Genomic DNA, 72,089 nt, shown 5'->3' with positions numbered 1-72,089 from the left:
ATTGCCAAGGAATTTTGGCATTATTGTCTGCAACACAGGATCACGGTTATTGCAGAATATCTTCCGGGGTGCAACAATCTAGTTGCGAATTGGAACTCAAGGTACCTGAGGGATTTCAGCGATTGGAGGCTTCATCCTCGTGTGTTCCGTCACCTCCTCCAGTCTTGGGGCCCATGTCAGATCAATCTATTTGCGTCCCGTCTCAACACCCAACTCCCACGTTTCTTCAGTTGGAGGCCGGATCCGGCTGCCCTAGCCAGGGATGCTTTTCTCCAACCGTGGCCGACTGCTCTGTGTTATGCCTTTCCCCCATTCATGATGATTCCCAGGGTTCTGGCTTACACGAAACGTTATCAGTCGGAATTGATTTTGATCGCTCCTCTATGGAGAGCTCAGGCGTGGTTCCCAGTTCTCCTGGAAATGGCTTGTGCAGTGCCGTTCCTTCTTCCCCAGAAGTGGAATCTCCTGCTAGATCCGCTTCAGAATCCTCATCCCCTGATTCAGTTAGGCTCTCTCCTTCTTCTAGCGTGGCGAATTTCGGGGAACGCTGGTCGGTCCCAGGCCTTTCTGCGGACGCTTCCAAATTAATCAGTGACGCCTGGTCTTCTGGTACCCACAAACGCTACAGAGGCTCCTGGAAGCGTTGGAGTGACTGGTGTGTTCAACGGCAAGTTGATCCAACATCGGCTGATGTTTCTGTGATGGTCAATTTTTTGGCCTCGCTGGCTTCCTCTGGTTTGTCGTATCGCACGGTGAACAACTTCCGTTCGACTATTTCTATGGGTCACCTCCATTTGGATGGTAAACCGGCAGGTGAACATCCTTTGGTTGTCAAGTTACTCAAGGGTATCCGCCTTGCGAATCCCCTTCGTCCTAAATATGTTTCTTTATGGGACGTTTCTATTGTTTTACGTTTTCTGGAGGCTTGGCCGATTAATTCTTTACTGTCTCGTAAACAGTTGTCGGCTAAACTTACTATGCTGCTGTGTCTAGTCTCCTGCAAGCGAGTATCTGATGTCCGAGCTTTGGATCTAGCCGGACGCAGTTTTACTCCTGAAGGTGTCTCGTTTCGTCTCTCCAGGCGTACCAAGACCAATACTGCGGTTATTTCTTATCCCTTCTTTCCCTGCACGTCCTAAGCTGTGTGTTGTTCAATGTCTCAAGGATTATGAAGTAAGTACTTCTTCTTTTCGTTCTGATATGCTAGGTCCATTGTTAATTGCGTTACAGAAGCCCTTTCGCCCCGTTACACCGGCTACGTTGGCCAGGTGGGTACGATGGCTCATGGCAGAGGCTGGCATTGATGTATCTGTGTTTGGGGCTCATTCTGCACATGGTGCTATGGCTTCTAAAGCCTTCTCCTTGGGAGTTACTCTGTTTGATATAATGAAGGCCGCTGACTGGTCCTCTGATTCTGTTTTCAAAACTTTTTACTTTAAGCCTATTGATCATATTGCTTCTGTTGTGGTGGATCAGCTTTAAACAAGCATAATCGGAGCCTCCTGTCCTGAAATAGAATTCAAAATTTACAAACATTTATGACAAGAATTTTCAATTCTATTAAGGACAAGGGGGACATGTTGTCTGCATTTTGTTCATATACATATATTGCATTTATGCTTATGATGGTTTGTTTACATGCATCCTGTCTATTTTTCCCCCCTTGCTTTGTGCTCACTTTTGCATAGCTTTTATATTACGGCTTTGTGTTCCTTTTCAGGATCTGATCCCAAATAAGGACTTTTCCAGTCTGCCTGGTTTCTGCCTTCCTGCTTCTTACGAGGATTCTGGCTTCAGTCTTCGTCCATCTGTTGCGTTTTGGATGTTCCTTGGACTTCCTAGTTTGGTGATGCTACTTTCCTTGTTGGACTTTCCAGATTGGATATGTTCTGCTTTACTGGATTTGTTTTCACAGAAGAAAGAGGAAGTGTGACTCTCTATATTCCATTTTATACCCCAGACTCTATGGTTATTGCCCATGTGTTTATGGGTATTGTACTTTATTTGTTTCTATGGCTGCTGGACATTTCATTAAAGAAATTAGATAGCATAATCCTCGCCTCCTTGTCCTTAATAGAATTGAAAATTCTTGTCACGAATGTTTGCAAACTTTGAATTGTGATCCCAATCCGACACTGACTTCAGGCGAGATCAAACGGGTGAAGTCAGGCTGGCTGGAGTGTGAACGTCAACTCCCCTGGTGGCTTGCCACATTACATTCCTCCTTTATTATAAACGAACAATATAACCTTTCGGCAACTGCCAACAAGAGACACTTGAGCAAAACAGTAGTTCCCCAAAAGGGACCATGCATTACACATAAATGACAAAACAGAAACAGATAATGGATCAAAAGGATACTGGGGGTTCAGATCTTGGATCACAGCTGCTAGATTCCCTCTCTCGGTCAGTTTATCACATAGTCCTGGAACTGCTGAGAAGGTTTTGGATTCCCCTGGATGTGATAACTCTGGAGCCGGCTCCATTATCAACGGAGATCCGAAGAAGCAACAGAGGTGTTCCTACAGGTCCTGGGCATTCATGTAGTAAGTAGACCATGAGGCACAGCTCTCCCGCTTCGAATAGGGTAAGATCTTTTGCTTTTCAGTCTTTACAAAGGGCGACCACGCCCCCTTCTTTTTCCTCCCCACCAGAGTGCCAGTACCTCTGCCTGAATCTCATGGGGCACTCGTAGCTAATCGCTATTGTGAGAATAACTCCCCTTAAATAGGTCGGGCCTCAGACTTTAACAATGCTTGTTGGCGAGATATTTAGTAAGGGGCACCAGAAAATGCTGCCAAAGACCTTTGGAATGCGGTTTATGGCCAGTGCAGTCCTGAGGTATTCAAGCGCGAAGCTGGCATCTGGCATCGGACTTGAAAGCAGCAGACTGCTTTCGCAGTGCGCGCTCGGCCTCACTTCCTGCTCCCCCTCTTACTTTCGTTATCGCTCACACCCCATATGCTCGTTCCTTCCTACCCTTCCTTTGATGTCCGCTTTTCACTCCATGAGACGGCATGTGATTTCCTGTGGTCTCCCTCGTGTGCTTTTATTCCTCCTCACTCTCAGTCCATGTTGTCTCTTCAACCTGTCCACTTCTGCAACCAGCTCAACCATTATTTTTTAAAGTGCTTCAAGCTCCATTTTACAACAGTGCCTTCATGCTACTTTTTAGGTCTCGCCTGAGCCAATGCGCTTGCGCATTGCTCCGGCGAGATTATAGTAAGCGGAAAAGAAAAGTCTACCAAAACAGCTGCGGAGCGCATACAGTTCATATGATCTATGCGCGTGCACACCATCGCCAGCCACATAACACACCACCATTTGTCTGTTCCTCGGCATCAGACTTCAAAGGCTGCCGCTCCATTGCCCCCGCGTGCACATCCCGCACCACCATTTTTTCTGTACCTCGGCATCAGACTTCAAAGGAAGCCGCTCCCCGCTCCCCCGCCCCCCCATCAGACTTCAAAGGAATGCGCTCCCGAACTTGCTGGCCTCGCTCCCGTGAGCCTTTATGTACTTGTTTTCATGGCTGTTCTTCATCCAGCTCTCTCTCTCTCCTTACCTCAGTCTCCTTCCCTCTCTCTCGCTTTCAACCTTGTTGTTTCATATTGTTTGCCCTGCCTCTTCTCTTCCATACAGGCTCACTTCAGTAGTTCCCTGCTTTTGCTCGCATGAATTTTGGCCTATCTCCAACCTCCTCCCTAGCTGATCTTGGATCTCGGCCCCCTCCTCTTTCCTCTCTCCCTCGCCTCTCCTGCGCTTACTGTTCCTGTCTCCTATTCATTCATCTTCCTCATCCAATTTACCACCCTCTTTTCATCTCGCAGACATACTTCCATTCTTGGCTAAGAAAATCATTGCAGTATTGATCTGTGCCTACTCGTCTCTCTTCATAACACATCCAATGCTTTGTTAATCAATGTTATATACATAACAAGGGCTTTGTTTACAGGTCTATTAAGAGGATACTTCACTCGGGGGCACCACCACATCACTCAGGGACACCACCACATCACTCAGGGGCACCACTCAGGGGCACCACCACATCACTCAGGGGTACCACCACATCACTCAGAGACACCAACACATCACTCAGGGGCACCACCACATCACTCAGGGGCACCACTCAGGGGCACCACCACATCACTCAGGGGCACCACTCAGGGGCACCACCACATCACTCAGGGGTACCACCACATCACTCAGAGACACCAACACATCACTCAGGGGCACCACCACATCACTCAGGGGCACCACTCAGGGGCACCACCACATCACTCAGGGACACCACCACATCACTCAGGAACACCACCACATCACTCAGGGACACCACCACATCACTCAGGGACACCAACACATCACTCAGGGGCAGCACCACATCACTCAGGGGCACCACTCAGGGGTACCACCACATCACTCAGAGACACCAACACATCACTCAGGGGCACCACCACATCACTCAGGGGCACCACTCAGGGGCACCACCACATCACTCAGGGACACCACCACATCACTCAGGAACACCACCACATCACTCAGGGACACCACCACATCACTCAGGGACACTACCACATCACTCAGGGGCGCCATCACATCACTCAGTGGCGCTACCACATCACTCAGGAACACCACCACATCACTCAGGGACACCACCACATCACTCAGGGACACCAACACATCACTCAGGGGCACCACCACATCACTCAGGGGCACCGCTCAGGGGCACCACCACATCACTCAGGAACACCACCACATCACTCGGGAACACCACCACATCACTCAGGGACACCATCACATCACTCTGAGACACCACCACATCACTCAGGGACACCACCACATCACTCAGGGACACCACCACATCACTCAGGGACACCACCATATCACTCAGGAACACCACCACATCACTCAGGGACACCACCACATCACTCAGGGACACCACCACATCACTCAGGGACACCACCACATCACGCAGGAACACCACCACATCACTCAGGGACACCACCACATCACTCAGGGGACCACCACATCACTCAGGGACACTACCACATCACTCAGGAACACCACCACATCACTCGGGAACACCACCACATCACTCAGGGACACCACCACATCACTCAGGGGCACCACCACATCACCCAGGGACACTACCATATTACTCAGGAACACCACCACATCACTCAGGAACACCACCATATCACTCAGGGACACCACCACATCACTCAGGGGCACTGCCACATCACTCAGGGGCACCACCACATCACTCAGGGACACCACCACATCTCTCAGGGACACCACCACATCACTCAGGAACACCACCACATCACTCAGGGACACCACCACATCACCCACGAACACCACCACATCACTCATGGACACCACCACATCACTCGGGGGTCACCACCACATCACTCGGGGGTCACCACCACATCACTCAGGGACAACACCACATCACGCAGTGGCACCACCACATCACTCAGGGACACTACCACATCACTCAGGGACACCACCACATCACTCAGGGACACCACCACATCACTCAGGGACACCACCACATCACTCAGGGGCACCACCACATCACTCAGGGGCACCACCAAATCACTCAGGGACACTACCACATCACTCAGGAACACCAACACATCACTCAGGGGCAGCACCACATCACTCAGGGGCACCACTCAGGGGTACCACCACATCACTCAGAGACACCACCACATCACTTAGGGACACCACCACATCACTCAGAGGCACCACTTAGGGGCACCACCACATCACTCAGGGACACCACCACATCACTCAGGAACACCACCACTTCACTCAGGGACACCACCACATCACTCAGGGGCACCACCACATCACTCAGTGACACTACCACATCACTCAGGAACACCACCACATCACTCATGGACACCACCACATCACTCAGGGACACCAATACATCACTCAGGGGCACCACCACATCATTCAGGGGCACCACTCAGGGGCACCACCACATCACTCAGGGACACCACCACATCACTCAGGGACACCAACACATCACTCATGGACACCACCACATCACTCAGGGGCACCACTCAGGGGCACCACCACATCACTCAGGGACACCACCACATCACTCAGGAGCACCACTCAGGGGCACCACCACATCACTCAGGGACACCACCACATCACCCAGGGACACCACCACATCACTCGGGGACACCACCACATCACTCAGGGACACGACCACATCCCTCAGGGGCACCACCACATCACTCAGGGGCACCAACACATCACCCAGGGACACTACCACATTACTCAGGAACACCACCACATCACTCAGGAACACCACCACATCACTCAGGGACACCGCCACATCACTCAAGGGCACCACCACATCACTCAGGGGCACCACCACATCACTCAGGGACACCACTACATCACTCAGGGACACCACCACATCACTCAGAAACACCACCACATCACTCAGGGACACCACCACATAACTCAGGGACACCACCACATCACCCAGTAACACCCCCACATCACTCAGGGACACCACCACATCACTCGGGGACACCACCACATCACTCAGGGACACCACCACATCATGCAGGGGCACCACCACATCACTCAGGGACACGACCACATCACTCAGGGACACCACCACATCACTCAGGGACACCACCACATCACTCAGGGGCACCACCACATCACGCAGGGGCACCACCAAATCACTCAGGGACAGTACCACATAACTCAGGGACACCAACACATCACTCAGGGGCAGCACCACATCACTCAGGGGCACCACTCAGGGGTACCACCACATCACTCAGAGACACCACCACATCACTCAGGGACACCAACACATCACTCAGGGGCACCACCACATCACTCAGTGACACTACCACATCACTCAGGGACACCACCACATCACTCAGGAACACCACCACATCACTCAGGGACACCACCACATCACTCAGGGGCACCACCACATCAGTCAGTGACACTACCACATCACTCAGGAACACCACCACATCACTCAGGGACATCACCACATCACTCAGGGACACCAACACATCACTCAGGGGCACCACCACATCACTCAGGGGCACCACTCAGGGGCACCACCACATCACTCAGGGACACCACCACATCACTCAGGGACACCAACACATCACTCAGGGGCACCACTCAGGGGCACCAACACATCACTCAGGGACACTACCACATCACTCAGGGACACCACCACTTCACTCAGGAACACCACCGCATCACTCAGGGACATCACCACATCACTCAGGGACACCACCACATCACTTGGGGACACCACCACATCACTCAGGGACACCACCACATCTTGCAGGGGCACCACCACATCACTCAGGGACACTACCACATCTCTCAGGGACACCACCACATCACTCAGGGACACCACCACATCACTCAGGGACACCACCACATCACTCAGGGGCACCACCACATCACTCAGGGGCACCACCAAATCACTCAGGGACACTACCACATCACTCAGGAACACCAACACATCACTCAGGTGCAGCACCACATCACTCAGGGGCACCACTCAGGGGTACCACCACATCACTCACAGACACCACCACATCACTCAGGGACACCACCACATCACTCAGGGGCACCACTTAGGGGCACCACCACATCACTCAAGGACACCACCACATCACTCAGGAACACCACCACATCACTCAGGGACATCACCACATCACTCAGGGGCACCACCACATCACTCAGTGACACCACCACATCACTCATGGACACCACCACATCACTCAGGGACACCAATACATCACTCAGGGGCACCACCACATCACTCAGGGGCACCACTCAGGGGCACCATCACATCACTCAGGGACACCACCACATCACTCAGGGACACCAACACATCACTCAGGGACACCACCACATCACTCAGGGGCACCACTCAGGGGCACCACCACATCACTCAGGGACACCACCACATCACTCAGGGGCACCACTCAGGGGCACCACCACATCACTCAGGGACACCACCACATCACTCAGGGACACCACCACATCACTCGGGGACACCACCACATCACTCAGGGACACCACTACATCACTCAGGTGCACCACCACATCACTCAAGGGCACCACTCAGGGGCACCACCACATCACTCAGGGACACCACCACATTACTCAGGGACACCACCACATCACTCGGGGACACCACCACATCACTCAGGGACACCACCACATCACGCAGGGGCACCACCACATCACTCCGGGACACGACCACATCACTCAGGGACACCACCACATCACTCAGGGACACCACCACATCACTCAGGGACACCACCACATCACTCAGGGGCACCACCACATCACTCAGGGGCACCACCAAATTACTCAGGGACAGTACCACATCACTCAGGGAGACCAACACATCACTCAGGGGCAGCACCACATCACCCAGGGGCACCACTCAGGGGTACCACCACATCACTCAGAGACACCACCACATCACTCAGGGACACCAACACATCACTCAGGGGCACCACCACATCACTCAGCAGCTCCACTCAGGGGCACCACCACATCACTCAGGGACACCACCACATCTCTCAGGAACACCACCACATCACTCAGGGACACCACCACATCACTCAGGGGCACCACCACATCAATCAGTGACACTACCACATCACTCAGGAACACCACCACATCACTCAGGGACACCACCACATCACTCAGGGACACCAACACATCACTCAGGGGCACCACCACATCACTCAGGGGCACCACTCAGGGGCACCACCACATCATTCAGGGACACCACCACATCACTCAGGGACACCAACACATCACTCAGGGACACCACCACATCACTCAGGGGCACCACTCAGGGGCACCACCACATCACTCAGGGACACCACCACATCACTCAGGGACACCACCACATCACTCAGGAACACCACAGCATCACTCAGGGACATCACCACATCACTCAGGGACACCACCACATCACCCACGAACACCACCACATCACTCAGGGACACCACCACATCAGTTGGGGACACCACCGCATCACTCAGGGACACCACCACATCTTGCAGGGGCACCACCACATCACTCAGGGACACTACCACATCTCTCAGGGACATCACCACATCTTGCAGGGGCACCACCACATAACTCAGGGACACTACACTATCTCTCAGGGACACCACCACATCACTCAGGGACACCACCACATCACTCAGGGACACCACCACATCACTCAGGGGCACCACCATATCACTTAGGGGCACCACCAAATCACTCAGGGACACTACCACATCACTCAGGAACACCAACACATCACTCAGGGGCAGCACCACATCACTCAGGGGCACCACTCAGGGGTACCACCACATCACTCACAGACACCACCACATCACTCAGGGACACCACCACATCACTCAGGGGCACCACTTAGGGGCACCACCACATCACTCAGGGACACCACCACATCACTCAGGGACACCACCACATCACTCAGGGACACCACCACATCACTCAGGGGCACCACCACATCACTCGGTGACACTACCACATCACTCAGGAACACCACCACATCACTCATGGACACCACCACATCACTCAGGGACACCAATACATCACTCAGGGGCACCACCACATCACTCAGGGGCACCACTCAGGGGCACCACCACATCACTCAGGGACACCACCACATCACTCAGGGACACCAACACAGCACTCAGGGACACCACCACATCACTCAGGGGCACCACTCAGGGGCACCACCACATCACTCAGGGACACCACCACATCACTCAGGGACACCACCACATCACTCTGGGACACCACCACATCACTCAAAAACACCACCACATCACTCCGGGACACCACCACATCACTCAGGGACACCACCACATCACTCAAAAACACCACCACATCACTCAAAAACACCACCACATCACTCCGGGACACCACCACATCACTCAGGGACACCACCACATCACCTAGGAACACCACCACATCACTCAGGGACACCACCACATCACTCGGGGACACCACCACATCACTCAGGGACACCACTACATCACGCAGGGGCACCACCACATCACTCCGGGACACGACCACATCACTCAGGGGCACCACCACATCACTCAGGGACACCACCACATCACTCAGGGGCACCACCATATCACTCAGGGGCACCACCAAATTACTCAGGGACAGTACCACATCACTCAGGGACACCAACACATCACTCAGGGGCAGCACCACATCACCCAGGGGCACCACTCAGGGGTACCACCACATCACTCAGAGACACCACCACATCACTCAGGGACACAAACACATCACTCAGGGGCACCACCACATCACTCAGCAGCACCACTCAGGGGCACCACCACATCACTCAGGGACACCACCACATCACTCAGGAACACCACCACATCACTCAGGGACACCACCACATCACTCAGGGGCACCACCACATCAATCAGTGACACTACCACATCACTCAGGAACACCACCACATCACTCAGGGACACAACCACATCACTCAGGGACACCAACACATCACTCAGGGGCACCACCACATCACTCAGGGGCACCACTCAGGGGCACCACCACATCATTCAGGGACACCGCCACATCACTCAGGGACACCAACACATCACTCAGGGACACCACCACATCACTCAGGGGCACCACTCAGGGGCACCACCACATCACTCAGGGACACCACCACATCGCTCAGGGACACCACCACATCACTCAGGAACACCACAGCATCACTCAGGGACATAACCACATCACTCAGGGACACCACCACATCACCCACGAACACCACCACATTACTCAGGGACACCACCACATCAGTTGGGGACACCACCGCATCACTCAGGGACACCACCACATCTTGCAAGGGCACCACCACATCACTCAGGGACACTACCACATCTCTCAGGGACACCACCACATCTTGCAGGGGCACCACCACATCACTCAGGGACACTACCACATCTCTCAGGGACACCACCACATCACTCAGGGACACCACCGCATCACTCAGGGACACCACCACATCACTCAGGGGCACCACCATATCACTCAGGGGCACCACCAAATCACTCAGGGACACTACCACATCACTCAGGAACACCAACACATCACTCAGGGGCAGCACCACATCACTCAGGGGCACCACTCAGGGGTACCACCACATCACTCACAGACACCACCACATCACTCAGGGACACCACCACATCACTCAGGGACACCACCACATCACTCAGGGGCACCACCACATCACTCAGTGACACTACCACATCACTCAGGAACACCACCACATCACTCATGGACACCACCACATCACTCAGGGACACCAATACATCACTCAGGGGCACCACCACATCACTCAGGGGCACCACTCAGGGGCACCACCACATCACTCAGGGACACCACCACATCACTCAGGGACACCAACACAGCACTCAGGGACACCACCACATCACTGAGGGGCACCACTCAGGGGCACCACCACATCACTCAGGGACACCACCACATCACTCAGGGGCACCACCACATCACTCAGGGACACCACCACATCACTCAGGGACACCACCACATTACTCAGGAACACCACCACATCACTCAGGAACACCACCACATCACTCAGGGACACCACCACATCTTGCAGGGGCACCACCACATCACTCAGGGACACTACCACATCTCTCAGGGACACCACCACATCACTCAGGGACACCACCACATCACTCAGGGACACCACCACATCACTCAGGGACACCCGCACATCACTCAGAAACACCACCACATCACTCAGGGACACCACCACATCACTCAGGGACACCACCACATCACCCAGAAACACCACCACATCACTCAGGGACACCACCACATCACTCGGGGACACCACCACATCACTCAGGGACACCACCACATCACTCAGGGGCACCACCACATCACTCAGGGACACGACCACATCACTCAGGGACACCACCACATCACTCAGGGACACCACCACATCACTCAGGGACACCACCACATCACTCAGGGGCACCACCACATCACGCAGGGGCACCACCAAATCACTTAGGGACAGTACCACATCACTCAGGGACACCAACACATCACTCAGGGGCAGCACCACATCACTCAGGGGCACCACTCAGGGGTATCACCACATCACTCAGAGACACCACCACATCACTCAGGGACACCAACACATCACTCAGGGGCACCACCACATTACTCAGCAGCACCACTCAATGGCACCATCACATCACTCAGGGACACCACCACATCACTCAGGAACACCACCACATCACTCAGGGACACCACCACATCACTCAGGGGCACCCCCACATCACTCAGTGACACTACCACATCACTCAGGAACACCACCACATCACTCAGGGGCACCACCACATCACTCAGGGACACCAACACAACACTCAGGGGCACCACCACATCACTCAGGGGCACCACTCAGGGGCACCACCACATCACTCAGGGAACCCACCACATCACTCAGGGACACCAACACATCACTCAGGGGCACCACTCAGGGGCACCAACACATCACTCAGGGACACTACCACATCACTCAGGGACACCACCACATCACCCAGGAACACCACCGCATCACTCAGGGACATCACCACATCACTCAGGGACACCACCACATCACTTGGGGACACCACCACATCACTCAGGGACACCACCACATCTTGCAGGGGCACCACCACATCACTCAGGGACACTACCACATCTCTCAGGGACACCACCAAATCACTCAGGGACACCACCACATCACTCAGGGACACCACCACATCACTCAGGGGCACCACCACATCACTCAGGGGCACCACCAAATCACCCAGGGACACTACCACATCACTCAGGAACACCAACACATCACTCAGGGGCAGCACCACATCACTCAGGGGCACCACTCAGGGGTACCACCACATCACTCACAGACACCACCACATCACTCAGGGACACCACCACATCACTCAGGGGCACCACCACATAACTCAGGGACACCACCACATCACTCAGGGACACCACCACATCACTCAAAAACACCACCACATCACTCAGGGACACCACCACATCACTCAGGGACACCACCACATCACCCAGGAACACCACCACATCACTCAGGGACACCACCACATCCCTCGGGGACACCATCACATCACTCAGGGACACCACCACATCACGCAGGGGCACCACCACATCCCTCTGGGACACGACCACATCACTCAGAGACACCACCATATCACTCAGGGACACCACTACATCACTCAGGGGCACCACCACATCACTCAGGGACACCACCACATCCCCCAGGAACACCACCACATCACTCAGGGACACCACCACATCACTCGGGGACACCACCACATCACTCAGGGACACCACCACATCATGCAGGGGCACCACCACATCACTCAGGGACATGACCACATCACTCAGGGACACCACCACATCACTCAGGGACACCACCACATCACTCAGGGACACCACCACATCACCCAGGGGCACCACCACATCACTCAGGGGCACCACCAAATCACTCAGGGACAGTACCACATCACTCAGGGACACCAACACATCACTCAGGGGCAGCACCACATCACCCAGGGGCACCACTCAGGGGTCTCACCACATCACTCAGAGACACCACCACATCACTCAGAAACACCACCACATCACTCAGGGACACCACCACATCACTCAGGGACACCACCACATCCCCCAGGAACACCACCACATCACTCAGGGACACCACCACATCACTCGGGGACACCACCACATCACTCAGGGACACCACCACATCATGCAGGGGCACCACCACATCACTCAGGGACATGACCACATCACTCAGGGACACCACCACATCACTCAGGGACACCACCACATCACTCAGGGACACCACCACATCACCCAGGGGCACCACCACATCACTCAGGGGCACCACCAAATCACTCAGGGACAGTACCACATCACTCAGGGACACCAACACATCACTCAGGGGCAGCACCACATCACCCAGGGGCACCACTCAGGGGTCTCACCACATCACTCAGAGACACCACCACATCACTCAGGGACACCAACACATCACTCAGGGGCACCACCACATCACTCAGCAGCACCACTCAGGGGCACCACCACATCACTCAGGGACACCACCACATCACCCAGGAACACCACCACATCACTCAGGGACACCACCATATCACTCAGGGGCACCACCACATCACTCAGTGACACTACCACATCACTCAGGAACACCACCACATCACTCAGGGACACCACCACATCACTCAGGAACACCAACACATCACTCAGGGACACCACCACATCACTCAGGGGCCCCACTCAGGGGCACCACCACATCACTCAGGGACACCACCACATCACTCAGGGACACCACCACATCACTCGGGAGCACCACCACATCACTCAGGGACACCACCACATCACTCAGGGACACCGCCACATCACTCAGGGACCCCACCACATCACTCAGGAACACCACCACATCACTCAGGGGCACCACCACTTCACTCAGGGACACTACCACATCACTCAGAAACACCACCACATCACTCAGGGACACCACCACATCACTCAGGGACACTACCACATCACTTTGGGACACCACCACATCAGTCGGGAACACCACCACATCACTCATGGACACCACCACATCACTCAGGGACACCACCACATCACTCAGGGACACCAACACATCACTCAGGGACACCACCACATCACTCAGGGACACCACCACATCACTCAGGGACACCAACACATCACTCAGGGACACCACCACATCACTCAGGGGCACCACCACATCACTCAGGGGCACCACCACATCACTCAGGGACACCACCACATCACTCGGGAACACCACCACATCACTCAGGGACACCACCACATCACTCAGGGACACCACCACATCACTCAGGGACACCACCACATCACTCAGGAACACCACCACATCACTCAGGGGCACCACCACATTACTCAGGGACACTACCACATCACTCAGGAACACCACCACATCACTCAGGGACACCACCACATCACTCAGAAACACCACCACATCACTTTGGGACACCACCACATCACTCAGGAACACCACCACATCACTCATGAACACCACCACATCACTCAGGGACACCACCACATCACTCGGGGACACCACCACATCACTCAGGGACACCACCACATCACTCAGGGGCACCACTTAGGGGCACCACCACATCACTCAGGGACACCACCACATCACTCAGGAACACCACCACATCACTCAGGGACACCACCACATCACTCAGGGGCACCACCACATCACTCAGTGACACTACCACATCACTCAGGAACACCACCACATCACTCATGGACACCACCACATCACTCAGGGACACCAATACATCACTCAGGGGCACCACCACATCACTCAGGGGCACCACCACATCACTCAGGGACACCACCACATCACACAGGGACACCAATACATCACTCAGGAACACCACAGCATCACTCAGGGGCACCAACCAGAGCACCACCACATCACTCAGGGACACCACCACATCACTCAGGGACACCACCACATCACTCAGAGGCACCACTCAGGGGCACCACCACATCACTCAGGGACACCACCACATCACTCAGGGACACCACCACATCACTCGGGGACACCACCACATCACTCAGGGACACCACCACATCACTCAGGGGCACCACCACATCACCCAGGGACACCACCACATCACTCAGGGACACCACCACATCACTCAAGGGCACCACCACATCACTCAGGGACACCACCACATCACTCAGGGACACCACCACATCACTCAGAAACACCACCACATCACTCAGGGACACCACCACATCACTCAGGGACACCACCACATCACCAGGAACACCACCACATCACTCAGGGACACCACCACATCACTCGGGGACACCACCACATCACTCAGGGACACCACCACATCACGCAGGGGCACCACCACATCACTCAGGGACACGACCACATCACTCAGGGACACCACCACATCACTCAGGGACACCACCACATCACTCAGGGGCACCACCACATCACTCAGGGGCACCACCAAATCACTCAGGGACAGTACCACATCACCCAGGGACACCAACACATCACTCAGGGGCAGCACCACATCACTCAGGGGTACCACCACATCACTCAGAGACACCACCACATCACTCAGGGCCACCAACACATCACTCAGGGGCACCACCACATCACTCAGCAGCACCACTCAGGGGCACCACCACATCACTCAGGGACACCACCACATCACTCATGAACACCACCACATCACTCAGGGACACCACCACATCACTCAGGGGCACCACCACATCACTCAGTGACACTACCACACCACTCAGGAACACCACCACATCACTCAGGGACACCACCACATCACTCAGGGGCACCAATCAGGGGCACCACCACATCACTCAGGGACACCACCACATCACTCAGGGACACCAACTTATCACTCAGGGACACCACCACATCACTCAGGGGCACCACTCAGGGGCACCACCACATCACTCAGGGACACCACCACATCACTTAGGGGCACCACCACATCACTCAGGGACACCACCACATCACTCAGGAACACCACCACATCACTCAGGGACACCACCACATCACTCAGGGGCACCACCACATCACTCAGTGACACTACCACATCACTCAGGAACACCACCACTTCACTCATGGGCACCACCACATCACTCAGGGACACCAATACATCACTCAGGGGTACCACCACATCACTCAGGGGCACCACTCAGGGGCACCACCACATCACTCAGGGACACCACCACATCACTCAGGGACACCAACACATCACTCAGGAACACCACCACATCACTCAGGGGCACCAACCAGGGGCACCACCACATCACTCAGGGGCACCACCACATCACTCAGGGACACCACCACATCACTCAGGGACACCACCACATCACTCGGGGACACCACCACATCACTCAGGGACACCACCACATCACTCAGGGGCACCACCACATCACCCAGGGACACTACCACATTACTCAGGAACACCACCACATCACTCAGGAACACCACCACATCACTCAGGGACACCACCACATCACTCAAGGGCACCACCACATCACTCAGGGACACCACCACATCACTCAGGGACACCACCACATCACTCAGAAACACCACCACATCACTCAGGGACACCACCACATCACTCAGGGACACCACCACATCACCCAGGAACACCACCACATCACTCAGGGACACCACCACATCACTCAGGGGCACCACTCAGGGGCACCACCACATCACTCAGGGACACCACCACATCACTCAGGGACACCACCACATCACTCGGGGACACCACCACATCACTCAGGGACACCACCACATCACTCAGGGGCACCACCACATCACCCAGGGACACTACCACATTACTCAGGAACACCACCACATCACTCAGGAACACCACCACATCACTCAGGGACACCACCACATCACTCAAGGGCACCACCACATCACTCAGGGACACCACCACATCACTCAGGGACACCACCACATCACTCAGAAACACCACCACATCACCCAGGGACACCACCACATCACTCAGGGACACCACCACATCACCCAGGAACACCACCACATCACTCAGGGACACCACCACATCACTCGGGGACACCACCACATCACTCAGGGACACCACCACATCACGCAGGGGCACCACCACATCACTCAGGGACACGACCACATCACTCAGGGACACCACCACATCACTCAGGGACACCACCACATCACTCAGGGACACCATAACATCACTCAGGGGCACCACCACATCACTCAGGGGCACCACCAAATCACTCAGGGACAGTACCACATCACCGAGGGACACCAACACATCACTCAGGGGCAGCACCACATCACTCAGGGGCACCACTCAGGGGTACCACCACATCACTCAGAGACACCACCACATCACTCAGGGCCACCAACACATCACTCAGGGGCACCACCACATCACTCAGCAGCACCACTCAGGGGCACCACCACATCACTCAGGGACACCACCACATCACTCATGAACACCACCACATCACTCAGGGACACCACCACATCACTCAGGGGCACCACCACATCACTCAGTGACACTACCACATCACTCAGGAACACCACCACATCACTCAGGGACACCACCACATCACTCAGGGACACCAACACGTCACTCAGGGGCACCACCACATCACTCAGGGGCACCACCACATCACTCAGGGACACCACCACATCACTCAGGGACACCAACTTATCACTCAGGGACACCACCACATCACTCAGGGGCACCACTCAGGGGCACCACCACATCACTTAGGGACACCACCACATCACTCAGGGACACCACCACATCACTCAGGAACACCACCACATCACTCAGGAACACCACCACATCACTCAGGAACACCACCACATCACTCAGGGACACCACCACATCACTCAGGGACACCGCCACATCACTCAGGGACACCACCACATCACTCAGGAACACCACCACATCACTCAGGGTCACCACCACATCACTCAGGGACACTACCACATCACTCAGGAACACCACCACATCACTCAGGGACACCACCACATCACTCGGGGACACCACCACATCACTCAGGGAAACCACCACATCACTTTGGGACACCACCACATCACTCAGGAACACCACCACATCACTCATGGACACCACCACATCACTCTGGGGCACCACGAAATCACTCTTATACACCACCACATCACTCTAATACACCTCCACATCACTCAGCCCAAACACACCATCACTCAGCACCACAACAGCACTGTCCTTGCTTGCTACCAACAAGCATTGCCATAGCCAATAGAACTGGCATTAGGAAAGTGTAAGATATTGGCTTTGTGAATAACAATGCCATTAATTTAGATATTTTCAAAGCCAACACATATTTAAAAAAATGGTCATTTACAATACCAATAGCTCACACTTTCCTAATGCGAGACCTATTGCATTGTAAATGCTTGTTACTATTTTTACTATTCTCACTCGTTATGTGCTTTACCACACACAATAGTGCATATCCCCGTAGTTATCACCCAATATTACCATGACGTTTCCACCGTGCCGTTATTTAATCGCTTTTACCACTAACACTACTGCTATTAATTATTGATGTGATTTAGCCACCGTGCCAAAAACTACCTATCTGTGTGTTTGTTTGTCCTTTATGTTTGTATGTACAGGAATGCTTTGAGAAGGAACTGCCTACTCACGGAAGCTTGTTTCCTTTCCATTATAAGAATTGGCTTGGTAGTTTGGCCTGCCCTGTTCCCATGATGCACTGGGCCAGGGACAGACTAATTTGCATGTAGCCAGGTTCTGAGCTGGGATGGTGCAGTGAGCTAAAAAACGGTGATGGATCAAGCCCTGATCTGTTGACTGGGTAGGAGTGTTCTGTTTAATTCAGATACTCTGTCCATCACCACCCCCTTTTCTGAATCGTTTTGTCCACCATAAGCGTGGAAGGGTATGCTCAGATGTGTGTCCCTTGCTCACTGCACCATCAGGATTCAAGCAAGCCGGGCCGAAGACGGCTGTAATGCCAGAAACCGATCCCCGGAAGCTTGTTTCCTTTCCAGTATAAGAATTGACTTGGTAGTTTGGTCTGCCCTATTCCCATGATGCACTGGGCCAGGGACAGACTAATTTGCATGTAGCCAGGTTATGAGCCTGGATGGTGCAGTGAGCTAAAAAACGGTGATGGATCAAGCCCTGATCTGTTGACTGGGTAGGAGTGTTCTGTTTAATTCAGATACTCTGTCCATCACCACCCCTTTTTCTGAATCGTTTTGTCCACCATAAGCGTGGAAGGGTATGCTCAGATGTGAGTCCCTTGCTCACTGCACCATCAGGATTCAAGCAAGCCGGGCCGAAGACGGCTGTAATGCCAGAAACCGGTCCCCGGAAGCTTGTTTCCTTTCCAGTTTAAGAATTGGCTTGGTAGTTTGGTCTGCCCTGTTCCCATGATGCACTGGGCCAGGGACAGACTAATTTGCATGTAGCCAGGTTCTGAGCTGGGATGGTGCAGTGAGCTAAAAAACGGTGATGGATCAAGCCCTGATCTGTTGACTGGGTAGGAGTGTTCTGTTTAATTCAGATACTCTGTCCATCACCACCCCCTTTTCTGAATTTTTTTGTCCACCATAAGCGTGGAAGGGTATGCTCAGATGTGAGTCCCTTGCTCACTGCACCATCAGGATTCAAGCAAGCCGGGCCGAAGACGGCTGTAATGCCAGAAACCGGTCCCCGGAAGCTTGTTTCCTTTCCAGTATAAGAATTGGCTTGGTAGTTTGGTCTGCCCTGTTCCCATGATGCACTGAGCCAGGGACAGACTAATTTGCATGTAGCCAGGTTCTGAGCTGGGATGGTGCAGTGAGCTAAAAAACGGTGATGGATCAAGCCCTGATCTGTTGACTGGGTAGGAGTGTTCTGTTTAATTCAGATACTCTGTCCATCACCACCCCCTTTTCTGAATCCTCACATATAGGGCACCTTAGCGTGTGCCACACATACTTTGATCTATACACAAGAGTGAGTATAGATCGAACTTTTCACGTTTCTAGGTCCTGAGGAAAGCCAGTTTATATTAAAGGCCTGGCTGAAACATGTAGACCACTCACAGGTTGCAAGAGTCCCCTAAATACAACTCTACCTACATCCGCTGCCTTGTTTTTACTGCTGCCAGAGGCCCAAACATTAAAATGAATCCCTTCGGATAATTGGACCACTGGACAGTTTTTAAATCTCACTTTCACATCACCCACACTGCACACTCAGTAAGTATACCAGATTTGCTGTAACACAGGCGTTGTAGCACACCAGGGACACACTCGGTGTCACCATGTGGGCCCGATGATGAAGCATGCCACCTACCTAGTTGGTGAGGGCTTCGTGAAGAAACTAGATTTCTTCTTTCTGGTAACAACTCATGGCTTTGAGTTTCTCATCACCTCTTGACAGACTAATTCTCATTGATTTAAGAAATAACCTAGGGGATAAGGATTCACTCTCTAATCCTCACTCTCCTTTTGATACTAATATAGGTATTTCCACTAAACATGCCACAGATCTGAGAATGCTTCTTCAGAACAAGACATGAGCATTGACACTGCTAGACAGAGCAGCAGAGGTCACAATAGTTTGCCAGAATCTTCAAGAAGTTCTGGTTTCAAAAGCAACTAATTAATTTATTTCAAATTGAAACACCAGATCAATGGATTAGCCCTCCTGGCAGACTGTATGATTTGGATATCCAAATTGAGGTTGGCATGATCTTCTCTTTGCTGAAATAGATTGGTCGCCTCGGTTTGTTAGAAAAGTCCCACAAGGGGAAGATGCATTATACCTTTCTTCTCTGTTCTTGTTCCTTACGTTGGCATCAAGGGTACGCCTCAGAATGGGCCATTTCACAAGCTCTGGCATTATATCGCAATTATATAGGCTGGGATAAAGACTTGCCTTATCAGGTTATACCCATAAGATGCAACCTGCAAGTGCAACCACAATATCCATTAAAACATGAACCAAAACGTCCAGTGAGGGGAATTCTCTTACAATTAGAGTATCAAAGAGTAGTAGAGACTTGCTTATGGGCAACCCTGGCACACTGGTTGCAGACACATCTTTTGACATCAATAAATATTTCCCTGTCCTACAGGAACTACAAGACTTCTGAGATGAGCACTCAAATGAAATTGCCAACCCTTCTGCTACTGATGAAGGGAAAAGGCAACCAGTAACTTCTGGCTCGATTCCTAAAGTTGGGGACGTAGTTCGAGAGAAGCACACTGACCGAAAATAATTTGGCCCATTATACTGTGCACCAGTGCCAGTTCTTGGCACTTACCATACCAGAGCTGTGATTTTGCCACCTCTTGCTGGTTGTAGAAGCAGTTTGTTTCCATATATTTTATCGAACCACACTATGTGGAAAGCCCTATACAGTAGGCCACGAGGGCTCCAAGATAGTAACCTGTCTCCTCTTACCATATGGGAAATCCATCTCCAAGCATTAAATAATAGAAATACTGTTTCTCCCCAGCTGGGATCTTCTGATGCTGAACTTTTACCACTTCCTGTTACTACTTCTGATACAGTATGCAACTACAGAGGTCCCACTGGAGAGACCAACAGTAAGGACAAGACTAAACTAATTAACTTGTCCTAATTTCATTTGTCTGCACCAACCCTCTCAGTTCTGAGGTAGGAGTTAAGCAGTTACATATATCAATAAGGAAGAGGGTATACAGTAATACCAATATTTATTACACACAGAAGGGAATACATGATTTCTTTTATATATGCAACTTTACAGTGTAATTACATTACTTACATATGGTTGCTTCTTATAGAAAGATAAGAGAGAGAAGGTGCTCAAAAAGAGTGCCCGTGTAGGAAATTTTGGTTACAGAATAAAAAAAAGAAGTGGACCTCATACATATAACATAACCATTATATAGAAGCCTGTCTGCTACAGTTATTTGTACATCATAAATGCGATCTCATTGTATAGATGCAATAGTTTCAATCATAGTTGCTCCTTTTATGGAAGAATAATCCAAACTAGGCTTTGTAAAATGTTGATATTTCAACCCAACAACCAGGAGAGGGGCCAGTTAGAGCCTCAACCGCGGGTCTTTATCAGGACTGAGTAATAGAACAGAAGGGAGCAACCTGTAGTATTAAGTCCTCCTGTGAGGTAAATGAAAAATTATTCAGAAGACATGGGCCAGCTGGTTCCTCGTGTAGGCTTTAGATCTATTTTATTCATTTTAGAAGAGTTAAGTGATAAAGAGCTATCCACTGACATCAAATGGCCGGTGGTGACTTGAAAACTAGGCAGTGTGAGCATGCATCATGGAAAGTCAGAGAAAGGAACTAGAGTAGCGAAGAATGAAATAGAAGGGGTTCAGAACATGGAGGAGGCGGCGTTCAGGATTGCCCTAAAGTCAAGGCCTACGGAGGTGAGCACTGATAATTTAGTGTTTGTCAGGTAGAACCGTTGAGGTTAAGGGGCAAGACAGTTGATAGAATTCATCAGATAGATATTTAATGCAGGGTTGCCACCACTTTTCAAAGAGAGAGAGGTGGTGTTTAGCCACTGCCGTCAGCTTTCCCATCCCAAATATGTCCCATAGCTTATTTGCCAGTCCAAGTGTGTAGCTATGGCTTCTGTACTCCATTAGTAAGTATAAGCTGTTTAGCCATTCCCAATGCTAGGGTGATTGCTTTGCCTCTATTGGACTGCAATTGTTAGGTGGGGGGGGGGGAGGGGTTTAGGGAGACCCAAGAGAATATAGCCAGGAAACCTGGAAATATCTATCATGAACATAGCTTTTACTGCTTCCCAGACCCTTCCCAGAAAGACTCCACTTTGGGGCATTGCCATAAAAGATGAATAAGAGTACTATGATGACCACAGTGACGCTAGCAGTGTCCATCGCCTGTGGGGTCCCAGGCGGCGATCCTGGCTGGTGTGAGGTACCAATAGTGGGCAATATTTAGGAGCATTTCTTTACTAGCGTTGTGGGTGGTGTAGGATGTCATTCCATTCTCTGCCTGTGAAAGGGTGCCCACATTCCCCCTCCCTGCTGGCTTGTGTGAGTGATCTAAGGGGACTCTGCAGTATAACAAAAAGGCATAAATGTGGGACAGGAGTTTCGTGTTGGTGGAACGTGTGAGAAGCCACTTCTCAAAAGGTGTAAGTACCCTACAAGTGTGCGGGTGAATCCAGGGCTGAGTCACCCAATGTGCAACTGTCAGATATTGCAATCATGCCGTATTGGGAAGGCCGTAGGAAGACTGTAATGTAGGGAAGTACATGAGTACCTCAGTGCCAAACAGTCCCCCCACTTGTTTTCAGTTGGCATCCTGCAGGCCATGAATGCTGAGCTCATGGCAGCTGCTGGGAAGTCCAGGTTACCTATCAGTGGTGTCTATGGAGATATTGGTGTGGAGAGGCAGTGTCTCAATTGTACCTTGTCTCAAACCCCAATTGTGGTTCTCACTACTTGTGACACATAGACACTAACTAACCTGCAAGGTCTTGGTAGCCAAGTTATCTTCCAAATATGGATGGCCGCAATGTCTATGAAACACCAGTGTTTCCCGGTATGAGTGCGAGCCCACTTCACCATGTAGCGTAATTGTGCTGCCTGGTAATAGCAGCACAAGTTGGGAATCCCCAGTACTCCTGCTGAAAGCCGCAGATAGGCATGGGCTCTGGCCATACTAGCTCACTTACTTTCCCAAATAAATCCCCAAATAGGGAATTGCAATTTTATTAGCATCTGTGGGGTAGGTTGGATGGGTAAAGTTTGCATGACATAGAGGAGTTTGGGAAGCAGCGTCATTTTGACAGCCGCTATTCCCTCGAGCCAAGAGAGACCATGGGATTTCCATCTAGTGAGGTTGAACTGTGTGAAAGATAGAAGGCTCCCAAAGTTGTGGGCTACAGTAGCCATAAGGGTGGAGTGGACCTGTATTCCCAGACATGGAATCCCACCATCTGCCCACTGAAATGGGAATTGGGCAGCAAGCTGGGCACTCTCCAACTTGGAGACAGTCACGCCAATAATCAAGGACTTCTGCAGGTTGGTCTTGAACCCAGAGGTCTCAACGAACACGGCTAGTTCCGCCATCACGTCTGGCATTGTGTTTTCTGGGTTAGTCTGGGGTTGGCAGCACGCCGTTCACGCATACTCTAGCTTGGGGGGTGAGATAACATGAATGCACCCAACTGCGGAACCGCGGGCCAATGCCCGTGTTTTCTAAGACTAGATGTAAATAGGGCCAGTGCACTCAATCAAAGGTCTTTTCAGTGTCGATCGATAGCAGAAGGGCTGGTACTTGTGAATGCCGCAACTTGTCCAAAAGGTGGCACAGTTGTTTTGTGTTATCACTGCATCCTCGCTCTGGGATAAGTCCAGCCTGGTCAGGATCAACCAAAGTCTGAACATCGGGGTCCTCTCTGTGGGCCAGAACACTCATTAAAAATGTTGCTTCTAGGTTTAAAAGGGAGATTGTGTGGTAGGAGGAGAAGCATTTGGGGTCCTTGCCTGCCTTGGGGTTCACTGTGATAGTGGCTAGGCGCATGACATCCGGCAATGTACCCATCACACTAAAGGAATTAAACATCCGTGCTAAGACGGGGGTCAACTGTATCCTGAAGGACTTATAGAATTCAGCGTTATAGCCATCCGGGCCTGGCGCCTTTTAGGCTGCTGTGTTTTATGTACATCCAGAGCTATGCTTAGCAGCCTAGCGTCAACGCAGGCACCATAGTGCAAGGGTGTCTGTATGCAGGGGAAGATTGTTTATGTTCAGGAAGGTGTCCCTTCCTGCACATAAAACATCTTTAAAGGTCGTTTTGCCACTTCTATGTTTTCTGCTTAATGCAGCACACATGGAAGTTACAAAATATCATTTTTAAAAAAGATTGTTTATGTACAGGAAAGGTCACCTTCCTGAACATAAACAACCCAAGGCGTTTTGCTTTTTCCATGTGTGCTGCACAGGGTAGTACACATGGAAATAGCAAAAACGAGGAGAAATAAAGCATTTCTTCTCGTTTCGCCAAGTTAAGACCAGGTTTTCTTGGTCTTAATTTTGGCGCTGGCCTCCTAATTACGCCACCCTTGTAAATAGGGGGCAGCGTCAAAATCAATGGGTGTTGCGGTGGAATGTCCACCGCAGCACCCATTGCCCACCCCTTTCACGCTAAGCATAGTGTTAAAGGGGGCCTTATTTACTTAAGTGGCTTAACGCTGCCTTGTAAATAAGGCGAGGCCGTATAGCCACAGGAACAGCGGAAAAAGTGACATTCCCGTGATGATAGGTACATATGCCCCACCGCGTCTTTAATGAAGGAGAGGAGAGCTAAGCGTTTAGTAGGTGCATTAAGGCCTCGAACGTTGAGGCTAAGTATAGACAATACCATGGAGATCCACGTAGTGTAGTATTCTGCTACACCTTCAGAGTGAAGGAACGTCTGGTCTCCTGGGGAGGGGTTATCATGACTAAAGGGCGAGAAAGCAGCAGAAAAGGTGGAAAATGTGATAAAGAGAGGAGAAATAGTATATCAGAAATTTTCCCCACCTCGGGATGACCAAAGATCAAGAGGAAGGGTCCATCTCGTAGGCAGGCACAACTGTCGTTTGGTACCATCACAATGGAACTCCACTGGGGAAGTAATGGACCTGTGACAGAGGAGGTGTGAGAGCAAAGGGTCCATGACCACTGACACCAACAGGGCTGGGGAAGGTTCGTGGGCCTAGGCGAAGAAACACAACACCCGGTGACAATCAGTCGACAATCGCCGAGTCAGAGTTACTCCTATAATGTTCCAACTTTTAGGTACAATATGATATCTGGCCTGGAGGAAACAGATTGACTGGCTAAGCTAAATTCTAAATACATTAAGACACAGGAAGAGCCTAATAAATCGGGTTTGCTTCCTTTGGAATATGCCCTAAATCTTAATCCTCGGCTCTGTACAGCGACTACCAGCAGTGAGTCTGATCCTCAGATCTTACATCATCGGGGTGCACCAGAGAGTACAGGTTTAATGTCACATAGTAATATTGCGTTAAACAGGGAAGAATAGGGAATTCGATAAACCCTGACTTTCAAGGGGGGCTTACTGATCAAGGCACTGCACAGCCAGGAATTCCCAGCTAATCTGGACTTAATGTTGTCTATTGGAATGTTGAAGGAACTAAAAATTACACTACTGGGCTATACTCACCAATAGCCCATATATCATATTCATAAATCATAAGTCAGTCGGCAATGGAGAAGGTTCAATCGTTTATTCTGCAGATACAGGCCCTGACAGGGGAGCCTCAGTCTACACGACCCTCGGAGGTGCGCAGAGGAGACTGGTTACACACAAGCACAGTAAAGCATATATACGATTCATACGTAGCATGATATCACCTTACTAGGAAAGATACAACTTGTTAGTGAGCCAACAGGAAGACCCATATAAGGCACAATTGATTGCTGGTAGCTGAGCCTAAGCTATTCCGGGGGCAGGTCAGTAAGGTGCCTCCCTTTCTATCTGTAGCTCGGGAAGGACAGGAACGGACTCTGCTAGAATGTGCGCATCCCACAAGAAGGGCAGGTGTGACCTTGGGTTTCCCTCAGCTACAAACTATCAGACAGCTAGGTCTGCCACAGTGGTTTCGAGCAGAAAGCCTAGTCACGTCGTTTCTGGGAAACCACGTTAGGACACAGAGAAACAAAACAAAATGGTTTCGGTCCTACCAATAGGTTTGGGCAGCACTAAAGTGAATAACTCCTAACAATAATAATGCTATGTGAATAATACAATGATAACATGCAGTTATAAGGTTATATTGTATATACTAGGCCAATAATATGTATTCATCCTATTCATATCCCATCAATGTAGCAGGCCTGCGTTACAAAATGGGCAATGATGTTTGGCTTAAATTAGCTGGGAAATTCAATGTGCTTTGCCTTCAAGAGACTTGGGCCGTTTCAGCCATACATATCGAGGGATATAAAACCTACTTTTCGCCTGCGACTCCCTCTACATCAGGGAGAGCTAAAGGAGGCTTGACAATATTTATCTCTAATCTCTTAGAGATTATAGAAATAGCTCCAGTTGATAGCAACTCTAAAAGACATTTGTTCCATCCTACTGGACCGTAAAAACAAGAATACCAGAAATGTTTTTGTAATATGGAGGGGGGGGGGGGGATTTTAATTTAACACCATGCAGATATAATGATAATCTAACTTGTGGTTTGACAGATGAGAATAGGAATACGTTAACACATTTCCCTCACACAACAAGTGGGGATTGTCTGAATGAGACATTATTTATTTTGGAACTTGGTTTGGCTAATGAACTAGTGGTACCCCCAGCTCATCTCACTCAGACTTTTAATAGTAAAGGAGCCTCCACCATTATAGATTTCATATTCGTATCAAGCAGTGTTGCGTCCCGTATAATGAATTTTAAAACTCATGACAATGCTACCAGCGACCACTTTCCAAATAGTGTTATATTATCCTATTCGCAAAAAGTAGATAGGACTAAGTTAGCGAGAACTTATGGGCAAAAAGATTTGACCGTGGACAGGTTGAATGAGTACTCGCTCAAGTGGGATAAAGTTGACCCACTTGAGATTACAACATAGGTAGTAAAAAAATATCTTAAATCTATAGAGAAATGCTTAGATATTACCACCCCTTATCAGGAGATCCTAAGTAGTTTTGCAGTTATAACAAGAGTAGTAAAAGAAGTCCTGTGCATCCAACAGTAAGGTATAAAGGGTGAAACTAAAGGATGGTTTAATAAGGCCTGTACTAAAGCATATTCTGACCTAAAATCAGCCCTACACAAAGCAGAAAGGGATAAACAAGAAATCGCCCTCCTTAAAAAGGCATACAACCGGGCTATAAAAATAAGAACTACATAAGAGCTGTAGAGGGACGAAGGACAGCACTGCTTTTTGGAAAACCATTAAATCTCCATTTCTTTCGGAAGCCAGGGTTAATTCAAAAATAGAAATAGCCATAGATGAAACACTATGGGTAGAACACTTCTCACAGATATTTGGATTAATTACCAAGGAAGATAGAGCGCTAAAAGAAAAAGAGAGGGTAAGTCCCCATTTTAGTTCCACAATTTTCCCTATAGCCCTTGACATTACCCAGTTGGAAGTTGCCTTCATGGCTAGTAAAGAAGGAAGGGCACCAGGCCCCGGTGGGGTCCCAGTAGACCTTTTTAAATACAACATGGACCTGTGGACCCCAATACTGACTAGGGTCCTAGAAGCTACTTGTGCATTGGGCTTATTGAATTGTGGTCAGATTTAATCCTGGTCCCGATATTCAAGAAAGGAGATCGCCAGAGCCCATCCTGCTACCGTCCCATATTTTTGTTAGATTATTTAGGTAAAGTAGTGGGACGTATTATCCTTGACCGTCTACAGCAATGGGCAAAATATAACAAGAAATTATCAGACCTCCAATTCGGGTTTAGGGAGGGTTTAGGCACCAGGGAGCAAGCCCTCAATTTGACCCTCCTAATGGGTAAATACGTGAATGCAAAGGGGGGAACTTGTATATGGCTTACGTAGATTTAACTGCAGCTTATGACTGCGAAAGCCACTCCAAATTATGGACTATTTTAATAGAGATGGGCGTAGAGCTTTCCTTGGTAAATTTTCTGCGAGAATTGTACTCAAATGCCATGGCTAGGGTGAGGTTCAGCTTAGAAGAAGAACTTACGGCCTCGATCTGAGTGGAGAGGGGGGTAAGGCAGGGTTGTGTCCTGGCACCCTTCCTTTTTACACTTTATACAAATGGCCGGGAACAGGCCATGTTGGATGGGGGCCAGGACCTACCCTACCCACAAAAACGCCCAATACCCGCCCTACTCTACTCGGACGACGCCGTGATTATAGCACAAGCCACCTTAGAATTACAACGTGCTCTCAACAGGTACCATAGCTACATGACCAATCTAGATTTAAGAATAAACATCAAAAAAACTTTTGTAATGTCTTCAGGGCCCAGACACAAGAAAAAGAGGTGTATTCAACAAGGGGGAAGGGGGATCTTTGTGGATCCAGAGGGCCGAATTACCACTCAAGAGAAGAGTGGAAGGTCCAGACCGCAGCGTGGGCCCTCAGATAACTGGTACCAAGGAGGGGACTGGGCTGTTCCTGGTTTTAAAATACAGGTCAATGGGGAGTGGATATGTCTAGGGGGTAATAGGTAACCCACCTGTGGGTATCCATTTTGTTGGATATATTGGCCTCACACACCCTTGCAGGTGTCATGCTTCATCATGGGCAATGCTCCTCGTTGGGTGGGCGGTGCAATACCCTACGGGCAACACCTCAAAGAGGGTTTCTTTGACGGAGATCTTTTAATCCAACTGCCCTTAGGTGAAGTGCGGGTGGGGGGCCAGAACGGGTTGTAGACGGTATGTGAAGTTAAAATAGCGCAGGGGTACCAGAAGGAACTTTATTCGGGTGGTCCCATGTGCTAACTAAAAACAACAATTAGCCTAGGAGGTTTGGAAAGTAATGTTTTCCGCGCTCATGTCTATGCTAATAAGTGAGGGTTGTGGTTGACATGTTTCTCGCAAGGGCTAATTTACCCGCGATTCTTCAGGACCTATAAAAAGTACTCATTGTCTACAGTATGGCTGATCTTTCTAAGTATCAGTGCTTATGTGTATATTGTTTCATGCCTGGATTAGGGAAACAAAAAGGAGAAAGTAATGGGTTACATCACTCAAGTAGGTACAATACATTGATCCACTCTTTATATGACCTGGTGCATTCAGTGTCATGCTAGTGTTGGTGACTACTAGCATGCGGTGAAAGTGAGACATCTCCAAATGGAGCAATAGTGAGTGACATGCTCACATGTGTTTGAGTGGAGATGTTTCTTGTGACTTTAAAAACAAGAAGAGCAGCAGCGTTAAAAACAATAAGGAACAGCACTTCCGGTCTGCAGACCCCACTCACCCAGAGGTCATAAGTTAAATGTAACAGCAGTGTCTGGCGGGATGGACATCGGTGAGTCAAGCCTCTGTAGCTAATGCTGGAACGAAGTTGCAATGAGGCAGTGGGGGAAAGGAATATAAGTACAATACACAAATTCAAATCACCCATCCTTGAGTATTGCTTAGTGATTCAACTATCTACACTGTGCCTTAATTGTGCAGTTATCTGGTGTCAATAGTTTTAGGCTGATTATCGGTGTGCAATAAGGTAACCTGCCAATAGTTGGTCTCGTGGTGTGTCAGGGTTTCGGATGAAATAGTGGAACAGGTTTGCCAGGGTTTGTCTATACCCGATCCTGCTATCATTCATTTAGAGAGTAGGGCGTGTGTGCGCTCTGATAGTGCCCGCGATGTTGTACATCGTGTGTACCTCAATGGTTGGTCTAGTGGTGTGTCGGGGCATCCGGTAACGCAGGGAACCAAGGTAATGTAGCGTTAGTCAACACATGGGCCTGCTATCAATCATTTAAGGAGCAGGACGTGTGAGTACAGGCGTCCGTTATGCCGACAATTACTCACTTACGGGGCTGGGCGTATAAAAGTTCCAACATCTCCCTCGTTCGTAATTTAGAGCCACCCCCCTATCTTTAAGGTGGTCAATAACCCCTCGGTGAATCACGACGCCAATCGCGTCCAGAGCGGTATTTATGGTGCGCTGCAAACGGATAACAGCTGTTATCCTTCGCTGTCAAGTCGGACACTTACTTGATGCTCCCGTGTCCTTCTTGTGTAGCCTACCCCTCTCTGCCAGGACCGGATAGAAGAGAGCGTTCGGCGGCCATTAGCTATATCTCGGTAATGGGAGGGGCACGCCTACTGGGAGTGGTGCCGGCTCAATATTGGTGACGTGATTATTTAGGTTAAAGGAGCGGCCATTTCGGAGTGGTGTGGCAATGCTCTACCGTTTGAAGTGTATTCCATTAAAATGGAAACTACTCTTTTCATTATGTGTTCGTGGAGGCAATCCACGATTCTCTATTGTGTGGAGTAACATTCTGGGGTTGAGATAGGAGTTGTGTGGTTTTGAGAGCGTCTGGTGTGGGGAAATAAAAAGCTCCCTGCGTATCATGTGACCTAGTCCATAAACGGAGCGGCCATCTTAGAAGGGTCATTTGTCTCGATTACGCTATGTGCCAGAAAAGTAGCCGATAATTATGTGCCTACTAGCACTGTATTGATGATATTGTTTAGCTATTCCCTGGCTATACCCTGGCCCCAACGCACACCCATGGACACATCCTTGACCAGGTCTGGTCCCTCAACTGTCCAGTTATGTCTTTGTCTATTGCTCCCTGTCCCTGGTCCGACCACTTTTTGATTTCCTTTTCCCTCTGCCTGTGTCCAGTAAAAAAAACCCAGCTGGAGAAGAACTTATGGGCTCGAAATTGGAACCGAGTGAATGTGTCATCCCTATTGTCTACCCTCTTGGCCTCCCCACCCAACTTGCAGGATCTCCCTTCCTCTCTCCAAGCAGAGACTATTAATGCCTGGCTTGCGAGTGGCTGCGACCCGGTGGCCCCACTTCGACGGATTACGATCAGAAGACTCAAGGAGGCCTATTGTTGGTTTACTGAGGAGCTAAAATCACTCAAGCTGGGGGTTCGCCAGGCGGAGCGTTCGTGGAGAAGGGCCTACTGTCCCAAGCTGAAACTTCAATTCCTATCTCGCCTAGGGGAATACAAAAGAGCCATTCTCTCCACTAAAACGTCCTACTTTTCACATAAAATATTGACCGCAGAGAACCAGCCTAAGGAAATTTTTTCTATTGTCCACGATCTGGCGTTCTCTGATAGAACCTCTTTAAAACCTACCCCAACCCAACACTTGTGCGACTCCTTGAACAACTATTTTTTGGAGAAAATTGAGACCATCAAAACCAATATCCCCCTCCCGTCCCAGTCCTATGCAGACCCCTGTCCCCGCCCTCCTGAGGCCCACCTGCCTTCTATTCCGCCCCTTACTGAAGATTCTTTTCTTGCCATTCTCCCTAAAGTCAAGTCAGGCTCCCCTGTTGACATCTGCCCTGCCCGCATTCTTCGTCAAATCTACTCTGCATGCACCCTGCCCCCTCTCTCCTTCCTGAACTGCTCCCTTGCGCAGGGAGTTGTCCCCCTCTTTTGAAAGCAGCTACCATTGTTCCCATCTTGAAGAAGCCAGGGGCTGACCCCTTCTCCCTAACTAATTATCGCCCCATTTCTTTGCTACCTTTTCTGGGCAAGGTGCTGGAACGCCACGTCACCGCAGTTTTCAGCACATTTGTGGAGGAGAATGGGGGGCTAGCCCCCTGCCAAGCCGGCTTTCGGGCTAGACACTCCACTGAGGCTGTTGTGGTGTCGGTCTTGGATAATCTGAGAGAGGGCCTAGACTCTGACCAACCACAGGCACTGATCCTCCTGGACCTATCCGCCGCCTTTGACACGGTGGATCATTCCATTCTTCTTTCCCGTGTCAGGGCAGCGGGTATCGGGGGGACAGCCCTTGTCTGGCTCTCCTCTTTTTTGAGAGACCGCACCCAGGCGGTTCAGTTGGGAGATTTCTCCTCTACTCCTCTTCCAATCTCATGTGGGATTCCCCAGGGTTCTTCTCTTTCCCATCTTCTGTTTAATTTATATATCACTCCTTTGATTTTTGCTCTTCAGAAGCTGGAGGTCACCGTCTATAATTATGCAGACGACCTCCAGCTCATCTTTAATCTTTCTTCTTCCTCTCACTCTGTCTCCAACTTTCACTCGGTGATGTCTTTTATCAGGGACGGGATGAATCATAATCATCTTAAACTGAACCCGGACAAGACCGAGCTAGTTTTGACGGGGGGTTCATCCAGCCCCTGGAATTCTTTGTTTTGGCCTCCTTCTTTAGGTTCCCCTCCCTCTCCTTCTTCCTCCGTTAAAACTCTGGGCATTAAACTCAATGACCATCTCACTCTCCATTCTCAGATCGGGTCTGTTGTTTCCGCTTGTTTCCTTACTCTTCGCACTATCCGCACTGTTCCCGTTTCTTTTCCTTTTCTGCACGTAAACTTATCTTGTCCGCTCTGGTCATCTCCCGTTTAGACTACGGGAATGCCCTCTATAACGGCATCCCGGCCTATAGTCTACGGAGATTGCAATTGGTACAAAACCAGGCGGCCCGTCTAGTCTACTCTCTCCCTAGATTTCACTGTGTCACTCCTCTGCTAAAGGAACTTCATTTGCTCCCGGTTCGTGAGCGAGCATTATTCAAACTGGGATGCATGACTTTCACGGCCCGTTTGGGTCTCGCTCCCGCCTTCATCTCCTTGGCGGTACAGCCATACGTGCCCTGCAGAGAATTGCGCTCATCTTCCCTTTGCTTACTCACGGTACCACGTTTCAAGCACAAGAAATGGGGTGGAGCTAAATTCTCTTCCTTGGCCCCGGTGATTTGGAACTCCCTTCCCATTCACCTTAGATCCTCCACCCAGTATCTTCCTTTTCGTAAGCTACTTAAAACCTTCCTCTTTTCTCAAGCCTTTCATTTGTTACTCCTCTCCCATTTCAGCTTAGCGGTCCTTTTTATATGTTCCATCTATGCCTGTACTTATAAGCGCCAAGAAACCGCATGGTGTACGCCGCGCTATATAAATACTTTAAATTCGAATTCAAATTCTATTGTGCAAACAGTGTAGGGCCTAATAGCTATGGTAATCACTTGGAAGCTCATAAGGAACATCACCCATAGGCTGTGGGGATGTGTGTGTGGCGCTTACAGAGAGCCCCAGGGGATGTCCTTGTTCAAACCATTCCTGTCTGTGGCCAGACAATGGATCCATCTTTGCTCCCTGTAGAAGAGGTTCTGTTTCGAGATGCTTGCGTTTGCTTCAATTATGAGCCACTTCATAGAGTCTTCTGTGTGGTTCTTCTCTAAGTAGTGCCTACACATCTTTGTGTTGTTTTTCATGCAGCGGAAGTTACTCTGATGCTCTGAGATGCGTTGTTTGTTTGGTTTAGTGGTCATCCCCACATATAGGAGTCCACAGGGGCACATAAGTAGGTATACACAGTTCGGTGTATTACAGTTTGTGTGTCCCCTTAATTCCCACTTTAACGATTTCAGTGAGCTGAACAGTTTTGTATATAGCCGTAAAGGGGCATGCGCTACATGAATCACAAAGGTAGTGCCCTTTCACTGGTGGTAATTGCCACAGGGTAGTCTGGTTTGTGACGGTTTGTTTTTTTGGTCTTGTGTTGATGAGTATGTCCTTCACGTTTTTAGACCTCTTGAATGCAAACCTAGGAGGTTCAAGAGAGAGATCTCCTGTGTTAAGGATTTGCCAGTGGCGCTTGATGATCTTCTTCACCCCATTTGTGGCTGGCGTGAAGGTGGTGACACATGTCATTGGTTCATTGGTTTTGGGGGGCCGGTCCCTCTGTTCTAGGAGTGCTCCTCTGTGGTTATTACGGGCTCTTTTCTGTGCTCTTGTTATCTCTCTAGAGGGGTAACCCCCGTCAGACAAATTCCTTGAAAGAATATTAGACTGGGTTCTGTATTCAGAAAGGCTGCTGCAATTACGCCGTACTCTCAGAAATTGCCCACAGGGGAGGTTTGTTCGCAGCGCTTTTGGGTGTGGCTACTATAATGGAGTAGGCTATTTCGGTTTGTTGGTTTTCTAAAAATACTTGTACTCAGTTGGCCTTCCGTTAGTTTGATGGTTAGGTCAAGAAAGGAGATCTGCGTGGCAGAGGCCGTTATTGTGAAGTGTAGATATACATTCAGTGTGTTTTTCCCATCCAAAGAATTCATCCAGGGAATCTCTGGTGCCAGCCCCGAAAATCAAAATGTCATCGATAAATCGCCGCCACAATTTGATGTTGTTGTGGTAGGGATTAGTGGGGGAGTCAATGTACCTCTTTTCAAAATCTGCCATGTAGAGGCATGCCACCGATGGGGCAAATGTACTCCCCATCGAAGTGCCCTGCGTTTGATGGTAATACTTTCCTTTGAACTCAAAGAAGTTTTCCGTCAGTGCTAAATTGGCACATTCCATGACAAAGGCTGGGGGTGTAGGAGAAGACCATGTCCCGGAATTCAATATGTCTTCTATCACCTCTAGAGAGGCCCTCTGTAAGATGTTCGTGTAGAGGGCCTCTACATCGAGGGTTACCAGGAGGTCAATTTGGAGGTTCCCCTGGAAACTGTCCAGGAGACGTAGAACATCAGTTGTGTCCTGTATATAGGATGGGATGCGTTTAACCAAGGGTTGCAAAAAGTGATCACAAAATTGTGATAGCGGTTCCAATATGGAGTCGATACCTGAGATGATCGGGCGTCCTGGTATGGGGGTAGCCTCCTTATGAATTTTGGGGAGGGTATAGAAGTATGGAACCCTAGGATCTTTCTTAATCAGGAATTCCGACTCCTTTTTGCTAATCCAGCCCTCACTGAGAGCTGACTCGACAAGCCCAACAATGGTGCGTGTGAGGATTTCCGTGGTGTTGGAAGGGATTGGTGTGTAGTATCGTTCATCCCCCAGTTGTCTGAGGCATTCAGTTTCGTAGTCGGTAGTGTTCGTCAGAACAGTGACTCCCCCCTTGTCTGCCTGCTTAATAGTAATCGCAGGGTCATTGGATAATGAGTTTAGTGTCTGTAACTCAAGTTTGGACATATTGTGATGGTTGCTGTGGTGTTCAAGAGTTGCAATTTCCTTGAGCACTGCTTGTTCGTATGTCAAGACCTCCTTTGGAATCATCCCACTGTGGGGGGGTAAAAGTGGATGGATTGTGATGCCGAGAGTCTTCAGTTGTCTCACTCTGTCTTTCGTCAAAGAAGGCCTTCAGTCTAATCTTGCGAAAAAACTTTTGTATTTCGTAAACCTGATTGAAGTTGTCTATTTTCGGAGTAGGGACAAAGCCAAGTCCCTTCTGTAGGACCTTTTCCTCTTGTGCAGTTAGCTGGTGTGCTGATAGATTTACCACTAGACTCATTTTTGATTGGTCTTGATTCTCATGTCCATCCCTTGGGCTGGGGGGTCTTTCCACTGGACCCTCTTGTTGGGCGCGTTTCCTTGCTTGCGCCCTCGCCCTCTGCCCCAGCCTCTTCCTAAAAAAGGCTGGTTGTTGTTTGATGGGGCGAATTGTGGTGGATATTGGGGGGCGTACGGTGGTAAAGGATGTGGGAATTGGGGGTATGGAGGGTATTGCCAGACTGGAGGGTATTGCCAGACTGGAGGCCCCTGGTAAGGGGTTTGAGGGTAGTATTGTTGTCCGCGTCTCCCTCCACGAGTGCCTCTCCGTTGTTGTCGTTGTGGTTGCAAGTCGTCTCCACTGGAGTTGCTGCCACTGCTAGACCCTCTTCTTGAGGAGGCACTGTTATCTGAAAGGTACCCTGATCCAGGTGGGACATAGTCGTCTTTGAGGTATGGATACACTTTTTCTTTAGAAAAGCATTTGATATCCTTTTGTAGCTTGGTGATCTTTTGATTCATCAAGTATTCCTTGTGTTCTGCCAACTCTTTGTTTCGTTTTAAACCCAGGGTTGGGGACAGAGTTTTTTAAAACGCTTTCCGCGGCTTGAATACGACTCAGTAGCTCATCCGCTGGGCGTTTCGCCGTGTTGACAATGAGGATGAGAAGGTCATGGGTGCACTTCCAGGATATCTGGGACCATTCGATCTTAAATTGACCGTCCTCCCAGAATATCCTCGGAAAGTTTTTTACAATAAGACCACTAGGAGCTATTTTGGCCTTGAAATATTCAGCCATCAAGGCTCCATGAAGAGTGATCCTAACCCATTCCCTTTTAAGATCTGAGAGTGATTGCCACTCAGTTGTGTTACTTCCGGTTGCTGCCTCAGTCTCTATACCGAGGATTGAAGGTGTTCTAAGTATCGCTGCTGCATTCTCCTCTCCAAAACTCAGACCTTGGCCATCCATGTTATGGAAAGTTCCTTCTGGTACCCCTGCACTATTTTAACTTCACATACCGTCTACAACCCGTTCTGGCCCCCCACCCACACTTCACCTAAGGGCAGTTGGATTAAAAGATCTCCGCCAAAGAGCTCCTCTTTGAGGTGTTGCCCGTTGGGTATTGCACCGCCCACCCAACGAGGAGCATTGCCCATGATGAAGCATGACACCTGCAAGGGTGTGTGAGGCCAATATATCCAACAAAATGGATACCCACAGGTGGGTTACCCATTAACCTCCTACACATATCCACTCCCCATTGACCTGTATTTTAAAACCAGGAACAGCCCAGTCCCCTCTTTGGCACAAGAAAAAGAGAGACATTTTTATTGAAAACACAAAGTTGGAGAATACTACCACATACCCCTACCTAGGAATTTGAATTGATGACAAGTGCTCATGGGGGCAGACAATAATGGTTAGAAATTTGCTGTTCATGAGGGCCACAACTTTATTAGTCAATTTTGCGCAGAGGCTAGGTAAAAGGCCACCAGCGGAGATGATCCAAATTTATCAAGTTAAATGCATCAGCACAGTGATCTATGGAGCCAGGGTGTGGGGTTATGAAAAGGTAGATGCCCTTCAAAAAATAGAGAATAGTTTTTTGAGGTTTCTTCTTGCAGTGCCACAAGGTACTTCGACCTTTAATTGTCATCTGGAATTGGATTTGCCATACGTTACTGATATAGTGAAAGTACAGCCGATTCTTTTATGGCATCGTATCTGGTCCTCCACCAAAACAGTTTTTAACCAAGGGCTTCTGAATTATTGTCTTTCTCGTGAAAATTCACATAAGATTGGTTGGCTCTTATATGTTAAAAACTTTTTGTACGACCCCCCCCCCCTCCCAAGCGCCTTGAGACCCTACGGGTAAGTAGTGTGCTCTATAAATGTCTTTGATTGATTGATTGATTGATTGACTTGGGTTTGGTAAGGTATTATCATAACCCCTCACAGATATCAGAGATTTCTGGAAAAAGGCTAAAAAAAACTATGCTGGACACATTTGGAAGAACTACTATTGGTTACTGAGGCAAATAAAAGTTCAGTTCAACATACCCTGTTAATTCAAACCACCTTGGTCATGCAGCCTTATTTAACTTTTAATCTGAGTGGTTATGACAGGTTTCTGTTGACGCGATTTAGAATGAAAATATTCCACCGCTTGGTAACCTTTCCCAAAACAAATGATTGGTCAAAGACATTATCAATCTGCCCCTGCAATGAAGTATCTACACAATCATCAATCCATGTGGTCTTGTTTTGCAAATTTTATAAAGAATCAAGAAAGAACTGGGTAATACCAATATTAAAAATTCTGGGTTTGCAACAATGCCCCCAGCTTTCCTTGTGATGCAATTCTTGGAGGTAGAGTGTTTTGCAAAAAATGTAGCCCAATTTTTGAAGCTCTGTATTAGACACAGGTCAAATTTAGAATAGGACTGGTGCTGTATATATTGTGCAAGAATACAGTTGTTTGTCATTCCTTGTACTCCAATGATGCACTTGAGCCCTCTTAACATTGAGCTCGCATCTTAGCACTTTATATGGTTGGTATGTATTGTCATTGATCAAATGTATGATTTTTTAAAATTATTTACTATAATTAGAGGATGAGATTTTAGTCATTGCTTTTAATGTATCTTTTTAACAATGAACCTTTATGGTTTTTGTAATTTTGAAAACCGAAAAAAGTAATTTGACTTGACTTGACTTGATTGTCAGAGTATGCTCTCTATACAAGCCGGAACTACCACTCTAGTCAGAGTAAGCTAGATACACACTAAAAGATAGCCTGTGCTCACCCTTTGGTAGCTTGGCGCAGAGCAGTCAGGCTTATCTGAAGAGGCACTGTGTAAAGTATTTGTGCAACACACACACACACAGTAACACAATGAAAACACTACAAAAATACTCCACACGGTTAGAAAAATATATTATATTTTTACGAGTAAAACAAGACCAAAACAACAAAACTCCAATGAGTTCAGCCGTGTAGTTAGGAATTTTTGAAGATTAAATCAAAATCTAGTGCTCAGAGCAAAATAGCACCACAGGTTACTTGAGATTGTACTAGACTAGAGTAAATCTAAAGTTCATGCTGACCGTGATGGAGGGCAGGCCAGCTACATGACTCACGCATGTCCTGCTGAAAAAGGACCTTGGATGGAGCAAGTGCTGACGTAGAAGACTCGATGCATCATTTCTGATCTGCCCAGGTGATAAAGGCTTAATCGATGAGCCCCTTTATGATGCAGGCTCTACGTCGTTGTCAAGCCTCACTGTCTCACATTGTTGAGCTGCACAGCCTGTCAAAGCGTTGTAGTCGAGCAGCTCCTGCATTGGCGTCGAAGGTCAATACATCGGTTCCGATCAGCACAAAGTCGTCAGTGCATTGATTTAGATGGTTCTGGGCAGCAGAAATCAGATTTCAAGGGCCCAGGACTTGATTGGCACCACTTGGCAGGGCAGGTCTCACAGATGGGTGAGTCCAGATGCTGTTGTAGAGTTGAAGGAAGCATTTGATGGCAAGAGACTTCAGAACAGGGGGCAGGACAGCAAGCCCTTGGAGTCACTCTGGGTTCAAGTGAAATGGGTCCAGTCCTTGTCCTCATTAGGGAAGAGATCAGCAGTCAGCAGGGCAGCACAGCAAAGCAGAAAAGCAGTTGTTCCAGAGCAGCAGTCATGAAGAGTGACAATCCATGTAGCACAACAGTCTTTACTCCTGGCAGAGTTTTTCACAGGCCCAGTCGTGTATTGTCTTGGTATGGTCAGACCTCCAGTACTTATACCCAGTTGTGCCTTTGAAGTGGGGGTGATGTTAAAGCAGGCCCTTGAAGTGGCCAGGCCCCTCTTTCTTCCCAGCCCTGGTTCAAGACTATCAGGAGGTGGTAATCAGCCCTTTGTGTGGGAAACAGGACACTGCCTATTCAGGTGTAAGTATCAGCTCCTCCGCCCTCTTGCTGGCAGAAAGAGCTATCAGAATGCAGATGAATGCAAATGAGTTCTCTGCCATTCCCACCCATCCTGTGTTTGTGGCTCTCTAGAGGGAATGTACAAAAGTGTAGCAGTCATCCACCCCAGACAAGTATTGGAGACAGGCTGCAAGTCACACACAGCAGTAAGAGCGAATAAATGCCCACTCTAAAAATGGCATTGCTAAAATAGTAATGTACCAGTAAAGAGGATTTATCATTACCATTTCAAAGATATGCAACATGATGCAGCTACTCGTTTCTATCAGGAATTACAGCGTAGAAGTGTATTAATGAATTGCCAATGCTAGCCTAGGAGAGGAGTATCCCCACAGTAGTGAAAAATGAATTTCACTGTTTGTCAGATCCAGGACATGTAAAACTTAAAAGTACTTGCCCTGCCTTTTAGTTACACAGCACCCTGTTTTTAGGGCTAGGGTCTACCTTAGGATTGACTTATGCGTAACAAAAGGGGAGTTTACGGCTTGGCAAGTGATTTTGAATGCCAAGTCGAAGAGGCAGAAAACTGCATGCACAGGCCTTGCAATGGCAGGCCTAAGTCAGGGTTGAAAGGCTACTTGTGTGAGTGGCGCAATCAGTGCTGCAGGCCCCCTGGTAGCTTTTAGGTTACCAGCCCTGGCTATATGGTATACCACTTTACAAGGGACTTTCAAGGAAACTAAATATGCCAATCATGTATACACCAATGTTTCCATGTTTAGAGGAGAAGCACATGCTCTTTAGCACTGGTCAGCAGTGGGAAAGTGCTCAGAGCCTTAAGGCCAACAAAAAGAATCAGCAAAAAGAGGAGGTAAGCAGGCAGCAAAATTGGAGGAAGACCTCGCTAAGGATGAAAGGTCTAACAGTAGGCTTCTGCTCTTTGCTTGCCCCCCTCTCATGCCTAATTTCTAGGTACCTCCTCTTCAGACCACCTCAGTTAAACCTTTCTCTGAACCGATAGCAAGCTCTGGCAGGCAGCACTCAAACCGACCATCTTTGCTGAGTTATGTTACCAAAGGTACTAACATACAAACATGACCACAATATTTGCAGAGAGTAGTCTCTGATATGGCATGAGCTTACCTCTCACACATTAGCTCACTGAAATCCACCAATTCTCCATCCCCACATACTTTGTGCGTGGGTAGTCTTTCAATAACCAAACCATTAGGTGCGTAGCAAAAGGTAAAACAGAGTAGCTTTTCCTTGGGCACCTCTGTCTAAACCCTTCCCTGCCCTATTAAAGCAAAAATACCTGCTACCCCACTCTCGCAAATAACATGGGAAGACACTGGGGCTACCCCATCTCCCCCTAGTGCCCATTATACCAATGTGCGTTTCTGATGACATAATGATCGACCAAGTTGGAGAGTGGTTTGTACGTGTTACCAGAACTTCATAAATGTTATCACAATACCTTACTTTTTCTTACAGAAGAAGAATATGCTTTAAAAGCAGTACTGAAGTATACAACTAAGTTATGGATGGAATGCTTGATTAATCTCAGACACTGACAGTTACTCGGGACCCCAACCCAGTCCATTGTTTCCATGCACACAATGGCTTCTCAGTTTGAACCCGCCATAAGCAAATCAGCCTTCTCAGCCAAGTCAATGTATCAAAAGGGAATATGTGAGTTTAATATAACCCACATTAGGGGGCGATTATGATTGCGGAATTTCCGCATCCTCTGGGCCGGCGGAAGCCACCGCAGTCCCAGAGGATGTGGAAAAACCGCAGCGGACCCACCAAAGACCCACCGCCACATTAGGATGGCTAGTGGGTCCTGGTTTCCGTCCGCAGCTTTTCCACCGCGGTTGGCGTACAACCGCGGCGGAAAAGCTCTAATATGGTGGTGGTGTCTCTCAGACACCGTCCACCATATTAGGATGAGCTTCCAAAGATGCTTTTCCGCGGCGGGTTTTCCGCCGAGGAAAAGCATGTGTATCTTCACTGCGGGGGCCCGTTGCGGGCCCCCCTAGGTGAAGGGGGGGTGGGGGGTGCTTATGGGGGGTACCTATGGTACCCCCCTGCATTTGTATACAGAAATCGGCAGGCACCGCGCGGTGCCTGCCGCTTTCTGCATACAAATGCATTGTATGCATTTTTAACATTGCAGCGGGTGCAGCTTGAAGCTGCACCCGCCGCAATGTTAAAGATATAGGATGTGACCGCCACCCTGGCGGTCACATCCTAATCAGCACATAGGGAACGCCGCTGCCCATGCGGACGTTCCCTCATACTCTGGGGTCGCGGACGGACTCAAGTCCGTCCGCGATCCTAATGACCCCCTAAGTTTGTGGTATGGTTTGGAATTTGATAATCAAGGTTTTGTGAATATATTCATAGTTTTTAACCTAAACGCTGACTGCTTTATTTTACTGTGTTTTGTTATTAATATCCAAGCATTTCTAGAAGTTAATGATGACATGCCTCTTTTGTTGTTATCAAAAGACTATAGCCTTGCAGAATGAAAATAAGTGGAAGGGCATCAGGACACTTTGTGTTAATTGTTTGTGCCAGGAGTTGTTAACAACAATGATATAGAGTTATAAAAACTGAGCTCAGAGCGTGAAGGATAGAGAGGAGTATTCACACCATATCAGGAGCACAACACAGGTCTCTGAACTGTAGGGGGCCCCCTCAGCACAGTACTCAGGCCTGAGAACTCTGGATTAAATCCGGAGCGGGGACCCCTCCGTGTACCTTGCAGGGGGGCCCCATCAACTTTTGTTATGCCACTGCACCATATGACACTGACACGGGCTGTATAGAATCATGTCTCCTGTCTCACTTAAAGGCTACCGCGACAGGAGGTACTTACCATTCACTCACTGACTGATTGCTATTTCATTCAACATTCAAACTATTTGTGATAAGAGTAAGCCTTTGAACTAAAAAGCAGATACGTCCTGTTGATCTTTTTTTTGACGTGTTACTGATGATAAAATCCAAGAAACTGCAACATCAGCATCCAAAGTGGTGTAGATCCTTGAACGCCCTGGTGGTATCAGTGAATTGTCCGCAGATTAATAGAAAAGGAGTGGTGGGTTTGATCCCACTCCGAGGTATTGAAAATATCTGGACCCAATCATGAAACCCTCTTTTAAATCCAACAGGCCATATGAAGCCACTATTGTTTTTTTGGGAAAGGTTATGAAGATATTTAAAATCTAGGCAGCGAAGGTAGTATGGAGCACACATTTTATTGGTGGAATGGTGTATTTGAAATTGTCAACGGATGTTGTGAAAGCATGGAACCTTAATACTGCAGGGGTGTAGTGCTTTCAGTGCATTGGTGGTGTTGGTGAGCTATAAGTGGTTTGAAAGCTAATGAGTGGGGGATTGGATCCCACACATGAACTATATAAAACAAGCATTGGAAATGCAATAGGTCTCGCATTAGAAAATTTGGAGCTATTTGTTTTGTGAATGACAATTTTTTTTTAATGTGTTTGTCTTGAAAATAGTCAAACAAAGATGCAAGCACAGTGTGAGGGTAAGGAGGCAACTCAGGGGGCAGGATTACAAATGCCACGGGAGAGGGGAGCAATTGGAGTGCGGCAGAAGCATCAAAGGGCTGGGAATGCGTGGGGGGAAGGGGCACAACACGGTGACATGGAGCAAGCTGGCACTGCGCGCGTTCAAGCTTGCAGCCAGGGAAAACAGGGGTAGCAATTTGAAAAGCCCCTGTACAAAATGATGAGGCAAATTAGTATGCTGCCGCCATGACTATGAAGCAGGGGCCGCCATGCTTGTGCCGGGTGCGGCTGGCTGAGTGGTGGAGAAAGTTGATATGGGCAAGCCCCGCAGAACCAAAGAAAGGCACAAGGCTGCCACTGTAAAAGTTAAAACCTGGCATGGCGCTGGGAGGTCGCGGTCACATGATGTTTTTGCTGCACGGCGACTGTTGATACATCTCGGTGTACTGTGTGTGTGCAGTGTTTCTGCTCCTACCTGCCGTAGACACACGCTCTAAGGTGGTGGGGGGAGGCAAGGTGAGGCAAGGAGAGGCACCCAGAATGGCTATCATTAGCGCCAGGACACCTACGGGTAACAGAGTGCTGTATAAATGCCAAAAATAAATAAAAAACTAATAAATCACGTGCGTGCAACAGCTATAAAGAGTGTGCAAGGGATAAATCCTAATCTTAATGGTAGAGAAAGTTGATTTGCGCAAGCCGGCCAGAACCATAGAAAGGCACGCAGCCGCCATTGTAAAAGTTAAAGCCTGGCATGGCGCTGGGAGCTCGCAGGTCACATGATGTTTTCACTGCATTGCAACTGTTAATGATGTCGGGAGCAAAACAGCAGTGACCTCGGAAAGGTGGTGGGGGCTTGGAGCAGGATTGTAAAAGTTAAAGCCTTGCATGGCGCAGGGAGGCCACGGCACACATGATGTTTTTGTCACATAGCAACTGTTAATTATGTTGGGACAAAACAGCAGTCACCGCGGTGGGGACGGAAACATGCTAGAAAATGACAAGCAGGGAGAGAATAAAACAGATGTGGAGAAGAGAAGGTGTTTACGCAGCAAGAGGGGAAGTAGGACGAAACAGGAGGTAAAGAAAAACACACGCTGGGCGCACACAGGGCAAGCGCTTTGTTTGACAGACCACAAAGATCACCCATTTAATAAAAAAAAAAAAACAGCAAATTTGGGTTTCTGGGCCATAAAAGGTTCGAGTTCCCACCAAAGGCGTGTAGCACTGAGGCCATGAAAGGACTGCAGGAATGAAAGTCGGCGAATGTAAGAGAACATCTATGGAAAACGCAGGGCTGCTCTTGGAGGGAGAGGGGAAAGCACACTGCTGCTACAGCTCATCCCCAAAGGAAGAGAGCGAGCTTTCAAAACAAGAGACGGACGGCAGCGCGGCACATAGGAGGGGAGGGGAGGGCATACGCTGCTCACAGAAAGAATACAAAACAGCAGCCGGCGCAGATACCAGGGGATTTGTGGGGAGGAAGACAGCAATGCCACCAACTTAGATAGGAGTACACAATAAGAAAACGGGGAGTATAGATGTCTTCGAGCCGGAGGATGGGGCACAGCGCTCTCAGCAACCTCAAAATCTCTGAAAATATAAACTCGTATTAAGGAGAGGGAAGCTAATGTATACAGAACTGCAACCAGGATGCATGCAATAGGAAACAATGCATTTAGGGTCTCTGGGCATGCCGGAACATTACTCTCAGTTGTCCTAAGAAGGGCTGCGACAGTGAACAATGTAAGGATCCCAAGCTGAACCACTGGTGTGATTGATCCACAGCAGGTCAGGGGAGGGGGGCTGCACTAAAATCTCATGGGGTGCGCCTTATGAAGGGCTTCATGTGTATTTGGAGGAAGGGTAGATCAAGAACTTGTGATAACACTCAATATGCACTGAGGCAAAAAGGAATCATGATTAAGGCTCCCGGTTTTCCGTTTAAACGGAATTTTACATATAAATACAGACGGAAAACTATTTTCCACTGTCTGTATTTATAAGTTAAAAACGGGAAAATACTAATAAACTGTGCGCCGCAGCCCCACTCCTGCCCAGGTTTACATCGGCAGCCCCTCTCAGTAATCTACACCACTACGGCCTATTTAAGAGTACTGTTAAGTCACACAAGGCAGCAGATGGCAGTAGGTGTGACACATTAAGGGGGGAGGGGTCGCAGTAAGAAGTGCGAGCAGTCAAGGTTTTAAACAACACTGTGCCCATCATAGGATGCCTAATTGGCGAGGACGAGGTGTTAATTTGTGCATTAGCAGGCCGGCTCCCTGATAGAAAGCTTTATGCCTCATCTGGCGGGGCCTGCTGGGGTCAGTGCCAATAAGATCGCCTGTGAATGGCAATCATTGGCGCAAGGCAGAGACCTGTTAGATGGTAGCGGCGTGCTTTGTTGCAGGTGGCAGGCATTGAGGACTTTTAAAAAAATGACATACCGCTATTGTACAAGCATGATTGTGACCCCATTTCAAGAAAACATTAAATTCTTTCTTCCTTCCTTTATATTTTTTGTTAACTGTTTCCATGTGTAATGCCAGCTGTTTCTGTGCAACTAGATGTGTGGATCGCAGTCTCCTTCCTTAAATGTTGCCTTTGCAGAAGTCATTTGCCATTTGCTTTCATGACTTTTATTCCTATTCTAATCTTCCTCAATAACGCTGCGCTTGCTCTTTGCATCATGAAGAGTTAGAACGGGTTGCAGCAGGTAACTTCCAAGAGAGATTTTGTAACACAGTTTGATGCCAGTCCAATAACAAAAATGTCAAACATTGCCAAAAGAGAGGCTGCCCCCCCCCCCCCCCCCCCATCCCTCCCTCTTCGAACACGGTACGTTACTTGCTTAAAGTTCCCTGGAATTCTGTCATTAAATGCACACTTTTTTTTTAAATAGAATGTTCTAACTTTCAGTGTTTTCAGTTTGATTTGGTAACTTTCTTAGTGTGTGAAGTTCTTACAATCTCTCCATAGCCCCTCTCTCGCATAAATAAGAAAAAATACTAGCTGCAGCATCTTCTTTTGCTTGTGACAAAAATAAATGTGGATAAATACAGATAAAATGACAAAAAAATAAATATGGATAAATACAGACGGAAATGGTAAAAAAATAAATACCATAAAACCGGGAGCCCTAATCATGATGAAAACAAGCCAGCTCTTGGCATTGCTGTGGGGAGGGGGGAAGGGGGGAGGAGAAATGAGAGACACGGCCTGGCGGCCGTGAAAGTGAAAGTACGGCCGGCCGGTCGTGATTAATTAGGGGAGGAGAAATGCCTGTAACAAGAGGCTAATGCGGTGAGAGTGTGAGGACAAGCATGAAAAACAAGCTCTTGGCAGCACAAAATGAGATGGAGGGCATTGCTGTGGGGAGGGGGGAGGAGAAAGTGCGAAATGATCCCTTTGAAGTGAAGCTGCTGGTGGCAGATGGCTGGCTTTCATGTGCACGCGCTTTTCAGGTCAATGCGCTTGCGCATTGAGCTTGCTTTTCATGGGCACAGCATGAAATCGCCCGATGGTTAAGCTCTCGTTAAGCCCCTATATTCTCACAAGCTCAATGCGCAAGCGCATTGACAGGCGAGACCTAAAAACTAAAATTAATTATGAAGCCATTTTTTTTTTATTTGCTATGTGAAGCTACTATTGTGTACTTTGGTGAGTTCAAGAGGAGATTTAAAATTGAAGCATTGTAGGTAATGTGGAACATAAAGCATGTTGGTGATGTGAAATTGTACTAGTGGGTTTGAAGCAGAGGAATTAATTGCTCAAATCTGCCTACGGGGAGCTCGTAATTACCACAGTTTGCAGCCTCAGAATCCTGGGTGCCTTCATTGTTTTGCCTGACACCGGAGGGAGCGGAGACTACAACCCCCAGCGTTGTTCTAGAGCACCAGGAGGCGCATATATCCAGCCAAAGGGCTCCCACAGCGTGGGACGCGCACGGGTGCGCCCGTCCGAGACCGGATGAGGCTGGGCTGGGCCTATTCTCTATGCCCGTCATTGGGATCTTTCTACACTTTTCACGGACTACTGCTGACTGACTACATTGTTGCGTCCAGATTCAGTCCTATTGAGTACTTTACAATCTCACAGTCTGACCTCCTGCTTCATTTTCAGCGGTTGAGGAAAAGGTAGGAAGGTGACTGGCCTTACTTTGAACTGTATCTGTATTGGTATTAAGTACGTTGGCTGCAGGGGAGTTTGTTAGCTGTGTGTTGCTGCGTTCTGGTATCGTGGAGTAGTATTTTAACATATTTAAGTTAATCAACTATAACTTATCAGCTCCTGGGTCTACGCCCTGTTATCTAAGTGCATTCATTTGAATATTTTGGAGATATCATGGAGAAGCGCAAGGTGACAGTAGCGCTTGGCAGTAGCAACCGCCTCAGTGGTCACCATGGACTCGTACTCCAGCGACAGCAGCAGTGCTGGACAAGGAAATTGAGCTGGTAAAGCAATGTCTTTCTAGGTCTCTCGTCATTAATCCATCCCTTACGCTCGCAGACATATTGTCTTTGGCCAGCGTTGATGAGGGGCTGAGTGCATACCGGACTGTTCTCCTCTATTGCAACAGTAACGAAGGGAAACTGGACCAAGCTCACCAATGGGGGCTGTTATCCTTTTAAATTCCTCTTGGCTGGTATGAGAGGCAAGGTTCATTGAAGGCGCGTAAATCCCAGTCTCCTTTGCAGTGGCATTGAAAGTGGTTTGCCCTGAGGAAATTGCCTGATAGAAACCAAGGCAATGAAACATGTCGGCTGTAAGTAGGGTGTGAATCGATTGGTAGTATTCACATCCTCCTTTTTTTATTCTTCATATATGTACCGTATGCAACAAGAAGGAACACCATTAAATAAATTGTCCCAGTTGCAGAGTATATTATATGTTAATTGTTAAATGTTGTACGTTGTGTTACATATAATTTGTGTTCACTGCACCAATCACTGTCTTTTCTTTGGGTTTAGGACACGTTTCCGTTATAGCTTGATGGCACCGATGATGATAACAGGGCCATCCTGGTGAGTACCAGACAGGGGTCCCATTGGTGGTGCGCCCGTGAGGTCCCATCTCGCTTTCTCACCTTTTTTCTGTCGTTACACTAGGTGAATGTGGGTTTTGTACTTGTTTAAGTCTGTCTATCAGAGTTGGGCTATTTTTAACAGTGGCAGTAGACTGAGACATCCCCTACTCTAGATTCATTGTAAGAAGAGAGGTATGTTGTAATTTATGTACAACCAGAGATGCCTGCAGATCTTTGTATGGTATGGTAACTGCCTTGAACACTAGGACAATAGTAGTTTGTTGACTCAGCGTTAATGAGGACCTATCAAATATGTCAAATAATCCTGGGTCGCGTGAGGTCGTGCAGGATTGTACCAGGATAATTTGTAATTCTACAACTCAACAGTTACCCCTTTCTCCTGCCATCACTATTAAGAACAAGGGGGATAATGAAGTATCTTTAAATCAAGAGCATGCAGTGATTACCCCCAGCAAGCATCCGGAAACTTTAAAAGCTGTTGGTTCAACCACGTGATTGAGTCGGGTAGTTCAGGGACAAGTACAAAAAGGAAATCCCAAACAATGGGAGGGTAAAGCTAAAAGATCAAAACCTAACCTGTTGCCGAAAGTCCCAATGACTACTCAAACATTGACCAAGCCAGATTTGATGGGTGCATTAGAATCTTTCCAGATGTTGATGAAGAACATGTTGGACTCCAAATTGGGCCCGATAATCCAACGCTTGACTTCGATTGAAAAGGGTCTATTGGACCTCAAATGCTGTGTATGACCTGCATCAATTGGAGGATCAGTAGGCCAACCAGAACTAAGCACCCCATTGGTCCCTCTAAGCTCGGACAGTCATATTCTGACAGGTCCACCTATAAACATTGGGGGACAATCACAGTCACTGCGGGACAGGTATCTGTAAACCCTCCAGTGCCTATTCCGGGTATAAACCCCAACAATATGGACAGACCGGCTACACAGGCTCATCTCACTGTGGAGAACCATCTAACAGGGGGGGCGACCTCAGGGGGGAGGGGAGGCCCAAATGCAGCACCTACCAGTTATTCATCTGCCAGCGGAATGTACCCCCTATGTAGTGATACTGGGGAATGTACCCACTCCCCCAGGATACCAAGGAGGACTTTTTCCAGTTAAAGTATAAAGTCTTATACTGGCTATCTCACAACACCACCCTAGGAATGAGGGTCGAGAAAAACATTAATATGGTGTAAGAGTCGGCGGATTGGTAAGTCTCCTAAATCGTGTACAGGTGACTGTGTTATCATACATATTAACAGGCCTCATATAGCAGAAAGAATTCTGTTCACAGATCCAGATTTTGCTCCTTTTGGTCCTGTCGTCCATCCTGGCCCTACCGCTTGGCTTTTTTTTTTTAAACCAGATTTACTGGGGTGCAACTTTATGAACATTGCCAACATGGTTCCAACTGACGGTCTGTTGCCGATTGTTCCATCTATCAGGAACGTTCAACTGAACCTGCCTCTTTCTTCGGTTTATCCAAATTAGATATATTTACGTCAACAGGATTATGGTTTACCTCCTTTGGAGTTGTTTAATTGGTTCACTTTTCTAGTTGAGATGGATGTCTGTGATTGACTTGGTAGTCTTCCACCCATGGACCCAGAGAATCCCAAAGCCCAGCAGGACTCTTTAGGGCAAAGCTATGGGTGTTTGCGTGAACATGATAATAACGTCATATCCTGGAACGTTGCAGGTCTAGCCAATAAGTTCTCTGATCCGTTGTGGACTGCATCTGTGAATTTTTTTTGTGTGATTTGTTTATAGGAAACATGGTTGGCAGATCGTAGCTTATTCCTGAAGGGATACAAGTTTGTTTTTGTTCCGGCCTCCCATTCTTCGGCTGGCAGACCAAAGGGTGGTCTAGTTATTTATATTTCTCTAGCAGTAGATTTCCAGATATAGGTCTTGCCTACAACAAGCTTGTGCATACAGACTCTGGTACTAAGAAAGGGGTCAAACAAACTAGGGCTTATTAACTTTTACAATTCTGTATCATGTCTCAATGGTGGGTGTAATATCACTTTGTTAGGGTCTTTTATAAGGCAACACTGTAAACCTTGTGTTTGCTGGGGACTTTACATCCACCTATGTGGAGATCCCAGGGTTTCAAGATTGGCTGACCCAGGTTGCCCAAGTGTGAGGGGAATCCATTTTGAACATTCTGTACAAGGGGATGTTCCGAATGATCTCCTTCACAAATTTGATCTAATGTCTTTTAAGTCACTAATTGATCCTTGCAGCAAAGCAGCTGTCCCTTCCTTTAAAGGGAGCGGTGGTGGCACATTCATTGATTTTATATTAATTTCATCGTTTTTACAATCTTCATTTTTGGGGTTTACCATACAAGAAAGCGCCCATTGTGACCATAACCCTCTGTGTGTTGAATTCTGTGGACCCTTATTGACATGCAAAAGAGGAGCTGAGCAAAACGGGTCAGTGAGACCAACAGATGGTAGAAGACGGTTAAAGTGGACACAGATTTCCCCAGATGTTTTTTATAAGTCGGTAACAGAAGCATGTGCTAGTGAATTAGTTTTGTGTACCTCATCGCATATATCCCCGGGGGAGGTTATCAGTGCTTTCAATATCATTTCTTTTAAAGTAGGTGATCTTTTAAGTGTCCCGGTACGCGGCACAGTCATCCAGACCCCTAGATGGTTTGATTCTGCTTGCTCGCTGTCGGCAAGAAAGCTGTGAGAAGCCTTAAACAGTAGCCCAAGAAACCAGACTCTGGTCGGAGCGTGTAAAAAAGATTACAAATTGGAACTGGCCAAACGCAAGTCTGTTCTGAAGGAGAAAGCATAGAAGAGGTTGACCGAGGCTAGCACTTTAAGGAATCGCTCTAGATTCTGAAGCACTCTTAACAGCCTCTTTTTAGAACATGACGAAGGCAGTACAGTAGGTGCACACATCCCTGAGGATGAATAGGTGCTCCATTTTAAAACCATGTTTGAGAGCCCACCTGAGCTAAACTGTCACTCAGGTCGAGAAGAAACTACCCCTGATCTGATCTTTGGCTTGGGGGAGATCGAGCAGGGTATTGCCGGGTTGACAAGCAACAAAGCCCCGTGACCCGACGATATCCCTCCGGATCTTTTTTAATCTGACCATACCTTTTGGGCCACGGTCCTTGTTGCCATAATTAATACTGCGGCAAAGACCGGATGCACTGAGTCCTGGGCTACTTTGACTACAGTGCCAGTTTTTAAAAAGGGTGACCGTGATAGTACTCATTGCTATAGACCGATCTCGCTGTTAGATTCGGTGGTTAAGGTGGTGAGTCGAGTGCTCTTTGATAGGTTGACCACCTGGCAGAGGAACTTGATATATTATCAAATGTACAGTACGGGTAACCTTACTATGACTCCTAACAAATATACGGTTGCACGTTCTGGCACCATTCATCTGGTATTTATGGACTTGTCTTCCACGTTTGATCCCGTGAACAAGGCCAAACAGTGGCAGTCTGTGCTAGATATTGGGGTAGAAAGGAATATTGTCTATTTTTTAGAAGGCCTTCACTGTGCAACCAAGGCCCATGTTAGATTCTCGCAGGATTAACGTGTGTCACGGAACTTTGATATAAGAAGGGGTGTACACCAAGGGTGTATCTTGGCCCCTTTCTTGTTTAACCTTTATATCAATGATTCAGATAAAGCCCTTTTGCTAACAGGGGTAGATTATCTGCATGTAGGCCGACGTGGCCTCCCTGTACTTCTCTACGCGGATGATGCGTTCCTTATATCCAGGACCGCTCGGGGGCTACAAACCCTGCTAGATTCCTTTTCCGCTTTTATGTCGGATCAGGATTTATTTATAAATGATTCTAAATCCAATGTTTTGCAGGTGGTTATTCGCCCCAAAAAATCTTTTCAATTTATAGTAGGTTCGGCTAAGGTACCTCGCACTGACGTTTTCTTGTATTTGGGGGTCGTAATGGATGGCCAAATGAAATTGGGCCCTCTCAAACAGAGAAAGAGGGGTGACCTGGTGCGGGTGAAAGCAGCCATTTTTAATTTTGCTTCAAAATTGGGAAAGAGACCAATTGCAGTGCTGCTAAAGATTTATCAAGCCAAGAGTGTAGCGACAGCTTCATATGGGGGCACGTTACCACAAATGATTTACAAGTGTCTGAGAATACATTTTTTTAAGTGCTATTGGGTGTTCCTCGCGGCATGTCTAACATGGTGGTACATAAAGAACTGGGGGTGAATTATTTAAGTGATATCTTGGCACTTTGTCCCCTAACCTTCTAGTTGAAAATTTGGTTGAATGAGAGATTAACATTGAGTCTGTTAATTTTAAAAGAGTGTATGACTCTTGACCATGCCCTCCGTATACCCTGGTTCAGATATATCAAGAGTAGTTTCGCATGGTTAGGACGAGCCGAATTGTACACCAACCCTGAACAAATAACCAAAAAGGATGTGGAGTTAATAAGGGAGTCCTTTAACAGTCTAAGGAAACTTGAGGGGGAAGAGCTGGAACTGGGGAAACCCAGCGTCCGTAAAAAAATGTAATGTTAAAGAAAACATCACAAGCTGAAGCTTATCTCCTGGGTATTTTAGGCATTTATGAATGTTTTTTTACTAACCAGGTTTCGCCTGGATCTTTTTCACTTCCTGCTGGCCATACCTAGTGGAAGAAGTAGAGGCCAGTTTTTAGCCCCCTGTGGCTGCGATGGTGAGTCTCCACAGGATTTGCTACACTACATATTATTTTGTAAATTTTATGAGGTCCCCCGGAAGTCTTCTATTGCCCCGATTTTAAAGAGGATGAATTTTAAGCTGGCTCCCCCAGCTCTCCTGCATTTACAATTGTTGCAGGATGAAAGTATCTTTTTTGTCCCTAGTTACCTGAAATCCGTGGTGAAGGCTAGGGCTTGTCTTGAACAAATGTTAACAAGGGTCAGGGTTTATGCTCATTTTTATGATACATATACCTTAGTAAAAGCCTGGGATAAATGTGCTTAGCCGTCGGGTTTTTAAATCGAGGGTTAAGATTATTGGTATTTAACTTTGCACCTTAGGTTGTGGATTATTATGGACCATTGCGGAATGTAATTTAATTGTGATGAATTGTGTTTATATTTTATAAAATTTTGATGTACTGATAACTTTTATGGTTTTATATGCTGAAGCCGAATAAAGTTGAATTTAATTTAATTGAATTGAATCTGCCTATAGATATTGTGAAAGCGTGGAAGAATTTGTCTTTTGATGAGTGCTGGTTATACAAGGGTATTTTTCTTTATTTTTTGTGATATTAGTGATCAGTTTAGAATTCGAAATGTGTTACAGTTAAGCATGAGTAATAGATTTTTGTTTGTTTGTTCTTCGCATATGATTGTTTGTTTTTTAACTCAGTCCTATTGGCTGCAATACATTTAAAATTTTTGGTACAAATCAGGAAGAAATGACCTAATGCACAGGAAGGTCTTTATCAGCTTAAATAGAGGTCCAAACATTTGACTTGGTTTTTTTCTTGTGAGCTTTCACTCAACGAAGCTCCCTGGTGACACTTGCAGTGAGTTCAGAAACAAGCAGGCGTGAATTAAAAGTGGACTCTTTAGTTAGTAATAGAGGAGTAATGTGCTATATTTTGTAAATGCAAATATGTTTTTACCCTCTGTTTCATGGAAGTCCTCTATTGACATTTAATTTAAGGATGATACCAATGTAAGCCCTGAGTTTAGGAAACAAATTCCTATATGAGCTATGTCAGTCTTGATAGGGTATGGCAACGAAGTGAGAAAATTAGATATTTTGTTTCGTATATGAATTTGAACTTTTCACATTACGGTTTGGTTCTACATGGTTGTATTGAAGAAAGGATAATATGTGCGTGTAAGGATTCGAGATTTTAGGAAGTTTGGCTCCATCAAATTCTAAAGGATATTCACAGAATGGTAACAATAATGGACATGAAAGTTGGTGAGATTTGAGGGTGAATACTGTAATCTAGACAGCAGAGGCTGTTAATGCCATCATTAAGCATTAGGAAGAATTTAAAGGGCTTTTACAAATAATGGTTACGTAAACTCATGTTGTCTCCTTTAATAATGAACATTTATATTTGCCCCGATTATGTATTTCAAAACAATAAACTAAGAATAGACTTATGATAAATAAACATGGGGATTTTGTAGTTTCAATTAAAAGCAGGCCCATGCCAGGCAATTGTAGGAAATAGAATTATCACCTTGGCTGCTAGGTGTTTTCCCCTCCTGTGCTGCAGGCACCTCTTTCCCATTGTTCATGACGAGCTCAGCTCGTCATCAGCACAGCTCAACCGTGCATCATGACGAGCTCAGCTCGTCATCAGCATCGAAAGGGTTAGAAGTCGTCTTGAGGGTTGGTGCCCAAATATGCTTATGAAGCTACACTGAGAAACTGTTTAACTGAAGAAATGCCAGCAATTATATATTTATTTAGGTGTCTTTGTACTCACCTGTGTTTGTATGTGAGAACTACTGTACTGTCTTATCTTAAATAATTGCCTAGCCCAGCACTCGTCTCTGTATTGATCTGTATTTTAATCAAGGGCTTTGAATAGGAATTTGTTGAAAACAGTTGCCTGCAACCTCATATTTCATCCAAAAGAATTTATTCTTGTATTGATCTGTGCACTTGCATATCAAAACCTTTAACTGTAATCTATTTCAAACAATTTTCTTTGTAACTATACATGTGTATATTCAAGTAGGAGTTTATAGAAAACATTTGACCACTAATGCATATATCACACAAATATTTGGAGTGGGTCTACTGACATTAATACAAGTAAAATATTGTGATATATATATATATATATATATATATATATATATATATATATATATATATATATATATATATATATATATATATATATATATATATATATATATGAAGGGGTTCCCCACACAGTAAAGTCCCAGGAAACATAGAAGACTCGCACTCCAATGCCCGTGTTCAAAAAATTGTTTATTGGCGACGCGTTTCGACCAGGCGGTCTTCTTCGTTCGCCAGCCACATAAACACACAGTCACCATTATAAAGTGCACTAGGGGAGTAGTGGAAATTGACATAGGACCACAACCCAATTAGAACTACAATAGTCGTGAGGACTACAAATGAAGTGAAAGAAAGACTCAGTGATGCAAAGGCATGCATAACATTGGTGCTTGAAATTAAATGTAAATGACATTGTAATGTTTAAATAAATAAACAAGCAAATGTAAATTAAATATTTACAGTAAATAAATTAACCCCTTCAGTGCTCATGACGAGCCCAGGCTCGTCATGCAGCACGGTGCGCGTGTGCTCATGACGAGCAATGGGCTTGTCATGAGCCGTGGAACGCTCACACGCGGGGCTAATTCCCCCGCTGTGCTGAGCGTTCCATTGTGCGGGCGGGTTCATGACGAGCCCAGGCTCGTCATGAGTACACGAGCACCGTGCTGCATGATGAGCCTGGGCTCGTCATATGCACAGCGGCGCCGTGTGCGGCCCCCCTCCCCCCCGCACCACTGGGGAAATTAGCCCCGCAGTGAAGGGGTTAAATTCAATTGCATTACGGCCAAGTGGCCAAATTCTAAGCACTAGATCAGGTGTCTACATGTTTGCACCACATCAAGTCCAAATTTGCAACAATCTCAAAAAACATCAGGCTTGGAGGCCAAGTGGCCGTTTGTTGTCTCTTAGCATGGAGAATCTATAACATATCTGACATTTGGTCAGTACGTTTAGTTCTGAAAAAGATGGAAGAAAGAAAATTGAGTTTACACACAGGACAAATTTCTAAGCTACGGCCGGGTGGCCAATCTTTCTATATGACTGTTAACAAACTGCCAAGAGAATATTACAGAATCGTATGTCCTATGCTATGGGGCTAGGTCAGGGGGTGAGGGGGTATCCCGGCTTAAAAAGCCAATCCAGGGAAATGGCTAGATGTAAACAAAAAGGTGCTAAAATCAATCTTTTAGCCCTGTGAATAGTGCAGGAGGTGAACCCTGAACTATTTGTTGAGAGCCTAACAGGACCTACAACAGAGGTATACATTTGGGTGTGATTGTGCAGTTAAAACGTGGGGTGAGGTAGTGTGCAAACGAGGGAATGTGGGAAATTTTAACCAAAGTGACGTAGTGATGGGTTGCTCATCAGGTGTGAGCTACCCCATGTGCTTGACCTTGAGGGTCGTGAGGGGGTCGTCTAGTCAAAGCTCTAATGTGAAGCTCCTAACTCCACATCTATCGACAGATAGAGCCCTCTCTGAAGGAAAGTGTGAGTTGGACGTTGCAAACACAACAGCTGGGAAGGGGGTAGAGATGAGGGCCAAGTGCAGGGGTTAGGTATACTGTAAAGGCCTAACATAGGGTTTTCAGCCAATATGCACGTGTAACTCCTCATCCTCGTTCAGGCCAAAGGGGTTTCTTGAATCCAGACGAATGATGTACTGGGATTCCTGGACACGTAGCTGCTTAAGTCTGTTGCCTCCTCTCGGGTTCGCAGGAATTCTGTCAATGCCAAAGAAGGAAAAATGATTAACATCGCTGTTATGGAAGCGTAACCAGTGGCGCGCAGTGGCATAGCTCATGCCAACATTCTTAATTGCCCTCATTTTATTTATTTTATTTTAAAATCTTATATAGCGCGCAGCTACCCTAGGGCATCCCGGCGCTTCAAGACAACATCGGATGGTAAAAGGAAACAGCATCAAGGCGTTATGCTGGAAACAGGAAGGTTTTAAGACCCTTGCGGAAACGCAGTGTGCAGGGCTCAGCTCGGAGTTTTAGGGGAAGCGAGTTCCAGAGCTTTGCCGTGTTAAATGAAAATCTTCTCCCACCAGTGCGGGCCTTTTTGACTCTGGGCACCATCAAGAGATGTTTTGTGTCTGACCGCAACGCTCTGCCAGCTTTGTAGGGAGTCACTAGATTTTTTAAAATGAGGGGACCTTTGCCTGCAAGAATTTTATGAGCGGTACAGAGTGCTTTAAAAGTCACTCTCTCCCTCACGGGGAGCCAATGCAGTGCCTCCAATGCTGGTTTCGCAGATTGTTTCCTCGGAATGTCCGTGAGCAGCCTTGCCGCTGCATTTTGGACCTGTTGAAGAGTCTTAAAGGTTGATTCAGGGGCGCCTAAAAAGATGGCGTTGCAATAATCGAGTCTAGATGTTATGAGACCCTGAATCAACAGCTTCCTCGATGTTACCGGAAGTAGGGGGAAGATTTTCCGAGCCGACCTGAGCAGGGCATAACATACTCCTGCTGTTTTCTTGGCTTGGGTGCGGAAAGACAAGTCTGGTTCCAGCCAGACTCCAAGGCTTTTGATCGCATCCTTGGGGGCCGGGGGATCGCCCATACATCCCGGCCAGCTAAGCGGCGGGAGAAGGGTAGTTTTACTCCCCAGCAGCAGTATTTCCGTTTTTGAGCCGTTTAACTTAAGGGAGGAATCTCCCATCCAAGTATGAACATCTGCCAGGCAGGAGTTCAAGATGTCAGGATTGTCGGCCAGATGTGATAAGGAAACCACTAGCTGCGTATCGTCAGCGTAGCTGACGATTTTGATGTCATATGGGGATACTACGTCCTCCAGGGGGGCCATATATACATTAAATAATGTAGGGCTCAATGACGAGCCCTGTGGCACTCCACACTGGAGGGGAATGGATTTGGATCTCTCGGGCCATCCCACACCTGGTAGGAACGATTCGAAAGAAAAGATCTCAGCCACTGCAGGGCCGCCCCGGAGACCCCTACCTCAGCCAGCCGTCGGATCAACACCTGATGGTTCACAGTGTCGAACGCCGCGCTTAGGTCCAGGAGGATCACCGCCACTGACCCTCCTGAGTCAAGGATGCATCTTGTCTCTTCGACTACTGCCAAGAGGGCCGTGTCTGTGCCCTGCCCTGGGCGGAATCCAGTTTGTGATGGTCGAAGGAGTCCACTCGACTCCAGAAAGGCTGACAGCTGCCTGTTGACCAATCGTTCAGCAACTTTGCCGAGGCCCGGCAAGAGCGCGATCGGTCTAAAATTCGCCAGATCTTTGGGGTCCAAATTGGCCTTTTTTAAAAGAGCCTTAACAACAGCCATTTTCCAAGTGGGTGGCACCACACCCTGAGCGAAAGAAGCGTTCATAAGGTCTGTTATGGGAGCTGCAATGGACGCTATTGCCTGCTTGAGAAACTTCATGGGGACCGGGTCCATGGGAGAACCACTTTTAATCGACGATAAAGTTTTGGCAACGTCGCTCACTAATACTGGACCAAAGGTGTCAATGTGGAAAGCGTTCTCTCTGGCCCGAAGTCCCACATCCTGCTTGGAGATGTCCTGAGATGGATTCGGCTGGGGCAGAGAGATTAAGATCTTCTCAATTTTTGTGTGGAAGAACTCAGCCAGTTGTGTGCTTTTTTGTTTATCATGCAACACATCCGGCTCCGGAACTTTGAGCAGTTCTTTGACCACTTTGAAACTCTCCCTGGAAGAGCTTGAAGCAGATTTAATGCGATCATCGAAGAATAGGGCTTTCGCGCTTCGCAGGGCGGACTTATAGCCCCTGATTGCAGCCCTATATTCTTCTCTCCTAGAAACTTCCCAATTCATCCTCCATAACCTCTCCAACCTTTTACATCCCTTCCTGAGGGTGCGAAGTTCACCGGAGTACCACGGAGCCGAGCCAACTCGTTTGTCCCTCTTAGGAACTCTCTTTTTAGGGATTAGAGCGTCCAAAGAGGCGGAGAACCAGCTGTTGATATTGGCATCGGCCTTAACGGGATCCGACTCAGGAGGGGGAGGCGAATTTTCCAATATAGAGGTCCAGTTATCGACTGATAGTCTGGCCCAGGCTCTATCCACTAGGAAGGCCTGTTTGGTCCTTGTGGGAGGAAGGTCGATTTGCCACAAAGCTGATACCAAAAAATGGTCTGACCATGGGAGGGGGAGAGCCGGCTTAGCTGTGAAGCGGGGAATGTTAGAGAACATCGGGTCAAGTAGGTGTCCCTTTTCGTGGGTGGGGCCGGTGTTAATTAAGACCAACTCGCGCTCCTGTAAGTCGCTCTGGAGGTCCTGCGCCGTTTGGTCAGTGGGCTCGTTGAAGTGAAGATTGAGATCACCCAACACCATGAAGTTGGCCGTTACTGCGGCCAGGGCTGTCACTGATTCTACCAGGGAGCTCACAAAATTACCCAGTGCTCCCGGAGGCCGGTAAATCAGCAGACCCGATATTGATGTTGTCGGGGATATCCTGAGGGCGAAGTGACAACTCTCACAATCCGAGATTTGGCCACTATACGTCCTGCAACCAAACAGGCTCCTGTATACATGTGCTCCAATACACGTTTCTTTATTGGGAAGATGGTGCTCCCAATATAGAATTTTGCACATGGGCAGACAATCACATACACACAGTGGTCAGTATTGCAATTCATAAATTTCCCAATCGCCTCACTTTTGCCTGTAGGGAGGGTATAGGACTTGACATTTTTGCTAGTGGCACAGGCCGTACACTTGCCACATTTGCAAAAGCCTTTCTGTTCATTCAGCCAATTCTTTTTCATTGTGGGTGCCTCGAAGTAGCTTCTTACTAGCATGTCCTTCAAAGAGCGTGCCTTTCTGTTAGTCAACTGTGGTTGTCTATTGATCATTTTGCCTATAACTGGATCACTTTTTATAATGTGCCAGTTCTTCTTCAGTAGCTCACGTACTCTGCCTGCTTCTGCGCTGTATGTCGTTATCATTCTGACATTGTTAGATCCCAGGTTCTCATTGGCTCTAACTATCTTTTTGGTCAAAAGTGCTTCCCTATTCCTTGCTTTGGCCTTTTCTTTGGCCACCAGCAGTACCTGGTCAGAATAGCCCCTGGCCTTGAATCTCTGTGTCATGGTGATCTGCTCTTTCTTGAATACCGCCTCTGAGCTGCAATTACGCTTAGCCCTCAGGAATTCTCCATATGGAATGCTGTCCTTGAGGTTATTGGGGTGGTGACTTCTAGCATGTAAAATGCTGTTGCCTGAGGTGGGTTTCCTATATAAGCTGGTTTGGATGGCTCCCTCCACAACTTTTACTGTAACATCTAGAAAGTCCATTTCTGTTTGGTCTGATTTGTTGGTAAATTTTAGATTTACATCATTCCTATTGATGCTAGCAAGGAATTTGTTCAACTCAAGTTTGGGGCCATCCCAGATCAGGAAAATATCGTCTATATAGCTGGTGTAAAAGGCAATGTGTCGAGTGAGATTGGTATTCTCCTCCGACCATAGGACTTGTTCCTCCCACCAACCCATCAGCATGCAGGCAAAACTAGGAGCAAAGCAACTTGCCATCGCCGGCCCGTCCCCACCTCTAGTTTAAACCAACTGTTATCGAACAGAAAGAAATTATTCATTAAACAAAATTCCAACATTTCAAGCAGCATTTCTGTATGTTGTAAAAAGAAAATAGACCTATCCCTCAAGAACTTTCTACATGCTTTCAAACCATCAGCGTGTTTGATACACATGTACAGTGAGACCACGTCTACTGTGACCATCCAGAAACTGTCCTCCCATCTGATCCCCTCTATTTTAGTGATGACATCCGTACTGTGCCTGCAATACGAGGGGAGGTTAAGGACATATGGGAAAAGAAAGGTGTCAAGAAAAATAGATGTGCTCTCAAGGAGACTGCCTTTAGCGGACACAATGGGCCTAGCAGGTGGGTTGGTGTCGTCTTTATGGACCTTTGGCAACATATAAAAACAAGGGGAGACTGGCTGCTTCACACATAAGAATCTCAATTCCGACTCCGCTAGCAGGTTCTTTTCTCTCCAACCTTTAAGTTTTTCATGGTACATTGTGATGCTGGCTACATATTCTTCCCTGTTTGATCTCCTGTAGTTACCTGATAACTCTAGTTGTCTCTTTATATATATATATATATACTAACAAACACACATGCACACACACACATATAGTGTGTCCCTTACATATTTTAGCATTTTGCATTTCCATTATACAGAAGAAGCAAATTAATCTGCGAAACACATGTTGTCTGTGACTGTAATTAAGAATTATTGTCCTATAGCGAAACAGAAGTATCTGAACAATGTTTATATAGTATGGTGAATGCTTTGGAAACTTGGTTTAAGATGAAGACAACTATTTGAATACAGCACGCATGCTCAATTATAATTATGTAGAGATATGATCTGAAGATGGACTGATTTGTATCAGGGTAAATTGATGTGATGTCACCATATGTATGTTAATAGATCCATTCAGAAGTGATTCAGCTTGACGATAAGTCTATGTGCAGAGAATTTACAATTTTAATGAATTGTGTATTAAGGAAATATTATTATCTATCATGTTAATAAAATCCAAATAGTTTTGATATTAAATAAATTGTTGCACATAATATTTATTGCTTCTACCCGAAAACAAAAGTTTGTTTTGATATTACTTTATTACTCCTTGTAGGTTAGTAGTGATTTTGCTTTTGAGGTTTCAATTTGAAAGGCTGAGGTTCAACACTTATCAGTCAGTTCATGGGGTATAGGTATTTGACACCTGTTTTTTTCATACAACTTTTTAAAAATTAAAAGTAATATATATATATAGATATATATTACCTACTGGTGGTCGCCAGTAGGTAGTTATAGTTAGGACCTAGTTTCCATATAAAATCCGCAACATTCTATCTGGAATAACTTTGGCGCCGTTCGACGAATATACACAAAATTCTCCAAGAAAATGGCCTGCTGCACTCCGCTCCTTCCCTGAAAGTTTGGGGGTGATTCGTGAAGCGGGGGCTGGGAATAAAGGGGGGTCCCAAAACATGTTTTCCCCATGCAATTTTCCATAGGGACCTGTAGCCAGGGCTACTGCCCGAGCGGCTGAACGGAATTACACCAAATTTGGCAAAAAAGGTAGAGTTCGGATTGCAGATTACCCTTTTTTGTAAATGGTGTAAATCCGTTCAGTAGTTCCTGAGAAAATGAAAAGTAAAATCATAGATATATCTATAGATGAAGCACTGTACTCTGTACTGTACTCTGTACTGTACTCTGTACCTCCCGAGCACGAGCTTCATGCTAATTGACTGTCAACACTCTAAACCAGGAAGTGTTGGCACCCATCTTGTGCCTTGGTAGAGCCGAGGCACAAGAAAGAAGTGAAACAAACATGCAAAACATGCAAAGGGGGCAGGGTAGAAACACCCTGACCCCCTAGGCCTTCTCAGGGGGTCCCACAAGAACCCCCAGGGCCAACATCTTTTTTTTTTTAAATCACGGGGTATGAAGTACAGTACTTTGTACTGTACTCTGTATGTTACTCTGTACTGTACTCTGTACGGTGCTCTGTACCTTCCAGAGCGCATAGTGGAGGTTCCTGGTGGCCTAGTTGGCCCCCAGGGACCTCCAGTATGCAAGGGGAATTAGTTCTCCCTCTGCAAATGCACAGGGGGCTGCGTTGCAGAGAGGTGTAAAAAGGGGCGTGGCCTCATTACACCTCTCTGCGATGCAGCCCCCTGTTGCACACTTGAGGTTCCTGGTGGGCTAGTTGGCCCGCAGGGACCCCCAGTATGCAAGGGGAATTAGTACCCCCCTCTGCAAACGTGCCAGGGGGCTGCGTTGCAGAGAGGTGTAAAAAGGGGCGTGGCCTCATTACACCTCTCTGCAGCGCAGCCCCCTGGCGCATACTGGAGGTACCTGGTGGACTAGTTGGCCCCCAGGGACCTCCAGTATGCAAGGGGAGTTAGTTACTCCTCTGCAAATGTGCCAGAGGCCTGCATTGCAGAGAGGTGTAAAAAGGAGTGTGCCCTCATTACACCTCTCTGCAATACAGCATCCTGGCGCATACTGGAGATTCCTGGTGGGCTAGTTGGCCCCCAGGGACCCCCAGTATGCAAGGGGAATTAGTTCCCCCTCTGTATACGCGCTAGAGGGCTGCGTTGCAGAGAGGTGTAATGAGGCCACACCCCTTTTTACACCTCTCCACAATTCAGCCCCCAGCGCATACTAGAGGTTCCTTGTGGGCTAGTTGGCACCCAGGGACCCCCAGTATACAAGGGGACTTAATCCCCCAACTTAGAACGAGCTACGGGGTGCTTTTGCACAGTGGTGAAGGTAGGGGGCAGGGCTTGAGGAGATATGTGTGCAAACATGCCCTGTGGCGCATTTTAAGTTGGGGAATTAATTCCTCTTCAATCCAGTGGTCCCCTAGGGGCCAACTAGATTTTCAAGATTTAAAGATGTATTTATTCAAGTGATCGGTCTTTTAAAAACAAAAATCATTACACCAATGACATTTATAATAGTACTAGTGCATACTTATATAAACACGTAAAATCATTAGTAGAATTTTTACACAGTTGATCTAAAACATACTACTATACATCAATTATTTAAAATTTCATTTAAAATGGAGGTTTGGGAGCTCTTGTCTTTATGACAGTCTATTGCGATCTCCACGGAGTTTCAGCCAATTTCCTTTAAATACACATTTAAAAGTTTCACCCCCCTGCATACTAGAGGGATTGAGGACCCGTCAAGCCAGGTGATTACGGCTTCCCTGCACGTCCGAATGGTCATACTATTCAGTAGTGCTTTTATTAGCGACTTCTGTTCTTTTAGTAACTTCGGGCATACACAAAAAATATGTTGAATCGATTCGTATTTGTATCCACAAAGTCTGCAGTCTCGGTTATCACTTTTATCCTTCCATGCTGGGATTAAATCTTTTTTTTCCCACATACTAAGACGCAGCCTCATAAATTGATGTTTTAGGGTTGGCGAGAAACAGGCTGATAAATATTCCTGTGGCTTCCTTTTTCCATATGTGCTGATAACCGTCCAGGTATGCCGTCTTAGGAGTAAGGTGTTCTCATCTGTTGAGGGAGACAAGAGTTTTATTGTGGTGTTAATTAATTTGTTAAAAGCGTTTTTCCCTATGCTGAGATTCCAAATGTCTTACGCAGACAGATCCTCTATCACCGGGTTTAAATAACTACCCCAGGATCCGGGTATCCTCTTTTCTTTTTGTCTTCCTATTTCTTTACAGCATAGTTGGTCTATGGACCCGCTTTCAGAAGCACGTAACCTCCAACATAGTTTAATAAAGGCGCCTTTGCTTCGAAATTTGTGATTTTGTAAGCCAAACTCTAGTCGCACCTGGGCTGGCGATGCACACTGTTGGATTTGAAAAACATTTTTGTAAACTTTTGTTTGTATTTTGTTCAAGGCAGGGATGTCACAACCTTTCATTATTTCAGTGCCATAGATTACTGTTGGCATTAACTGTGCCTGCATGACGGTTAATAGGTTACTGTATGATGGACAACTTAATTTCTCTTTTAGAACGTTAATGCCATATATCAGGTTTTGAGATTTTGACCTCATTGAGGTGAGCTGTGATTGGTAGCTCGATTTTTGTTCTACCATAAACCCAAGATATTTATAGGAGGTGACAGCTTTAACTTCATTTTTGCTTTCATTGTTATCCACTGGCCATCCCCTAACTTTACCCGGCTCCATGTACACGAATATAGTTCTCTGATGGCATTTAATAACTTTGTTGGGATGCCCCATCTGTCCAGTTTTTCCCATAAACGTTTACGGGGCACACTGTCGAAAGCTTGCTTAAGTTCCACAAAACCGGCAAATAAGCGGGTGTTCTTAAGTTTGGCTTTTTCGGCAAGGAATGTTAGAGCCGTTAGATTTGTTAGCGTGCCTGCTCCAGCCCGAAACCCTGTTTGAGATCTTGGGATGAGGTTGTCATTGTCTGACCATTTTTTTAATTGGGCAGATTGCATATAACTTTGCTTCAACGTCAATTAAAGCAATCAATCTGTAATTTGTTGGGTTTGTTGAGTTTCCCCCTTTGAAAATTGGCAGGATGATGCTTCGCCCTCCATGATTCTGGGATTCCATTTGTAATGAACAGCTCATTGAAGAATGGAGTAAAGTAATGGGCCCAATATGAGGCGTCTTCCCTAAAAAGGGCATTGGGGATTCCATTGGGGCCTGGTGCGCCCTCTAATTTTAATTTCTTTATAATTTTTATTAATTCGCTTACTTCCGTTAATTCATCCGAGTTTTTGTGTTGTAGGGCGATATGTGGGGGCCAACTAGTCCAACAGGTACCTCCAGTAAGCGCCACGGAGCTGCGTTGCAAAGTGTTGTAAAAAGGGGGCCTTGCCCTCTGAACACATCTCTGCAACGCAGCTCCCTGGCGCATACTGGAGGTACCTGGTGGGCTAGTTGGCTCACAGGGGACCTCAGGATTGAAGAGGAATTAAATCCCCAACATAAAACGCGCTGCAGGGCATGTTTCCACACGTTTCACCTCAGGCCCTGCCCCCTTCCTTCACTATTGAACAAAATATTCCTCTAAAATCAGCCGAACCACGAATTCCGATTTACTCACCTGTTATCAGGAGAGACCTCAGTGCTACATCTTTCAGCCCACTACTGATCCTGAAAAGTAATTCTAACCATACTTACAGTAACTTGAATTTCCTTCCATAGGCTAACATTGACTGGTTTCACTTGGAAATTTTTCTTAGAGTGGAGTTTTGGAACTTAAAAAAATTCTTCAAAAATCAGCCGTACTAGGAATGGTGCAAGGGTGCCTGTGTTGTAAGGGGCACCTTACTGCACAAAAGCACTCCTCTAAGGCTTTTAAATAAATATATTTCTCCTTGTTACGCCTTGCCTGGTGAGGCGTAGGTTTTTGGCGCATTGTCAGGTCTACCACTTTTGGTAAATCTGCGATTGCATCGAAATACATTAATGTTGTATGGGAACACCCACACACCACCTATGGAAACACCTCACTGTCACAGAGTAATGCAATTCAGCGATCTCCGCGACATTGCATTACTCAAGATTTATGAAGCCATTCAGAGCCATGCAAAGTGGCCTTGTGTAGCTTCATTAATCTGATTTAAGGCTTACATTACTCTTGCACCATGTTATGTGGTGCAAGAGCAACACAAATGACCTTGTATATAGGACGCTAGGGTTTCAGCAGCGAGGGTGAGTTCCTTGTGGGTGTTAGCAGGATGGCCTATAATCCTATTGAGGCGGGTGACATGAGCTGGGAGTGATTCTGGCAGAACCCTCCCTACTGGGGAAAACTACCATCACATAGGCACTCACCCAGGTTAAGGGGTAGGACACACTGGTGGAATGAATGAAAACACAGGTGAAAACTATCTGTCATGGAGCTATCCTCACTGAGTACCTGAGAGCAAGTGCAGGCCGAGGGGCCTACCAGTGACTATTGAGCCATTAATATTCCTAGAGGATGCTTCTTTTAGGAAAGATGGGGTGTTAATAGCCTGGAAGTGCACAAGGAACTGGCTGGTGCTGATCATCAATACAACAAAAAAGATATTTGACTCAATACTGATCAAGATTCAGACCAGCCAACAGTAACTGAAGACCAGTGTACAGCCAACCATGTATACAAAGAAATTGAAGGAGACAAACAATGAGGTAGCAGAATACAAGGAATATTTAATGAAGTTGAAAATAAGTATACTACAAAAAGATCTCAAACGGGTGCCAAAGATAAAGTATACCCCTACACCACAGGCAAATACGCGAATCAGAAAGATATTGAAGAACAAGAAAGAGAACCAGGGAAAGAAAGTGGAGACATCAAGCTTAGGGATTGAAAACAGTGACTATGAGTACAGACCAAGTAGAAGTGAATGTGGCAGGGGCTTTAATTACATTCAGCCGCAACCGTTCACCTATTCCTACCAACAGAAGGCCATGGTTATGGATAGCCCTCAGCACATCCACAATTCTAGCCACTACAACCCAAGCAACCTTTCCAATACCATCAGAACCCGCCTCCTTTTTTAGGGAGAGGCAATGGTCGTGGGAGAGGAAAGCGGAAGAGAGGACAGGGAGTCCAATAGGAGGATCTCAATCAGAGGATCACCACGAGCATGTTGTGAGAATTTATACCAGGGACAAGAAATTAATAGATTTACTCATGAACGTGACAGACACAGTACTGACGAAAAGTCAGCAGAGAGTCCTGAACAAGGGTTTGGAATTTGTTCCAATGAAAACTTTGAACACCTTCCTACGGAGGCAAGAATTTGAATCCCTCAGAAAACTACGACTCAGAATCCATTTTGACAGCACAGAAGGAATTTTTATGCAGAGGGGTGACGCGTTCTTCGGCCGAATTCAACATTTACACCCCAGTTTTCTCAACTATCGCCTGGTGTAACAACTTTTGAAAAAGTAGCCATACATGAGTGGAAAATATGAATATGTTATGAAATCGCCGTTTCCGGAATCTGACCAAACTAGAGATGGAAGCTATCCAAGTACTCAGACATAATCATGACATTGTCATAAAACCAGCGGACAAAGAGGGAGCAATCTTTACAAAAACCAAAGAGGCCTATGAGCATGAATGTCTATGTCTTTTGTCTAAACAATGAATGAGGTGGTCTGCACACCATATTTCTTAGTCTATTCAATTGAGTCCAAATTTATTTAAACTACTTTGTCCTTTGCGTGCAAACTGGATTGTGCCTCGCCATCATGCACTTTACAATAAGCATACACTATGGGGAGCGCGAAAGTCACGCTCCACTCCAAGATGCACTGCACCTATAGGATACTAGATCCAACTCATATTAATCCATTTGTCCATGTTGAATGTTAATCCATGTTTAAATCAAAATGTTTTGTCTTCTTTTCATCTTTACTTTCACTTATTATCCACATATGCAACAAATTGCGTTTTTAGGAAACTTTGCGTATCAACATGCGCCAATCCAGGCTTCCTTGTAAATACGAATCCAACACAACAAGTAGTTCTGAGCAGCGTCTTTATTCATAACCCAATGCATTTCGGGCAATTTGTTGCCCTTCGTCTGGGGTAACTGAAAATTAACAATTGCAAAAAAGTCCATTAGTATTCATGACCTCACCTCAGTTTAAATAAATGCATGTATCATAGCTTGACAAAAACGAATTCTTTTTCATAATACAATTACGAAAACATGACATCATTTGAGTTTACAAGTTCACAACCTTCACTGACTGAGATAAATTCTTTACGTCAAGAAACACAATTAAAACCAGAGTGAATTTAACTGCCAATGTACCATGCAAGGCTCAATTTTTCGCTCGTGCATTTTTGTTCGAACAAAGATATTACAGGGTGCTGTTGCCTTAAAGCTGTTTCACGAAGAGTATTAAACTATCCTTACTTCTTACTGTTGACATATTCACATGTTCAGTAAAAGCCGAATGCTTTTTTCATCATTACGCGCTTAATGTTTATCTATCCCACTTCTATCACTGCGCCAAGCATACCTGCTCTCATGTTCTTATCCTCCCAAGGCAGGAATGAATCCAAGCTTCAAAAACGAGCTCTCACACTAGCGATTTAACCGTTAACCTAATAAAGCTCCACCCCTCACGTGCTGCCAATAAAAAGTGTGTTTGAAACACCCTATGCTTCTTGCAAACTACCATTCCCAAAATACATCTCTTCCTCTCAATCAAAGTATGCGCATTCAAATCATGAACCGATGTTAATTTGTGAACCGATGTTAATTTAGTGTATACAGTCTTCTGGGCTCCATGTGTTTGTCCTTTCAAGCAACCTCCTTTATTCCACACTGCCAGGAACTCGCTGTTAATTAATATGTGGCCTTTTCTCACGGTCAGTTCTTTAATGTTACGCCATTTTTGTCCTCGGGTGCAAAACCAGCAAATGGCAATATATATAAACAATGAATGAGGTGGTCTGCACACCATATTTCTTAGTCTATTCAATTGAGTCCAAATTTATTTAAACTACTTTGTCCTTTGTGTGCAAACTGGATTGTGCCTTGCCATCATGCAGGCTTCCTTATAAATACGAATCCAACACAACAAGTAGTTCTGAGCAGCGTCTTTATTCATAACCCAATGCATTTCGGGCAATTTGTTGCCCTTCGTTACCCCAGACGAAGGGCAACAAATTGCCCGAAATGCATTGGGTTATGAATAAAGACGCTGGAAGCCTGGATTGGCGCATGTTGATACGCAAAGTTTCCTAAAAACGCAATTTGTTGCATATGTGGATAATAAGTGAAAGTAAAGATGAAAAGAAGACAAAACATTTTGATTTAAACATGGATTAACATTCAACATGGACAAATGGATTAATATGAGTTGGATCTAGTATCCTATAGGTGCAGTGCATCTTGGAGTGGAGCGTGACTTTAGCGCTCCCCATAGTGTATGCTTATTGTAAAGTGCATGATGGCGAGGCACAATCCAGTTTGCACGCAAAGGACAAAGTAGTTTAAATAAATTTGGACTCAATTGAATAGACTAAGAAATATGGTGTGCAGACCACCTCATTCATTGTTTATTTATATTGCCATTTGCTGGTTTTGCACCCGAGGACAAAAATGCCGTAACATTAAAGAACTGACCGCGAGAAAATGCCACATATTAATTAACAGCGAGTTCCTGGCAGTGTGGAATAAAGGAGGTTGCTTGAAAGGACAAACACATGGAGTCCAGAAGACTGTATACACTAAATTAACATCGGTTCACAAATTAACATCGGTTCATGATTTGAATGCGCATACTTTGATTGAGAGGAAGAGATGTATTTTGGGAATGGTAGTTTGCAAGAAGCATAGGGTGTTTCAAACACACTTTTTATTGGCAGCACGTGAGGGGTGGAGCTTTATTAGGTTAACGGTTATATCGCTAGTGTGAGAGCTCGTTTTTGAAGCTTGGATTCATTCCTGCCTTGGGAGGATAAGAACATGAGAGCAGGTATGCTTGGCGCAGTGATAGAAGTGGGATAGATAAACATTAAGCGCGTAATGATGAAAAAAGCATTCGGCTTTTACTGAACATGTGAATATGTCAACAGTAAGAAGTAAGGATAGTTTAATACTCTTCGTGAAACAGCTTTAAGGCAACAGCACCCTGTAATATCTTTGTTCGAACAAAAATGCACCAGCGAAAAATTGAGCCTTGCATGGTACATTGGCAGTTAAATTCACTCTGGTTTTAATTGTGTTTCTTGACGTAAAGAATTTATCTCAGTCAGTGAAGGTTGTGAACTTGTAAACTCAAATGATGTCATGTTTTCGTAATTGTATTATGAAAAAGAATTCGTTTTTGTCAAGCTATGATACATGCATTTATTTAAACTGAGGTGAGGTCATTAATACTAATGGACTTTTTTGCAATTGTTAATTTTCAGTTACCCCAGACGAAGGGCAACAAATTGCCCGAAATGCATTGGGTTATGAATAAAGACGCTGCTCAGAACTACTTGTTGTGTTGGATTCGTATTTACAAGGAAGCCTGGATTGGCGCATGTTGATACGCAAAGTTTCCTAAAAACGCAATTTGTTGCATATGTGGATAATAAGTGAAAGTAAAGATGAAAAGAAGACAAAACATTTTGATTTAAACATGGATTAACATTCAACATGGACAAATGGATTAATATGAGTTGGATCTAGTATCCTATAGGTGCAGTGCATCTTGGAGTGGAGCGTGACTTTCGCGCTCCCCATAGTGTATGCTTATTGTAAAGTGCATGATGACGAGGCACAATCCAGTTTGCACGCAAAGGACAAAGTAGTTTAAATAAATTTGGACTCAATTGAATAGACTAAGAAATATGGTGTGCAGACCACCTCATTCATTGTTTATATATATTGCCATTTGCTGGTTTTGCACCCGAGGACAAAAATGCCGTAACATTAAAGAACTGACTGCGAGAAAATGCCACATATTAATTAACAGCGAGTTCCTGGCAGTGTGGAATAAAGGAGGTTGCTTGAAAGGACAAACACATGGAGCCCAGAAGACTGTATACACGAAATTAACATCGGTTCACAAATTAACATCGGTTCATGATTTGAATGCGCATACTTTGATTGAGAGGAAGAGATGTATTTTGGGAATGGTAGTTTGCAAG

This window comes from Lissotriton vulgaris, chromosome 10, assembly GCF_964263255.1.
Source record: "Lissotriton vulgaris chromosome 10, aLisVul1.2, whole genome shotgun sequence".
NCBI lineage: Eukaryota > Metazoa > Chordata > Amphibia > Caudata > Salamandridae > Lissotriton > Lissotriton vulgaris.
The sequence above is the reverse complement of the archived record's forward strand: the minus strand, read 5'-3'. Positions refer to the sequence as shown.